This window comes from Thalassophryne amazonica, chromosome 2 (assembly GCF_902500255.1).
Source record: "Thalassophryne amazonica chromosome 2, fThaAma1.1, whole genome shotgun sequence".
NCBI classification, from domain to species: domain Eukaryota; kingdom Metazoa; phylum Chordata; class Actinopteri; order Batrachoidiformes; family Batrachoididae; genus Thalassophryne; species Thalassophryne amazonica.
Genome location: NC_047104.1, coordinates 119643968 through 119699204, shown reverse-complemented (window position 1 = coordinate 119699204; position 55237 = coordinate 119643968). Strand labels below are relative to the sequence as shown.

The 55237-nt window shown below is 41.8% G+C and overlaps 1 protein-coding gene across 1 annotated transcript; it reads right to left on the bottom strand.

Moving 5' to 3' along the window:
* Positions 1-38771: 38771 nt before the first annotated feature.
* Positions 38772-53986, bottom strand: LOC117529850 (potassium-transporting ATPase subunit beta-like). Its single transcript, XM_034192729.1, has 7 exons — positions 53706-53986; positions 42209-42337; positions 42010-42123; positions 41723-41928; positions 41532-41594; positions 41319-41411; positions 38772-39463 (listed from the first exon to the last, which is right to left on the bottom strand). The coding sequence occupies exons 1-7, from the start codon at positions 53815-53817 to the stop codon at positions 39305-39307; spliced, it is 876 nt and encodes a 291-aa protein (XP_034048620.1). The 5' UTR covers positions 53818-53986; the 3' UTR covers positions 38772-39304.
* Positions 53987-55237: the final 1251 nt, after the last annotated feature.

Here is a 55237-nt window from a genome sequence, read left to right as displayed (position 1 = left end):
TGTCCGGGCTGTCACGGTAAATTTCCTGATCAATGATTATGGTGTCTCCAGCAGCGTGTAATAAATTAAAGTGGATATGACATTTAAAGACAACATAGTCTTATTACATGTAACAAAGGTTATATAATTCGGTCAACCTAAGCGTTTTGAGAAAATGGATGCGGTTCTCCCGTTATATACAACATTTGAACGTCCCACTACTGAAAAATGTGCACACCCCGTGACCAGCTTTCCGCTAAGCACCGAAACTGAAATACGTCACTGCCTGTGGACCGTATCGGCTTACGCGCCTGGCGGCCGTTGTTTACACTTTTTTTAGCGGCAGAAACTTTGATTAACTACAGCTCTCAGGGACTTGTTTGCGCATATGCCTGACCAGTGTGTCGCAGCATATTGCACAAACACAAGGGCAAAAGGTTGTAGCCTTTTCAAGTCCAGGCAGATTGATCGAAAGCCGCGGTGTTGTGCGATGCACGAAATGTCAGGGTGCCGCTAGCACACCCGCATTTGCTCCTAACAGCAGACACTTTCCTCTACCACCTCCATGTTCTCGCACCGCTCACAGGAACACCTAAAATGTCAACCCCAAATAATATGATCACAATAATCTTGAAATGGTCAAGGAACTTAATATCAGTGCTTCTTCTTCTTCTTTGTCTTTCGGCTGTTCCCGTTAGGGGTCGCCACAGCAGATCAATCGTTTCCATCTCACCCTGTCCTCTGTATCTTCCTCTGTCACACCAACCACCTGCATGTCCTCTCTCAGCACATCCATGAACCTCCTCTTTGGTCTCCCTCTTCTCCTCCTGCCTGGTGGCTCCATCCTCGGCATCCTTCTCCCTATATACCGTGGGTCCCTCCTCTGCACATGTCCAAACCATCTCAATCTCGCCTCTCTGACTTTGTCTCCAAACCGTCCCACCTGAGCTGTCCCTCTGATATGTTCATTCCTAATCTTGTCCATTCTTGTCACTCCCAAAGAGAATCTCAACATCTTCAGCTCTGCCACCTCCAGCTCTGCCTCCTGTCTTTTTGTTAGTGCCACTGTCTCTAAACCATACAACATAGCTGGTCTCACTACTGTTTTGTAAACTTTCCCCTTCACTCTTGCTGATATTCTTCGGTCACAAATCACTCCTGCCACCTTTCTCCACCCACTCCACCCTGCCTGCACTCTCTTCTTCACCTCTCTACCACACTCTCCATTACTTTGAACAGTTGACCCCAAATATTTAAACTCATTTACTTTCACCGCTTCTACTCCTTGTAACTGCACTATTCCACTGGGCTCCCTCTCACTCACACACATGTACTCAGTCTTGCTTCTACTGACTTTCATTCCCCTTCTCTCCAAAGCATATCTCCACTTCTCCAGACTAGACTCAACTTGCTCTCTACTCTCACTACAGATCACAATGTCATCTGCAAACATCATAGTCCATGGGGACTCCTGTCTGATCTCACCCGTCAACCTGTCCATCACCACTGCAAACAAGAAAGGACTCGGAGCTGATCCTTGGTGTAATCCCTCCTCCACCTTGAATGAGTCTGTCATTCCGACTGCGCATCTCACCGCTGTCACACTATTCTTGTACATGTCCTGCACTACCCTAACATACTTCTCTGCCACTCCAGACTTCCTCATAAAATACCACAGCTCTTCTCTTGGCACACTATCATAAGCTTTTTCTAAGTCCACAAACACACAATGTAACTCTTTCTGGCCTTCTCTGTACTTCTCCAACAGTATTCTCAGAGCAAATATTGCATCTGTAGTGCTCTTTCTCAGCATGAAACCATATTGCTGCTCACAGATCTTCACCTGTTTTCTAACCCTAGCTTCTACTACTCTTTCCCATAACTTCATGCTGTGGCTGATAAACTTTATGCCGCTGTAGTTACTGCAGCTCTGCACATCACCCTTGTTCTTGAAAATAGGAACCAGCACACTTTGTCTCCACTCCTCAGGCATCCTCTCACTTTCCAAGATTTTATTAAACAATCTGGTTAGAAACTCTACTGCCATCTCTGCTAGACATTTCCATGCCTCCACTGAAATGTCATCTGGACCAACTGCTTTTCCACTTTTCATCCTCTTCATAGCAGCCCTCACTTCTTCCTTACTAATCTCTTGTACTTCCTGATTTACTCTCACCACATCATCCAGCCTTTTCTCTCACTCATTTTCTTTATTCATCAGCTCTTCAAAATATTCCCTCTACCTTCTCAGCACACACTCCTCACTTGTCAGCACATTACCATGTGCATCTTTTACCACACTAACCTGCTGCACATCCTTTCCAGCTCCTTTTCTCCTTCCTTACTATTCATCTTCTTGTACAGCTCGCAATATGCCTTTTCCTTTGCTTTTGCCACTTCTCTTTTTGCCTTACGCAGCATCTCCTTGTACTCCTGTACTACTTTATTCATCTCTCCGACTATCCCAAAACTTTTTCGCCAACCTCTTTCTCCTTATGCTTTCCTGGACCTCTTCATTCCACCACCAAGTCTCCTTGTCTTCCTTCCACTGTCCAGATGTCATACCCAGTACTGCCCTAGCTGTCTCCCTCACCACATCTGCAGTACTTTTCCATTTGTCCAAAATTGCTTCCCCTCCAACCAGTGCTTCTCTCACCTGCTCGCTAAATTTCACACAACAGTCTTCCTCCTTCAGCTTCCACCATCTGATCCTTTGTTGGGCTCTCACTCTCTTCTTCTTCACTTCTAAAGTCATCCTACAAACAACCATCCTATGCTGTCTAACGACACTCTCTCCTGCCACCACCTTACAGTCTCTGATTTCTTTTAGCTTGCATCTCCTATAAAGAATGTAGTCCACCTGTGTGCACCTTCCTCCACTCTTATATGTTACCCTGTGCTCCTCCCTTTTCTTAAAGTAGGTATTCACCACAGCCATTTCCATGCTTTTTGCAAAATCAACTACCATCTGTCCTTCCCCATTCCTATCCTTGATACCATATCTACCCATTACTTCCTGATCACCTCTGTTCCCTTCACCAACATGCCCATTGAAGTCCGCTCCTATCACCACTCTTTCATGCTTGGGCACACTCCGTACCACCTCATCTAACACACTCCAGAAATCTTCTTTCTCCTTCATCTCACAACCTACCTGTGGGGCATATGCACTGATGATATTTATCATCACCCCTTCAATTTACAACTTCACACTCATCACCCTGTCAATCAATCAATCAATTTTTTTATATAGCGCCAAATCACAACAAACAGTTGCCCCAAGGCGCTTTATATTGTAAGGCAAGGCCATACAATAATTATGTAAAACCCCAACGGTCAAAACGACCCCCTGTGAGCAAGCACTTGGCTACAGTGGGAAGGAAAAACTCCCTTTTAACAGGAAGAAACCTCCAGCAGAACCAGGCTCAGGGAGGGGCAGTCTTCTGCTGGGACTGGTTGGGGCTGAGGGAGAGAATCAGGAAAAAGACATGCTGTGGAGGGGAGCAGAGATCGATCACTAATGATTAAATGCAGAGTGGTGCATACAGAGCAAAAAGAGAAAGAAACAGTGCATCATGGGAACCCCCAGGCAGTCTACATCTATAGCAGCATAACTAAGGGATGGTTCAGGGTCACCTGATCCAGCCTTAACTATAAGCTTTAGCAAAAAGGAAAGTTTTAAGCCTAATCTTAAAAGTAGAGAGGGTGTCTGTCTCCCTGATCTGAATTGGGAGCTGGTTCCACAGGAGAGGAGCCTGAAAGCTGAAGGCTCTGCCTCCCATTCTACTCTTACAAACCCTAGGAACTACAAGTAAGCCTGCAGTCTGAGAGCGAAGCGCTCTATTGGGGTGATATGGTACTACGAGGTCCCTAAGATAAGATGGGACCTGATTATTCAAAACCTTATAAGTAAGAAGAAGAATTTTAAATTCTATTCTAGAATTAACAGGAAGCCAATGAAGAGAGGCCAATATGGGTGAGATATGCTCTCTCCTTCTAGTCCCCGTCAGTACTCTAGCTGCAGCATTTTGAATTAACTGAAGGCTTTTTAGGGAACTTTTAGGACAACCTGATAATAATGAATTACAATAGTCCAGCCTAGAGGAAATAAATGCATGAATTAGTTTTTCAGCATCACTCTGAGACAAGACCTTTCTGATTTTAGAGATATTGCGTAAATGCAAAAAAGCAGTCCTACATATTTGTTTAATATGCGCTTTGAATGACATATCCTGATCAAAAATGACTCCAAGATTTCTCACAGTATTACTAGAGGTCAGGGTAATGCCATCCAGAGTAAGGATCTGGTTAGACACCATGTTTCTAAGATTTGTGGGGCCAAGTACAATAACTTCAGTTTTATCTGAGTTTAAAAGCAGGAAATTAGAGATCATCCATGTCTTTATGTCTGTAAGACATTCCTGCAGTTTAGCTAATTGGTGTGTGTCCTCTGGCTTCATGGATAGATAAAGCTGGGTATCATCTGCGTAACAATGAAAATTTAAGTCCTAGCACAGAACCTTGTGGAACTCCATAATTAACTTTAGTCTGTGAAGAAGATTCCCCATTTACATGAACAAATTGTAATCTATTAGACAAATATGATTCAAACCACCGCAGCGCAGTGCTTTTAATACCTATGGCATGCTCTAATCTCTGTAATAAAATTTTATGGTCAACAGTATCAAAAGCAGCACTGAGGTCTAACAGAACAAGCACAGAGATGAGTCCACTGTCCGAGGCCATAAGAAGATCATTTGTAACCTTCACTAATGCTGTTTCTGTACTATGATGAATTTTAAAACCTGACTGAAACTCTTCAAATAGACCATTCCTCTGCAGATGATCAGTTAGCTGTTTTACAACTACCCTTTCAAGAATTTTTGAGAGAAAAGGAAGGTTGGAGATTGGCCTATAATTAGCTAAGATAGCTGGGTCAAGTGATGGCTTTTTAAGTAATGGTTTAATTACTGCCACCTTAAAAGCCTGTGGTACATAGCCAACTAACAAAGATAGATTGATCATATTTAAGATTGAAGCATTAAATAATGGTAGGGCTTCCTTGAGCAGCCTGGTAGGAATGGGGTCTAATAAACATGTTGATGGTTTGGATGAAGTAACTAATGAAGATAACTCAGACAGAACAATCGGAGAGAAAGAGTCTAACCAAATACCGGCATCACTGAAAGCAGCCAAAGATAACGATACGTCTTTGGGATGGTTATGAGTAATTTTTTCTCTAATAGTTAAAATTTTGTTAGCAAAGAAAGTCATGAAGTCATTACTAGTTAAAGTTAATGGAATACTCAGCTCAATAGAGCTCTGACTCTTTGTCAGCCTGGCTACAGTGCTGAAAATAAACCTGGGGTTGTTCTTATTTTCTTCAATTAGTGATGAGTAGAAAGATGTCCTAGCTTTACGGAGGGCTTTTTTATAGAGCAACAGACTCTTTTTCCAGGCTAAGTGAAGATCTTCTAAATTAGTGAGACGCCATTTCCTCTCCAACTTACGGGTTATCTGCTTTAAGCTACGAGTTTGTGAGTTATACCACGGAGTCAGGCACTTCTGATTTAAAGCTCTCTTTTTTAGAGGAGCTACAGCATCCAAAGTTGTCTTCAATGAGGATGTAAAACTATTGATGAGATACTCTATCTCACTTACAGAGTTTAGGTAGCTACTCTGCACTGTGTTGGTATATGGCATTAGAGAACATAAAGAAGGAATCATATCCTTAAACCTAGTTACAGCGCTTTCTGAAAGACTTCTAGTGTAATGAAACTTATTCCCCACTGCTGGGTAGTCCATCAGAGTAAATGTAAATGTTATTAAGAAATGATCAGACAGAAGGGAGTTTTCAGGGAATACTGTTAAGTCTTCTATTTCCATACCATAAGTCAGAACAAGATCTAAGATATGATTAAAGTGGTGGGTGGACTCATTTACTTTTTGAGCAAAGCCAATAGAGTCTAATAATAGATTAAATGCAGTGTTGAGTGTTGAGGCTGTCATTCTCAGCATCTGTGTGGATGTTAAAATCGCCCACTATAATTATCTTATCTGAGCTAAGCACCAAGTCAGACAAAAGGTCTGAAAATTCACAGAGAAACTCACAGTAACGACCAGGTGGACGATAGATAATAACAAATAAAACTGGTTTTTGGGACTTCCAATTTGGATGGACAAGACTAAGAGTCAAGCTTTCAAATGAATTAAAGCTCTGTCTGGGTTTTTGATTAATTAATAAGCTGGAATGGAAGATTGCTGCTAATCCTCCGCCCCGGCCCGTGCTACGAGCATTCTGACAGTTAGTGTGACTCGGGGGTGTTGACTCATTTAAACTAACATATTCATCCTGCTGTAACCAGGTTTCTGTAAGGCAGAATAAATCAATATGTTGATCAGTTATTATATCATTTACCAACAGGGACTTAGAAGAGAGAGACCTAATGTTTAATAGACCACATTTAACTGTTTTAGTCTGTGGTGCAGTTGAAGGTGCTATATTATTTTTTCTTTTTGAATTTTTATGCTTAAATAGATTTTTGCTGGTTATTGGTAGTCTGGGAGCAGGCACCGTCTCTACGGGGATGGGGTAATGAGGGGATGGCAGGAGGAGAGAAGCTGCAGAGAGGTGTGTAAGACTACAACTCTGCTTCCTGGTCCCAACCCTGGATAGTCACGGTTTGGAGGATTTAAGAAAATTGGCCAGATTTCTAGAAATGAGAGCAGCTCCATCCAAAGTGGGATGGATGCCGTCTCTCCTAACAAGACCAGGTTTTCCCCAGAAGCTTTGCCAATTATCTATGAAGCCCACCTCATTTTTTGGACACCACTCAGACAGCCAGCAATTCAAGGAGAACATGCGGCTAAACATGTCACTCCCGGTCTGATTGGGGAGGGGCCCAGAGAAAACTACAGAGTCCGACATTGTTTTTGCAAAGTTACACACCGATTTAATGTTAATTTTAGTGACCTCCGATTGGCGTAACCGGGTGTCATTACTGCCGACGTGAATTACAATCTTACCAAATTTACGCTTAGCCTTAGCCAGCAGTTTCAAATTTCCTTCAATGTCGCCTGCTCTGGCCCCCGGAAGACAATTGACTATGGTTGCTGGTGTCGCTAACTTCACATTTCTCAAAACAGAGTCGCCAATAACCAGAGTTTGGTCCTCGGCGGGTGTGTCGTCGAGTGGGGAAAAACGGTTAGAGATGTGAACAGGTTGGCGGTGTACACGGGGCTTCTGTTTAGGGCTACGCTTCCTCCTCACAGTCACCCAGTCGGCCTGCTTTCCCGGCTGCTCGGGATCTGCCAGAGGGAAACTAACGGCGGCTAAGCTACCTTGGTCCGCACCGACTACAGGGGCCTGGCTAGCTGTAGAATTTTCCACGGTGCGGAGCCGAGTCTCCAATTCGCCCAGCCTGGCCTCCAAAGCTACGAATAAGCTACACTTATACAAGTACCGTTACTGCTAAAGGAGGCCGAGGAATAACTAAACATTTCACACCCAGAGCAGAAAAGTGCGGGAGAGACAGGAGAAGCCGCCATGCTAAATCGGCTAAGAGCTAGTAGCTACGCTAAGCTAGCGGATTCCTAAAAACACGCAAAGTGAATAATGTGTAAATAATTTAGAGGTGATTCAGCAGAAGGAGTGCTTTAGTTAAGGCACGTAAAGATTATACTGGGAAACAAATCGTAATCTAGATAACTAGATCAATCTAACTGCGCAGATTAAACAGCTAACAGATACAGAAAAACACCGCTGTGCTCCGGAACAGGAAGTGATACAATACCGCAGTGAGAGCCAACCACCTGTCAGACACTCGATTAACCTCCAACACACTTTTAACATACTCTTCCTTTAAAATGACCCCAACACCATTTCTCTTCCTGTCCTCACCATGGTACAACAACTTGTACCCACTGCCAATGCTTCTGCTCTTACTTCCCTTCCACTTGGTCTCTTGCACACACAATATGTCTACCTTTCTCCTCTCCATCATATCAGCCAGCTCTCTCCCTTTACCAGTCATACTACCAACATTCAAAGTCCCCATGCACTCTTATTTCCACCCTTCTAGTTTTCTTCTTCTCCCGCTGTTTGTGGAAACATTCTCCTCCTCTTCTTCATCATCTTTGCCAGCAGTAGCCTAATTTCCACCAGTACCCTGTTGGACAACAGCACCGGTGGTGGACGTTGTTAACCCGGGCCGCGACCGATCCAGTATGGAAATTCGATTCTTAGTCTGCATAGTTGGGGTGGCTTGTTTTACGCCGGATGCCTTTCCTGACGCAACCCTCCTCATTTATCCGGGCTTGGGACTGGCACTCAGAATGTACTGGCTGCACACCCCATGTGGCTGAGTTAAAAGTTCTGACCCCAACGTGATTTGAACACGCAACCTTCTGATCTAGAGTCAGATGCGCTACCGTTGCGCCACGAGGTCTTACAAGTTAGTCCCTTTGGCTGCGCCCTTGTTTGCACTCGGGGTCGCCACAGCAAATCCAAGGTGGATCTGCATGTTGAATTGGCACAGGTTTTACGCCGGATGCCCTTCCTGATGCAACTCCACATTACATGGAGAAATGTGGCAGGGGTGGGATTTGAACCTGAAACCTGAAACTGAAACCAAGCGCACGAACCACTTGGCCACCACCCCTGCAAAGTGGCGAATCCGAAGAATTCATACTTCGGCGACTGGCCGCCCGAGGAAAACACGCTCGGGTTGTATTGAGATGGTTTTGTTTTGTCTCTAACTTGCTTCTAACAGCCAGCTGACAGCTCTCACTGCCTGAAACGATGAGATTTATACACCAAGCTGACCTGAAATGAACCATTGTACATTAAATTGAATTTATTGACGAGTCTAAACCCTTTAAAAAGTGACCAAATTACATGTATTTGTATTGAGCTCGGCGATGTTTTCATCAGCCAGAAATTGCCACCAGAGGGCGCTCGGTGTAAAGTCCGCGGCAATCCATTAGAACGTCAACAATTTGGAGTAATAACCGAGCTGATTCATTTTCATCTTTTTGTTCTCCAGTTAATGTAACCTTCATCCCTCCTAATCTATGTCTGCCATGATTAGCTATTTGATTTATTTCCTTTCTTTGTTTTAGTACTTAGCATATTCCCCCCTTCTATTCTCAATTACTCATATTTCAGCAGGACAAATACTCAGTTCTAAGAATTATGATTTTTTAATCAAAGTTTATACAAGTGTTGTGTAATGATCAATAAGCTTTTATATATATATATATATATATATATATATATATATATATATATATATATATATATATATATATATATATATATATATATAAGGTGTGTGTGTGTGTGTGTGTTCCATATCATGAACAAAAGTGAACAAGAACAAAACTGGATGGATAACAAAAGTCATGATGGATGCAATAGTGGATTTTTTTAATAGTTGCACTGAAAGAATAAAACACCACTTAACTACAGGAGAGTTGGTTTTCCTTTGCAATGACAATATTTATTACACATGAGCTTCAGCCTAATGTTAGTAATAAAGCTCGGAACAGCAATGCCTAAAAACTCCAAAACTATGCACAAGTAGACCTAATAACTGTCTTAAAAAAGTTTGTCCAACACAAAACACAACATGTGGCTGCACAGAAGCCACTTATTATTATTATTATTATTATCATCATCATCAATGCCTATATGCTGGAATGAGAGATAGAACTCTTCAAATTATTGTTCATTACTTTCAATGTTCGAACTTTGAACTGGCGATTTGTGCAGTTTATAGCTGCACATGAAGCCATTTTTTTTTTTTTTGGGCAAAATCACAAAGAATAAAATTGCATGCGCATGATTAAATCAAATCAAAATCAAATCAATTTTATTTATATAGCGCCAAATCACAACAAACAGTTGCCCCAAGGCGCTTTATATTGTAAGGCAAGGCCATACAATAATTACGTAAAAACCCCAACGGTCAAAACGACCCCCTGTGAGCAAGCACTTGGCGACAGTGGGAAGGAAAAACTCCCTTTTAACAGGAAGAAACCTCCAGCAGAACCAGGCTCAGGGAAGGGCAGTCTTCTGCTGGGACTGGTTGGGGCTGAGGGGAGAGAGTCAGGAAAAAGACATGCTGTGGAGGGGAGCAGAGATCAATCACTAATGATTAAATGCAGAGTGGTGCATACGAGGGCTGTCCGTAAAGTATAGGTCCTTTTTATTTTTTTCAAAAACTATATGGATTTCATTCATATGTTTTTACGTCCGACATGCTTGCACCCTCGTGCGCATGCGTGAGTTTTTCCACGCCTGTCGGTGACGTCATTCGCCTGTGAGCACTCCTTGTGGGAGGAGTCGTCCAGCCCCTCGTCGGAATTCCTTTGTCTGAGAAGTTGCTGAGAGACTGGCGCGTTGTTTGATCAAAATTTTTTCTAAACCTGTGAGACACATCGAAGTGGACATGGTTCGAAAAATTAAGCTGGTTTTCAGTGAAACTTTTAACAGCTGATGAGAGATTTTGAGGTGATTCTGTCGCTTTAAGGACTTCCCACGGTGCGAGACGTCGCTCAGCGCTCTCAGGCAGCGTCATCAGCCTGTTTCAAGCTTAAAACCTCCACATTTCAGGTTCTATTGATCCAGGACGTCGTGAGAGAACAGAGAAGTTTCAGAAGAAGTCGGTTTCAGCATTTTATCCGGATATTCCACTGTTAAAGGAGATTTTTTTAATGAAAGACGTGCGGACGGGTCCGCGCGTCGGGACGCAGCCGACGCGGCGCGGCGGCACAGGAAAAACATCTCCGTGTTGATAACCATTTGTAAAATCCAGTTGGCTTTTGATGGCTTTCAGTGGAGTGAGTATATGAGAAATTGTTTATCAGCTGGAGATGTTCCAACGTGTCCTCAAGGCTTCCAACAGAGATGTTTTTCCTGTGGCGGAGCGTCGCGGCGGCTGCGAGCCGACGCTGCAATCCGCCCGCACGTCTTTCATTAAAAAAATCTCCTTTAACAGTGGAATATCCGGATAAAATGCTGAAACCGACTTCTTCTGAAACTTCTCTGTTCTCTCACGACGTCCTGGATCAATAGAGCCTGAAATGTGGAGGTTTTAAGCTTGAAACAGGCTGATGACGTCGCCTGAGAGCGCTGTGCGACGTCTCGCACCGTGAAAAGTCCTTAAAGCGACAGTATCACCTCAAAATCTCTCATCAGCTGTTAAAATTTTCACTGAAGACCAGCTTAATTTTTCGAACCGTGTCCACTTCGATGTGTCTCACAGGTTTAGAAAAAATTTTGATCAAACAAAGCGCCAGTCTCTCAGCAACTTCTCAGACAAAGGAATTCCGACGAGGGGCTGGACGACTCCTCCCACAAGGAGTGCTCACAGGCGAATGACGTCACCGACAGGCGTGGAAAAACTCACGCATGCGCACGAGGGTTCAAGCATGTCTGACGTAAAAACATATGAATGAAATCCATATAGTTTTTGAAAAAAATAAAAAGGACCTATACTTTACGGACAGACCTCGTACAGAGCAAAAAGAGGTGAATATAAAGAAACACTCAGTGCATCATGGGAACCCCCCAGCAGTCTAAATCTATAGCAGCATAACTAAGGGATGGTTCAGGGTCACCTGATCCAGCCCTAACTATAAGCTTTAGCAAAAAGGAAAGTTTTAAGCCTAATCTTAAAAGATCAGGGAGACAGACACCCTGTCTGTCTCCCTGATCTGAATTGGGAGCTGGTTCCACAGGAGAGGAGCCTGAAAGCTGAAGGCTCTGCCTCCCATTCTACTCTTACAAACCCTAGGAACTACAAGTAAGCCTGCAGTCTGAGAGCAAAGCGCTCTATTGGGGTGATATGGTACTACGAGGTCCCTAAGATAAGATGGGACCTGATTATTCAAAACCTTATAAGTAAGAAGAAGAATTTTAAATTCTATTCTGGAATTAACAGGGAGCCAATGAAGAGAAGCCAGTATGGGTTCTATTGGGAATAGTTGGGATTCCATTGAACATAAGGATGACTGCATTATTTTCAATCATTATTTATTACCCGGAAAAGGGACGGGCTGGGATACCATCCTTCATATGTTTTGTCCTGTCCAGAGCACATATTGTACTGTTGATGGCACTTTGCCTCAAGTTGTTGTTTTATTTAGCGTGTATGACTGGTTGCTATCGCTTTATTCTTGTCTTCCCAGTTCTAGTAGCCCCAGGGCATATTCCAGACATAGTTCCATTAATTTAACATTTACATGCCCTGGAAGGAAGAAATGTTTTATTTTCCTTTTGCTTTTATTGTCTGGTAATATTGAACTCAACCCTGGCCCTGGTATCAATAGTCTGAGTACTCCAACTGATTTTAAATCCAGATCAGGACTTGGTGTTGTGCACCTAAATGTTCGAAGTCTTTTGCCAAAACTTGACTTAATTAAGATCTGGATTAAATCTACTAATACTGACATTCTTGTCCTATCTGAAACTTGGTTTAAAAAAATCCATTGCTGATAGAGAAATTGCTATTAAAGGGTATAATGTTTATCGTTGTGACCGTCCCAGAAAAGGTGGCGGCATAGCAATCTATGTTAAACAAAAAATTAAAGTTACTGTTCAGTTATCTATTTCCCGCCCCAGCCAATTTGAATTTCTTGCTCTGAAGTTGGAGCTTCAAAATGGCCACTTTCTCACTGCTGTAGGCTGCTACAGACCGCCATCTGCTAGTAGTGAGACTGTAGAAGAATTTTTAGGTCCATATTTGAACTGTGATGAACTATCAAGTGTCCTGATCCGAACTGTATGTCCTCTGGTTGAACTAGCAGGTGTTCAACCCAAAAAAAGGGCTCTATTAGTCATTTAGTCTGTCAGGGGCTTTCCAAGGCCTCTTAGGTGCTTTCCCGCAGGCCGCGTGCAGGGACCTCAGGCCAGCTGCACGTGTGGCTGAGGCCACGTGCGGAGGGGGCCTCAGGCCAGCTGCACCTGTGGCTGAAGGTCTTTTAAAAAAATCAGTTGTAAATCCTTCACGTTTTAATGGGAGCGTTTGTCACATTGAAATAATGGCCTAACACCTGCTTAGGGTTCACTAGAGGACGCTTCCAATAGAAAACCATGTCTTGGGAATGAAATAAATAAAAAAAAGTCGAAGGAGGAGCGATGCCCGCGGGTCTCCAATAAATAGACGAGCGCGGTTGTCATATTCAGTCTCTCTAGAGGACTCAGTTTGTCTAAGCTTTGTGTCGAAGGCTTAAATAAACTTAAAAACTCTGTGCATTTTATCTTGCTTAAGGCTGAATTATTCTAAAGTGTTGTGTCATTTTCTAGCATATCACTTGCAATTAGTTTGTGTTATCTAAAAGACGACATCCTGAGAAGACTAAAGACGAGCCGCGACAGAACTTGGCGAGCCAGCTTCAGGAGGGTCCAGGGGCATTCCGGCAGCCTGGGGCAGTCCAGCTCATCCCTCCAGACCGTAAATAACAGTGATCACGACTAAAAGGTAAGCAGAAACCTTTTATAATTTCTGCACGATCTGGAGGAGTGAGTCGGGATTTCCGCCCAAGTTGACAGGTGATATTTTTAATTGCCTCTTACCCAAAAGAACCTGGACTAAGAAAATTGATAAGAGACTAAAAAAGATAAGATTGAAAATTATCAGGCCTTGTAGATAAAATGCTCAGAAGGTGTGTGTGTTCCCGGGAAAAAGAATGTCTATGTGAGTGAAAGGTCAGGAATGTTCATGAACTCTGGTGCGGAAAGAGTGCGTGGAGAACTAACCTGGATGCTTGGGGAATAATTGGTGTTGAAATTCGTTACTAACGTGCCGGCTGATAGCATGCGCTGTAGGGGTTAATTTAGGGGAGTATACTGACAAATAGATACAAGGTAATACAAGGTTATTTAAAGAGTTTAACAGAGACTGAAGTGAAATAAGTGAGAAAAAAGAGTTTAACAAGAGAATACGTGCAGAGAAAGCACAAGATAAGCGCCTGAGGGGGCGCAGTAGAAATACCGTACATGATAAAGAGATTTAAAGAGGAAAGTGCAAAGTGGCACCGCTGACAGTAAGTAAAAGAGCTCAATAAAGGACGTCATTTTTTAAGAAAAGAGAAAAACTATAAAAAAAATAAAAAAAAATAAATGAAGAGTTAGTGCAGAATACATGAGAATTAATGAAGCAGAAAATAGTGCAGTAGGCACCAGATACACGCTTGTGGGGCGTGGGAGAAGAATAAGTAATTAAGTACACAGTAATATGAGTTTTTTATAAGAAAAGAAAAAGAGAATATTTTCAGTGCAAAGGCACATTAAGCTCACGAGGAGCTCAGTAAGTGAAAAAAAGAGGTAGAAGAAAGTGCAGAAAGGCAAAGGATACGCACGCGAGGCGCGGTAAGGCGTAGAAGTAAATGAAATATTGTATGCTCAGAAAGGAGCTGGTGAAAAATAATACATTAAGCACAGGATACGCACGCGAGGCGCGGTAAGGCGTAGAAGTAAATGAAATATTGTACGCTCAAAGAGGGCTTGAAAAAAGTAATATATGAAGTTGCTGACAGCGCCGGAGAAGCTGTCTAACGTGAAGAAGAGATACATGCTTAAACAGAACACATTGGTGTTAAGTGAATAAAAAGGTTGTTTAAAGCCGCAGAGTGAAAAGTGGCAGAAGTCTAGATAGAGATATATAGAAAGTTGTTTTTAATAATTTTTGTGTATAAAGCTTTTGAAGATTGGTGTGTGGGAGAGTGGAGAGTAATCTGTGTAAAGCTGTGAGAACTTGCAGGCTGGCTGACATACAAGATTAATGTGAAAGAGTACGAGGGGGAGGTATTTAGACCCAACAGGAGGACTTGGGAGGTGCATGACAGGCAGAGAGGAAAGTGTGAAACAGAGGCAGTGAAGAAAAAGACAGGAGAAGAGTGCTATGTAAATACAGAGAAGGTAGATATTATTTCAAAGAGAGAAAACTAATAAACAAACATAGCAGAAAAAGACGAGAAGCAGAAAGTAAAAAAAAAAAAAAAAAAAAAAATAAAAATTAGAAGGGAAATAGAAAGTCGGGAGCAAAGACATTAGGAGGTATTAGGGTTGTAAGAGGATTAAATAAATAAAGTTGGTTATAAATCAAAAGAGTTAAAGCTTAGATTATAGTGAAAAAGCTGACAGACTGATCAATGCTTGGGACAGTCTTTGATGGGAGACTTAAGTGATGATGAAATAATACTCCCAGAACATTACTTGACTGATGGAGACATCGAAACCCAGGGAATCAGGACACATTTTTGGCTGGAAAGGACCTATTTTGACAGGGTAGGAGCAGAACATTGGCAGGACGAACAAGAGATCAATCAGAAATTATGGCAGATTACTAAGGTAATCAATCTGAAGCAAAAGAAAGAACAATTCCCTCTAATTAATTGGGAGCTGCTGATAAGACGTCTGTGGCATCAGGGTTTAACCCCGTGGCTGGAGCTGCTTTGTGCTGACCCTAATAAAGAACTTAGCATACCATTAAATCATTTAGTAACACTACCAACCGATCCAGGTGAAGAACTGTTTCCTAGGTTGACTCTGACTGTGGTCCCAAGGAAGGTTCGGTGGGAAACAGGTACATTTTCATATTTAGTTAAAGAAAAAGAAGACGGGCATAGCAGTTGGAAATTTAATCCTTTTAAGGGTTTAAAATACAAAACAGGTGTTACAGCCAGCAAGTTATTGGTCTGGATCAGGACAGCCCCTGAGGGACTACCAGAACACCATAGAAACACCTCACATAGCGTTTGTCAGGGTTACATGGGTAACTCTCAAGGTCAAGGTCGGGAAAGTACCCCGCTAGACTTAGTACTAAGAAAATATCCAGGAAAATGCACTAAGGCCAACCAATGTATGAGAAAGTGGCACAAAAGGTCACATGGGGCAGGCAATGGCCTTTGGTGGGATCATTTGATCCGGTGATGTGTGAAGCAGTTGCGGTAGAAATACAGAAAAAAGAAATTAAAGATCAGCAGAAGAACGTAAAAAACAACAAAAAACGCACTGAAGAAAAAGAAGTTTTAGCCTTGTTCAAGCAGGAAGCACAGAGGCTACAGCAGAAAAGAGAAAAAATGACAGAGGAAAGATCCAAAGAGACTAAAGCCAGTGCACCGAGCTGGGAAGCAGAGCCACCCCCATATAAACGTCATGATATGGGAAAGACAGCTGGACAATTTGTATTAGGAACTCGTGAAGAGGACCAAGGCATGGATGTGGAGGGCAAATTCACACTGACACTAAAAGCTCGAGAGCCACAAGGAGACAGGTCCTCAGTCTGTCAAATGGATCATACAAGGTCTGTTGTGAAAGTGTAGGTACACGGACCCACAACAGGGGGCGCAATGAACGGACAATGGAGAAAAGTAAGAACAAGTTTTACTGTTGTGAAAATAGCACAACTGATACAACAATTAGCAATTTGGAGGTGTAAGCCGAAATCTGCTGGTGTCTTGTGGGCAGGCCCGAAGGTAGGAGACGTCCGTCCTAGTTGAACCGGAACCACCCAGATCTCCTCTGCCACCGAAACCCAGAAGTACTGGAACCGCCAAGTCCCGAATTCCCAGGTGGCCACTGCCTCCGCTCGTCGGATCCGGTACTGCTGGCGGGAAAGAACACAAACACACAGGTTGGGATGCGACCGCACCCGGTAGATGAGAGGGGCAAAGCCGCCTCCACCTCTTGTCACACTGAAGCAGGAAAGGTGAGTACTTATCTGAACACTTGGCCTTCCGCTGTCCTGAAAAGTTTATACAGTATCGTCACACAGATATATGTTGCAGAGGTGATTACCTTAAACTCAAGGTGATATCTCGGCACTGAGGTGGAGACGCTGTCCTGCTGATATACCTCCGTACTGAGTGAAGTCAGCTGTGTCCAGTAATGGGTGACAGCTGTCACCCTGGCTGCTCTCATCAGGCGGCGGCGCCCTCTGGTGCCTGGAGCCCGCACTCCAGGCAGGGCGCCCTCTGGTGGTGATGGGCCAGCAGTACCTCCTCTTCAGCGGCCCACACACAACAAGGTCTCCAAGTCCGAAAGTAAGTGGTCGCACACCACGACCAGCAGGGGGGGCCACAAATAACAGTGACACGGAGGCAGACGAGGATAAAGAGAGAGACCTGAAGGCTCCGCCTGCACATCGAGGTCCACTGAAAACCGTCCCCTCCCACCATAAGTCAGCCGACTGGACCTTCACAGGCTATAGAGGCTCCGAAGAGTGGCACAAGAGCTTCTGTGACACACTGGATCTGGCCAGAAGAGATAATGAAGAACTAGCAGAGCAACTTCGGCTAGCGAAGGAAAGAATACAAAGACATAGGGATGCCAAGGAAAGAAGAATATTACAACAATCGACGTCCAATCAAGGGAATCACATTATACAGCCACCCACCCGAAAAATTTCTGGTGAGATCATCATTGAGACTGCAAAAGAGGCCCGACTCAGGCAAAGACAACAATGTGTAGCCAAGGACATAGTGGCTTTAGAACAGAATATAACCGACTGGATGGACTGCCTGGAGCCAGTCAGTCGCACTCGATCTGGAAGACAGTATGGAGTCCGCACAGAAGAAGAGGAGGACGAAGACCTCATATGCCCATTGGTGGTTAGAAATGGTCATCATGTGTATACCCCATGGAGCTGGACAGACATGGTGGGGCTGGCCAACAGGCTGCCAGACATCACCCAAGGAGCTGGGAGATGGATAACTGCCTTAGAAGAAGGCACTGCAGGGGTAACCTTGTCTTTAGGTGACATAAAAGCCTTGCTAATGCATGTCATGGGAAAACATGACACTGAAGAATTAGCAGGAAAGGTTGGACTAACACAAATGATGGGCACTAATCAACATGATGAAGTCCCCTTTAATCGCTATAGAAACTCCATGTGGGAAGGACTGAGAAGAAAGTACCCTGAGGTCTTGGATCCCTCTAAATTGGATGATGAGGAATGGACACCTGAAGAGTGCCCAAAGAAGTTCCTGCACCGATTCCAGAAAAGATGGGCGGAGGAAACAGGAAATGCATGGAACCATTCTCCAGCAACTGAAATCCTGTTTAAAATAACTGTAAAAAAGGCTCTACCAGATGAGGTTCAGAAAGCCCTAGATGGAGTCGTGGGACTATCGAAAATGAATTGGGCTTTATACTCTGAGCATATTTGTCACCATCTTGAAATCTACAAGAAAGAAAAACAAAAAGAAGAAGATGCAGCAAAATCCCTGACGAAAAAATTGGTGCAGATGCAGTTGGGAGAGCTAACCAAAGTCAAGAAAGAAAAAACAAAGACCCAGGCACCAATGATGACCCCTGTTCCTTCTGAGTCGGCAAGCACAGGCCCTACGGCAAACACTGCTGCCACCATACAGGCACCTGTGGTAACAGCCACACAGAGCCCCCAAGGAGCAGCAGGAAGCACTCCTACAGGAGAAGTCTCAGCACCAGTGGAGCATCACTATCACTACCATAGCACTGGCACACCCGGAAATGGACCCACCTACAGTCATGGGTGGAGAGGAGAGTCACGGAACTTTCAAGGTCAAAGAGGAGGGTGGCGAGGAGGATCTCGCCAACCTTCATTTGGAAGTAGATTCCAAAACTCAGCTCCCAGGAACAGTCAAGCGGGACCGCCTATGGGACCAACACCCCCAATAGGGGATCAACCCTCTAATGAGTGTTGGAGCTGTGGACAACCTGGACATCGAATGAGAAATTGTCCGGCCCGACCTTGGGTTGGACCCTCTGCCTATTGGCAATAGGGAGGCCTAGAGAAGACAGAGGGGGAAACGGTGGCATTGGCTATTTCCATGATACCTAAGGAAGAGCCAACCATCACTGTTAATATACAAAACAGAGATTTCCCGTTCATGGTGGATACAGGGGCAACATACTCTTGCATAGGGAAAATGGGCGCTCATCTCCCCCTCTCTGGGTCTGTAATTAAGACCATCGGCTTCTCTGGGAAGACTCAAATAATACCGTTTACACGCCCACTTCCTGTAACGATTGCAGGAAAAACAATTGAAGCACCCCTGTTATACTCACAAAATACACCTGTGAATTTGCTGGGAAGAGACATTTTATGTAAGCTACAAACCCAGATAGTGTGTACCCATCAAGGACTGCAAATACACTTTCCTGACGAAGCACTCGCCAACATTATGGTGCTTATGGACATGGAAAACAAGGTCCGACCTGTGCAACCCATGGTATACTGGCTGAAGTTACAACCAGAAAATTCAAATCTTCAACTGGAATGGGAAAAATGGAAGCCCTGGGCAGAACAACACTATGAAGCAGTATATACACCTAGTTTACCTTTACATGTCACCCTGATGTTCGATGCTAAACAAGAACAAACTGACTATGCATGCTGCTGGGATGCATTGATGAATCAACGGCTGTTTCACATAACCACCACAGAAATTTATTTAGGCCCCCAAGGGGCCGCAGCTTCTGTCAAGCTAACTTCAGCTGAACAACAATGGTATCAAGTGCCGAATGCCATGCCTCATGTGACCCTTTTAGTCTCAGAAAAGTACGAATCCCATGACCTAGGTCCAATGGTAAAGACAGCCTCAGAAGTTGAAGAATGGCAAAACATGGAAAGTCCACAAGTACATCTGTCAAAAGACCAGCAGTTTGTACGAATTAATTTAAAAGTAAATGATGAGGCTATAGCTCAAAAAGTGGAGCTCAATCCTAGACCAGAGGGACAGATGGTGTTATCGGCCCAACAAGAGAAATTGTTAGAGCAAATACCACCAGTGGTGTGGTCCAAAAGCAAAACGGATGTAGGACTAGTAAAAACAGCCTTACCAGTAAAAATAAAAGTAAAACCGGGAGCAAAACTCCCTCACCAAAGGCAGTATCCATTAAAACCTCAGGCTATTGAAGGCATAAAACCAGTAATTAAGGGACTAATGGCAGCTGGAGTTTTAATAAAAACTGCAAGCCCATGCAATACTCTTATCTACCCTATCCCTAAAAACAATACCAAAGAGTATCGGCTGGTACATGATCTGCGTCCTATCAATGCAATAATAGAAATGGATGCACCTATAGTACCTGATCCGCATACTATACTATCAAGCATCCCTGCTGGAGCAAAATGGTACACAGTAATAGATCTGTGTTCAGCCTATTTCAGTGTGCCTGTGCACCCAGACTCACAACATTTGTTTGCATTCACATTTCTGGGACAACAGCTAACGTATACACGGCTACCTCAGGGACTGAACCTGTCCCCAGCCATCTTTAACAAAGTCCTGGCTGAAGATTTACAACACCTTGACATACCCAGTACATTGGTGCAATATATGGATGATCTCCTTATTGCATCAGAGACTCAAGAACAGTGTGAAAAAGATTCATTAATTGTATTGCATGCATTGGCAGATGGAGGTCATAAAGTAAGTAAGGACAAATTGCAGTTCTGCAAACAACAAGTAGAATACTTGGGAAGACAGTTGTGTGGGACCACGCGATGTATAGCCCCAAGCCAAGTGGAGGCTATAATCAAGGCTCCCAAACCCCAAACAGTGGGACAGATGCTTTCATTCCTTGGGATGGCAGGGTACAGTCGGCCGTGGATTTGTGATTATGCTATAAAAACTGCACCTTTGCGTGCCATGATTAGAGCAGTGGGGCAAACAAGCAATGCAGCTCTCCTCGTCTGGACAGATGAGGCAACGGGAGCTTTTGAGGCCCTAAAAACAGACATGCAATCTGCTCCCGCGTTAGGTAACCCAGATTATGGGAAACCTTTCCATTTGTATGTTACTGAAAAAGCTGGTTATGCTTGTGCTGTACTAATGCAGGAAACAAATGAAGGAAAACAACCATTGGCCTATTATAGTACAAAGCTTGACAATATTGAAACAGGATTGCCACCATGCTATCAGGGTCTAGCAGCAGCTGCCTTTGCATTTCAAAAAGCATCATCCATAATCATGGGACATGCAGTAACGTTGTACACGTCGCATCAGTTACATGCCCTGCTAACCAGTCAACATTTTGTCTTAACACAAGCTAGACGCACTGGATATGAAGTTGTGTTGTCCGCCCCAGAAATAACAATACAACGTTGTCACACGGCGAATCCCGCCACCAAATTGACCACACCGTTAGATGGTACTCCACATAACTGTGTGGCAGAGACAGAGAAATTTTTGAGAGCCAGAGAACATTTGTATAATCACGCCATAGATGCAGATCTAACCCTGTTCGTGGATGGCTCATGCTTTCGGGATGCCGCAGGATTGCATGCGGGTATGGGGATTGTTAAACTAAACACGGATGGCGAAACCTTTGAATTACTGGAGTCCCAAGGAATTGATCAGCCTTGTTCAGCCCAACTGGCAGAAATCAAAGCCTTAACTATGGCTTGCCAGATAGCTAAAGATCAACGTGTTAATATCTACACAGACTCAGCCTACGCTTATGGCGTATGTCATGTACATGCAAACATTTGGAAACAAAGGGGATTCCTGAGAGCAGATGGCACCCCTGTCACTCATGGAGAAGCGATTTCCCAACTGTTACAAGCTCTCCAATTACCGTCTGAGGTAGCCATCATTAAATGTGCAGGTCATCAAAAGAATAATAACATCATAGCTCAAGGTAACAACCTAGCAGATGACGCAGCGCGCAAAGGAGCACAAGGAGAAAATATGTTTCCCCTGCTAACCATCCAAGATTGTGCCCCACTGGTTTCACTTGACGCACTGATAGTGGCTCAAAGTAGGGCCAGTGGAGAAGAAAAACGAATGTGGGTTAAACGAGGCGCTATTGAGACACGCAGTCAGGGGCCAGCGGACAAGCTGTGGCGCAGTAGTCATGGACATTTTGTGTTACCCACCAATTTATTACGACATGCAATCATTTGGGCCCACGGACCCGATCATTGTTCGCGAGTCCAAATTATGAACAAACTAAAAGCTGTCTGGTGGTCACCATATATGGCAGCTACAGTGGACCGTTTGTTGAATGAGTGTGAGGTATGTGCACAGTACAATGTCCGGAAATCATTCACAGCCCCTTTAGCCCACATTCCGGTCCCTGATGGGCCATTCAGACATCTTATGATGGATTTCATAGACATGGGAGCTGAAAATCGAGTTAAACGAATGAGATATGTTTTGGTAGTGATATGCAGATTCAGCCGATGGATTGAGGCAGTAGCCTCTGCAAATCAAGACCATAAAACGGTAGCCAAATTCTTGTGCCGAGATGTATTTCCAAGATTTGGCATTCCAGATACTATCTCATCTGACAACGGTAGGGCTTTTGTAGCCAAGGTTACACAAGAAACATTCAAACAATTGGGTATCAAACAGAAGTTTGGGTGTGTTTATCACCCCCAATCAAATGGGGCGGTGGAACGGGCTAATGGCATTTTAAAGAACAAACTAGCAAAAATCATAGCAGACAGCAATGGCAAACTAACCTGGCTGGATGCGTTGCCGCATGCTTTATTGTCAATGCGCTCACAAACTAACCGACTAACCCATTTGACACCATTTGAAGCTCTTACAGGTCGGCCGATGCCTATTCCATACCTGAGAGGACCCTACGAAGGACCATCGCTGGAGCAGCTACAAGACGAATGGCATAATTATCTGAGACAGTTAACCCAAATACACAAAACTATCTTTTTGCAGGTCAAAGGTGCTACAGAAGACAGAGAAGCAGAGATTCCACTTGAAAATCAGAGCATCCAGCCTGGTGATCTGGTTTACGTCAAGGTGTTCAAAAAGAAGTGGGACAGGCCCCGCCGAGAAGGTCCTTTTAAAGTTATTCTTGCCTCACGTACAGCAGTCAAAGTAGACGGTAAGGACACTTGGTTTCATTTAAACCACTGCTGTAGGGTTGGTGGCCCAGCGCCCCTGCGGCCTCGGCAAGCTCGTCTTGGCAGAGCCGCCGGGCCAAGGGGGGAAGCAGGAGAAGCCAGAGACCCTACAGCAGCACCGAGGGACGGCCACGCCTCCCTGCAGCCAGGCGAACACTGGCCAAGGCGCTCACAGAGACTGATTGAACAAAGACGACGCACAGCTTCAGAGAGTAGTGGATCCCTGCCAGATAGAGCAGTGACAGACTCAGATACAGACTCAGAAACAACTGGAGACGCAGGCCAACAGACAGACAGAAATACAGACCGACGGATAGACAGGCCACAGGAGACATCAGACTCGGACAGCAACTCAGTAGATTTACCGACAGAAGAACCGCAGGAAGTACAACCCAGACAAAGCACAGATACACCACACATCCCTAGTGACAGCTCATCTAGTGACGGCTCACTTAGTAGCACATCTAGTAGCACATCTCAACAGTCATCAGAGCAATGATTAAGGAATTATTCAAGGGATTGACAATACTACTGGTGGTCAGTATGGGAGAAAATAGACATCCAAAACATACAACGGACTGTGCCGTGGCCATGGCCGCAATAGCAGCTAAACAAGGCATTCTAAACACAGGAAAAACATATAATTTGGTATACATTAAATCAAAAGCCTACAAGAACATAGGAATACAGGGAAAGCTGGGGGATTACATATTAGGCGAAGCCATTAGCATCAAATGTGAAGAGGAGGGAACACTCAACATAGAGGTAATTTGTGATAAAAGAGGATGCAGGGAAACCAAGCAAGACGTAACTGTTACAGTACATGAAGCCACAAAATGGGTAAAAATCAAACCAAGGAAAAAGAGGACAATTAGAAGCCTAGAAACAAGCAGTCACTTAGGGAGATGGGATCCCAGTACAGACCTAGCCCGCACACAAGGTATGAAGACCAATTTATTTTACCAATGGTTGAAATTTTCGGCTAGGCAGATCAGTGAAAAGCCTTGCATAGCCTGTCACCGGAAAGGTGTGATACCTCAGGCTAAACCCCTACCTGATATCAACAACTGTTATAGGAGCCCCCAACATAACCCAGACCAAGCAGAATGCTATACACAATGTGTTATGAAAATGGCAGTAGGTGATGAAAAATATGCTGCCGACAGTAAACTTTGTCCAGTGCCCCTAAGTACAGAAGGAACCGTTCCACCTATGATTAAAATAGAGAAAGGGATGATACACCCATTCTGTATAGCTAAAGGCTTAGTAGCACAATACATAAGCGATTGGCAGGTAGGGACGACCCAGCCAAAACACCACATACAGTGTATGCAAAAGCAGCAAGAATACAAACCGGCCAAAACAGCATGGAACATTACCGTCTGTCACACCCTGCCAGCAGCAGGCATACAGTGTGAACAAATAGTACCGGCCATAGGGGGGTCTGTAATTGGACTGAATCTCACCCATGCTTCATGGGTATCTACTCCAAATTTAGCTAAGGGAACGGTACCCTTAGCTGACATCTTTTGGATATGCGGACAAAAAAGGAAACTCCTGTCATCGCTGTCCCCGAATTGGAAAGGCCTTTGTGCTCCTGTGATGCTCACAGGAGCAATAACAGTAATTGAAATGCCAAATTCAATACAACCCATGCCACAGAAACTTCGTAAGAAAAGAGGAATAATGACGTTTAAAACAGACTACAACATCACAGTAAGAAACGGGATACCAGAAGGGATACCCCGACAGTTAGAAGCCATAGACAGTAGCAGAGTTAAAGCAGATGAAGATGCGGATAAATGGGGATGGGCATTGGCTCTGTTTGGGGTTACTCCAAAAATCCGTTCTAGGTTCCAGGAGGTGCAGTGGATTAATTACTTGTGGTATAATCAGCAAAGATACCTGAACTGGACATTGGCAGCAGTAGGAGCCTTAACCGAACAACTGCACGCCACCTCGCTAATGACAATGCAAAATAGATTAGCTATCGAGATGATGATGGCTGATGAACAAGGAGTTTGTATTATGATCAAAGCCACCGAATGTTGCACAGCTATTCCCATGCGTACAGGGGAAGACGGAAATTTGACAGAGCTCTTAATCACACTTGAAGAGATGCAACAGGAACTGTTAAGTAACTCCATAGGAGGGAGAAATGAAACTGACGATTCTGGATACATTGTAGGGAATGGAATGAATATTGGCCCACTGTTTTCACTGTTTGGGACTCTAAGGAGAGGGTGGATATCATGGAAAGACTGGTTATACCAGATAGGTGTAATCTTGGCACTAACAGGGGTGGCGGTCTTGCTGGTAACTTGTTGTGGTATTCCCTTGATAAAATTTCCGGTCAATAAATTGCTTTCATCCACAGTAGGACAGCTCCCACTGTTAGCCATCCGAGCCCTAGAAGAAAGCACAAACGAAACAGACAGAGAACCAGAATATATGGAAATGGATGAAATACCAATTATCCTCCCCGACAGCCCCCAGCTCCCTAATATTGTGGCGTACACCCCAGATAGGGAGGACTGGGATGGACCGTGCTTGGTGATATTGTAGACGAGGAAGAAGACATGCACGCACATTTACATACACACACATGCACCCACAAAAATGAGGGATAGGATAGACAATATCTGAAAGAATGACATGGAGCTGTAATAATGAACGTATATGTATATTACTAGGACACAGGAGTATGGCTGAGAGACCAGACTCCCCTGATCAGGGACCTATGCCTGATCTGCCTCTATCAAGTCTGATTGGACTCTCAGAACTGTTTGGAGAAGAGGATATGCAGGAGGGATGGTCGAGACATGATTGGTCACCACAGCCGCCATCCATCCAGCAGCTAAACCAGTTGGCAACAGAAGGATCTTCATCGTTCCAGCACCTAGCGATGACAGCTTCACAGAATCTGCCTGCAGCAAGAGTCGGCCCGAGGACTCCACCATCACCTGAAGGACCCTTTGGACTCAGGAACACACCCCTTCCGCAGATGCCATGGAGACAGTCACATGTGCCAGTGGCAACGATACCCTCCAGGGGAGGCAGCCAAGGTCGGCCATATGCAGCAACCGCCCGAGTGCATCCTAGACCCAATTCGCTGCTAGGACCTGTCCCCAGCTTTCCACCCCCAAGGCAGGAGAGATATTCTGATCAGCCCAGTACCTCTGGAGGAGGATCAGCAGGGGTAGACCTTAGCCGAACTCACCCACCAGGACAGAGGGGAGCTTTGTACAGGCTGCTAAATGCCCAGAGTGTCCCACCCACTTGCCTGTGCGACATCAACAATACTCCCCCCACACACGAAATGCCTTCCCCCTTGTACTTCCTGTCCCCTGGACTGCACAACCTTAATCTGGTCATGGTCACCCCACAGGACATGGCAATCTTGGTTCGAGAGCTTCGTCTTCCACAAGAGTCTGTTCCAAAAACCTTGGAGCAGCTCCTGCCCCTCACAAATCACATTCCCCATGAGCTATTTGAGGAAATCATGCCACAACTAAGTCAGACAGCTGCATACCTGTTCAGGATACACCGTGACAATGCCAACATCTCTTGTGCTCAGGAGGGCCTCCATACTCAACTGTGTGGTCTTCAGTCTAGTATGGACATGCTAGCCTGCATGATGGAGCATATGGAAAGGGAACAGCTAGGGCTGGCCACCACCACCCTGAATGTGGGCAAGAATTCTCTGGGGGCCCTGTACAACCTGGCCAAGCAGCACAAGGAGCTGGAAAGATCCATCAGAGAACTGCACGACTGTCTGAAAGCCAGAATTCCTGATCCTCCCCCCACTACCCCTGAAAGGCCAACCTCCCCATGTTCCCCAACTTCTCCCAAAACTTCAGATGCTGAGTAAATGCTGAGGAGCGCGGACTGACGTAATGGCACTGAACACGGACTATGATCTTGGTTCTTGAGTTTGAATTGCAGACTGGTTTCAGAAATCTGAGTGTAAATAAAACAAAGAAGGATATATGTTAGTAACGAAGGTTGGGTAAATGTCTGTCCTTACCATCATCTGCGTAACACAGATAAAGCTAAATGCATACACATAGATATCACATTGCAAAGTTATAAAAAGGGAACCCTTACACGGCGTGTTTGTAGATTTAGTAGTAAAGATGCACCATAGGGACCCCTTTTTTCTTAAATTATAGCATGCCTCAAGAGACATGCATTGCCTAAATTTGGTGTCTGGCCAAAACGGGCATTAGAAAACAAGCTGAAAAAGAAGAAAAACAAAGTGGAGAATGTTGAGAAATGGCCTATAATGAAAACCATTATACGATTGACTAAGGCAAATGACTTAAGGACGGACATGAAGGGAAACCATTTATTGTGTTTATCATTTAACTAGACATAGCTGCGCTAACCTTAGAATAGTTTCTTGATTGGTCGACTAAATAGTGGTAATGTAGGCGTTATTTGATGCATTTAAGTAATACATGTGTGACTCTTTAACAAAATAATATGTAGAACCAAGTATAATGGGTTGGAGCCTCTGGTTGAGTGAGTCAATAGATGCCAGAAGATGATTGGTTGCACTGATGTCAATGTGAAGCCTTTACTTTGCCATGATTAAGAGGTTGATGTAACTTGTTTTATGTGGCCATTTTAAGTGCCTTGAATTACACCAAAACTCAATGTTTGAATGTCACCTTATGTTGATATAATCCAGCTAATTGCTCACCTTGTGCCTTAGTATGTAGGTTCACCTGCACTGCAATATATTTACCGTGTGAAGTATCACTGATATTCATATCCGCACCAGAGTTATCAGTAAGTCGAGTGATGTGTTTTTCTTTTTTATTGCAATGCACAAATGAGGATGTCTTGTCAGTAAACAACCCAAGAGTATAGTTGATGTAATGGGACTCTTTCGAGTCCCAGAGGAGGGACTGTAGAAGAATTTTTAGGTCCATATTTGAACTGTGATGAACTATCAAGTGTCCTGATCCGAACTGTATGTCCTCTGGTTGAACTAGCAGGTGTTCAACCCAAAAAAAGGGCTCTATTAGTCATTTAGTCTGTCAGGGGCTTTCCAAGGCCTTTTAGGTGCTTTCCCGCAGGCCGCGTGCAGGGGCCTCAGGCCAGCTGCACGTGTGGCTGAGGCCACGTGCGGAGGGGGCCTCAGGCCAGCTGCACCTGTGGCTGAAGGTCTTTTAAAAAAATCAGTTGTAAATCCTTCACGTTTTAATGGGAGCGTTTGTCACATTGAAATAATGGCCTAACACCTGCTTAGGGTTCACTAGAGGAAGCTTCCAATAGAAAACCATGTCTTGGGAATGAAATAAATAAAAAAAGTCGAAGGAGGAGCGATGCCCGCGGGTCTCCAATAAATAGACGAGCGCGGTTGTCATATTCAGTCTCTCTAGAGGACTCAGTTTGTCTAAGCTTTGTGTCGAAGGCTTAAATAAACTTAAAAACTCTGTGCATTTTATCTTGCTTAAGGCTGAATTATTCTAAAGTGTTGTGTCATTTTCTAGCATATCACTTGCAATTAGTTTGTGTTATCTAAAAGACGACATCCTGAGAAGACTAAAGACGAGCCGCGACAAGACTTTGTCATCATTAAGTGATCAGCTTTCGATTTTAAGCTTCAATGAGATTCTACTAACAGGAGATCTGAACTTAGATTGGTTTTCCTCTGTTTCGGATGGTTTTAAATCTATTTGTGATTCTTTTAACCTAACACAATTAGTTAATGGTTCAACACGCCGAAACCTTAAGTGTCCAGAGAAATCCTCTCTTACTGATTTATTTTTAACTAATGCTCCTCATAAATACTTAGACATTGGTATTTTTGCAAATGATTTGAGCGATCATTGTGTCATAGCCACTATTAGATGAGCAAAGCTCCCAAAAGCAAGGGCATGTATTATTATGAAACGTGATTTTAAACATTTTTGTGAACAGGGTTTTTATCATGAGTTATGGCATTATGACTGGTCCAAGATCACACTTTTTAATGATGTAGAACTTGCTTGGAATTACGTTTATGAAGCTTTTAGTAGTATTATTAATAAACACTACGCAAATTTAGGGTGAAAGGTAGAAATAACCCTTGGTTTTCACTTGAGATTTCCAGTCTCCTTAAAGCATGTGATGATGCCTGGGCTAAGGCCAGAAAATCTAAATCTCCAGATGATTGGTTGATTTTCAAACAGCTCAGAAATCACTTTACTTCCTTGGTTAAAAAGGCTAAGTCTGATTTTTATATGGACAAAATTACTCGTTATTTAAATGATCCTAAGGAATTTTGGAAAGTAGTCAAGTCTTCCTTTGGGGATGATACTATTGATGAACTGCCTGCTTGCATAGTAAAAGATGCACATGTTCTAGCTGACACAACAGCCATTCTTAGTCATCTTAATGAGCACTTTGTTTCTTCAGGATCCCTGTTTGAGTCATTGCATCCACATCAACTTAATGTGCAAGGGATTTGCCCTCAATCCCCACCTATTAATACAATTGCTTCAGGATTTGATCTGACTCCATTTGATGTAGCTGAGGTCCTTAGGGCTCTAAAACAATTGGATCAATCCAAACCTGCAGGACCTGACAATCTTGAGCCTTTCTTTTTGAGGTCAGCTGCAGATTTTATTGCAGAGCCTCTATGTCATATTTTTAATTTAACTATTTTCCAAAATAGGATTCCGAAAATATGGAAGCCAGCTTATGTTTTTCCCCTGCTGAAAGGTGGTGACCCCTCCTTGGTTGACAATTATAGGCCAATTTCCAAATTATGTGTTCTTTCTAAAGTTCTAGAAAAGCTGGTCAGTGAACAACTCAAAAACTTTTTAAATGATCATTGTCTCCTTTCACAAAACCAGTCAGGTTTTCGGAAACAGCACAGTACAATAACTGCTGCTCTTAAAGTGGTAAACGACATTATAGAGGCCCTAGATGGTCGAAAATACTGTGCAGCTCGGTTTATAGATTTGTCAAAGGCATCTGATACAGTTGATCATGTTGTCCTGGTGGATAGACTCCATAAGACTGGGTTATCTAACCGGGCCTCAAAATGGTTCTCCAATTATTTATCAGAGAGAACGCAGTGTGTTCAGGCTGCCGGGTCTTTTTCTTCTTTCCTCCCCGTGCAAAATGGAGTACCTCAAGGCTCTATACTGGGGCCTTTGTTGTTTACAATTTATGTAAATAATCTTTGCAATGATTTGTCTGATGCTGCGTCACATTTTTATGCTGATGACACTGTAATTTACTGTTTTGCTTCCTCAGCCTTAAAATCCTTCGAGTTGTTGCAGTCGGCCTTTGACACTGTTCAGCTCCGTTTGAAACAGCTCAAGTTGGTGCTAAATGCAGACAAATCAAAGACTATGCTGTTTTCAAATGGCAAGCAGCTTCCATTTTCCCTTCCTAAGTTGTCAACCATTTACGGAGCAGAAATTGAAACGGTCACATCTTACAAATACTTGGGCATCTTAATTGATGAGAACTTGTCCTTTAAATCGCATATTGATAAACTTGTTTTTAAACTGAAATTGAAACTGGGTTTCTTTTTTAGAAATAAACCATGTTTTTCGTTGCAAGCTAGAAAAAAACTGATTACCACAGTCTTTCTGCCCTTGTTGGACTATGGAGACTTGCTTTTTATGAATGCTCCTCATCAGTTTTTATTGAAACTGGATGCTGTATACCATTGTGCTTTATGTTTTATTACTGGCTGCAGTTATTGTGTACATCACTGCTCACTATATGCCGCTGCACATTGTTCATCCTTGTCTGTTCGTAGACGTTCTAATTTTAGAGATATTGCGCAAATGCAAAAAAGCAGTTCTACATATTTGTTTAATATGTGCATTGAAGGACATATCCTGATCAAAAATAACTCCAAGATTTCTCACAGTATTACTGGAGGTCAGGGTAATGCCATCCAGAGTAAGGATCTGGTTAGACGCCATGTTTCTAAGATTTGTGGGGCCAAGTACAATGACTTCAGTTTTATCTGAATTTAAAAGCAGGAAATTAGAGATCATCCATGTCTTTAAGTCTGAAAGACATTCCTGCAGTTTAACTAATTGGTGTGTGTCCTCTGGCTTCATGGATAGATAAACCTGGGTATCATCTGCGTAACAATGAAAATTTAAGCAATGCTTTCTAATAATACTGCCTAAGGGAAGCATGTATAAAGCGAATAAAATCGGTCCTAGCACAGAACCTTGTGGAACTCCATAATTAACCTTAGTCTGTGAAGAAGACTCCCCATTTACATGAACAAATTGTAATCTATAAGATAAATATGATTCAAACCACTGCAGCGCAGTGCCTTTAATACCTATGGCATGCTCTAATCTCTGTAATAAAATTTTATGGTCAACAGTATCAAAAGTTGCACTGAGGTCTAACAGGACGAGCACAGAGATGAGTCCACTGTCTGAGGCCATAAGAAGATCATTTGTAACCTTCACTAATGCTGTTTCTGTACTATGATGAATTCTAAAACCTGACTGAAACTCTTCAAATAGACCATTCCTCTGCAGATGATCAGTTAGCTGTTTTACAACTACCCTTTCAAGAATTTTTGAGAGAAAAGGAAGGTTGGAGATTGGCCTATAATTAGCTAAGATAGCTGGGTCAAGTGATGGCTTTTTAAGTAATGGTTTAATTACTGCCACCTTAAAAGCCTGTGGTACATAGCCAACTAATAAAGATAGATTGATCATATTTAAGATCGAAGCATTAATTAATGGTAAGGCTTCCTTGAGCAGCCTGGTAGGAATGGGGTCTAATAGACATGTTGATGGTTTGGAGGAAGTGACTAATGAAAGTAACTCAGACAGAACAATCGGAGAGAGTCTAACCAAATACCAGCATTACTGAAAGCAGCCGAACATAAAGATATGTCTTTGGGATGGTTATGAATAATTTTTCTGTAATAGTTAAAATTTTATTTGCAAAGAAAGTCATGAAGTCATTACTAGTTAAAGTTAAAGGAATACTCGGTTCAATAGAGCGCTGACTCTTTGTCAGCCTGGCTACAGTGCTGAAAAGAAACCTGGGGTTGTTCTTATTTTCTTCAATTAGTGATGAATAGTAAGATGTCCTAGCTTTACGGAGGGCTTTTTTATAGAGCAACAGTCTTTTTCCAGGCTAAATGAAGATCTTCTAAAGTAGTGAGACGCCATTTCCTCTCCAGGTTACGGGTTATTTGCTTTAAGCTGCGTGTTTGTGGGTTATACCACAGAGTCAGGCATTTCTGATTTAAGACTCTCTTTTTCAGAGGAGCTACAGGATCCAAAGTTGTGCTCAATGAGGATGTAAAGCTGTTGATGAGATAATCTATCTCACTCACAGAGTTTAGGTAGCTACTCTGCACTGTGTTGGTATATGGCATTGAAGAACATAACAAAGAAGGAATCATATCCTTAAACCTAGTTACAGCACTTTCAGAAAGACTTCTACTGTAATGAAACTGCTGGGTAGTCCATTAAAGTAAATGTAAATGTTATTAAGAAATGATCAGACAAATAGGGGTTTTCAGGGAATACTGTTAAGTCTTCAATTTCTATGCCATATGTCAGAACAAGATCTAAAGGCTCATTTACATTTTGAGCGAAGCCAACTGAGTCTAATAATAGATTAAATGCAGTGTTGAGGCTGTCATTCTCAGCATCTATGTGGATGTTAAAATCACCCACTATAATTATCTTATCTGAGCTAAGCACTAAGGCAGACAAAAGGTCTGAAAAATCACAAAGAAACTCACAGTAACGACCAGGTGGATGATAGATAATAACAAATAAAACTGTTTTTTTGAGACTTCCAATTTGGATGGACAAGACTAAGAGTCAAGCTTTCAAATGAATTAAAGCTCTGTCTGGGTCTTTGATTAATTAATAAGCTGGAGTGGAAGATTGCTGCTAATCCTCCTCCTCTACCCGTGCTACGAGCGTTCTGACAGTTAGTGTGACTCGGGGGTGTTGACTCATTTAAACTAACATATTCATCCTGCTGTAACCAGGTTTCTGTAAGGCAGAATAAATCAATATGTTGATCAATTATTATATAATTTACTAACAGGGAGTTAGAAGAGAGAGACCTAATATTTAATGACCGGTAGAAAAGACCGTTTAGGAACAATACATGCCAGCGGCAATATGGCGGCTGATTTGCTTCAGGAATATTGGCCAATGAGCTATCCAGTGTTATATACAGATCTTTGGATTTGACCACTTATGGGGACAGTCGTTCCATTGCACAGGATAAACACAGCATAACTTCACACGGAAAAATGGTGTACTGTTTTGTTTTTGGCTGCAATCACCGAAGCAGTCACAAAAAGTGCAGAGTTTTTTTTCTGTTCCCAGTGGAGAAAGAAAGATGAAGCAAATGTGAGAGGCTGTGTCTGTAAGTGTTAGCCTACACAGCTAACCAGAGTAGCTCCGTTTTCTCGCCTGCACAATTGCCTCGACACATTTGTACTCTGAGTCATAAACAAACCGCAACACATGTCCACTTTCTATCACATTGTCACTTTTTCTTTGGCTTTTTACTTTGTTTGTGTGTAATTTGAGCCGTGATCTATTGAGCCGTGAACTTCGAGTCTGTGAATATCTTTCTAACTTTACCTAAGTGCAAACACCAGTACCGTGAGGAGTTCTGTGTGTGAAGACGGGAAATCTTAATCCCCGGGGCGGATACACAAGGGCTTTGATGAGCCTGAAATAAGTCATTGGATCTCGGAAATTTTTGTCAATAATTTTCGGATGCCCCATGGGATATGTGAAATTTACACTGACGTAAGGATAGAGTGAGGTTACATCGACGTAACAGACCCACTCGCCTTGCTTAGCCATGTACCTCAGCCGCGAGGTGCAAGTTCGCCCTCCATATAAAGCATTGCGAGGTTCGAGAGGACTCGGTAACCCCCTGTGGGTGAGGAAATGTTGAATGCTCTCATCCCTGTTTCATATTGGCCCATTCATGCTCCCAGATTACAGTGAGGCTGACACCTGGCATAGCACGCAGAGCCGTTATTTTTTCCTGACACGCCATCTGTAGCTCTTGAAATGAGGTGTTAGAGGATTTTTCTCATGCTGTATAAAACACGAAGGACAGCCGTAGTAAAAACATCCGAGAAACTCCCACACTGTCATGCTTCCCTCGATCTTAGCATAAGCATCCACATAATAACCCCCTATTTTTTTCTCTCCCCTGTTTACAGCGTGGTCGATCGCTATGTTTTGCGTCTCAGCAGCCCATTCTAACCACTGCATGGCAACATCCAAATATTTTTTATGCATCGTTCTATAATTGTCACCGGACGGGATCACCGGCCTTTTTGGCGCTAGAAAATTGGTTTTAAAAAACTTTCACGCAAGCCGAGGCAATTGTAACACAGGTGAAAGGATCCACACGTGTTTCAGAGATGAATTCTGACATAAACTTGGAGCACGCTGCAGCCAGGATCTTTGCATCATTGTCGTAATACATTATGGCCTTGGCTTTAAAATCAAAAACAGCGGGGGTTTTTTTGGTCTCGTACCACGCATTAAATTCTCGTCTTTCCCCCTCCAACATATTGGCTAGCCCCTAAGCTGCAGAGTCAGGGTATGGACTGACATAGTTCAGATTTTTTTCTGAAATGAACAGGGGCGGAAAGTAACCTTTGCAGAGGATTTCGTCTTTCAGCTGGATTCCCATGGCTTTCGGCATTTGTGCCAAACGCATTGTGAGAAATGATAAGGAATCTATATATTTCTGTTTAAACGCGGCATCTGTCATGAGTAATAGTTTACTCCCGGTCATCATCACAGCAGGGGTTATGCCTTGCTCGACTAAATACCTTAGAAGCAGATACCTGTCAACACCTTTGGAGGTGTGAGCGATGCACACGTATTCTTTGAATTTTCTCCTTCTAAAATGTTTAAAGAACCGGGCTACGCAGTCTGTCCCCATGCATTCCAAAAATCCCCAGTCTTTGTTACAGTACTGAGGTAAAATGGTACATGTTCCCCGCCGTTATTGACAAATGTTTCAAAGTCATAAAAAACGTATTTGTCAGAATGCGTCTCTTCAGCTTTGAGCAGCGTCATATAGCAGAGGTGACCCTTGCTCGATTCTTCGAGCACCTCGCTGCATATCGGACACGTTTTCTGCTTACAGACGTGCGGAGTGCTGTTTTTAGAGAATGCAATGTAATACTCGCGTTTACATCGAGGGCATATTTTCCTGTTATCACACACACTAACAAATTTAGCAGTGAGAGGACGGTACTTCGGCTGTTTGTGTAGGCTGTAACACACCTCTGAGCGACGTTTTGTTACAGTCTCTGCAAATTACAGAGTTATATTTTTGGGTATTACAGTCTGAGGTTTCACAAATTTTACAATAAGACGGACAATTATGAGAAGTAGGGCTGTTGTACCCCTTGTAGCAAAAATCGCATACATATTTCACCCCCAAAAGCTGTTTCAGGTTTTTTATCCCATAATAGTGGTTTCTGAAGAGAAATAGAAATACTGTTTTCTGCTGCATCAGCATTCCTGTCTGGAATTTTGCCAACTTTCTTTCTGCTTCAGGTCTGAAAAACACCACAATTTTGCGTCCCAGAGGGTTTTTCCTACCTGATCGAGAGATACCGTTGTATCAGCCGTTAACCCTGCGCTAATTTGTAACGTGTGCCCCCGCTCCTCGGCGTCCTGCGCAGTCAGATGAGGGTTCAATAATTGGACGAGGTTCATCGCAAAACATAAACTGTTCTCTGGGTTGTACACAATATTAAAGCATCGGTATTTTTTCTGTATAACCTCCTGATGCAGGAGATTGTCTATTTTACGCTTACCTCCCCCATTTTGATTACGAATGTCCTGGACGACTAATTCCAGAGAGCTGTCGGATAAAGCGTTAGAGTTCGATCACACTAAACGTTCTAAAAGTTTTTGAAAGGTTGTTACATTGGTTTCATTGTTGTATGCTGTGATTAGTGCCGCCTGATTGTGAACAGAATCCCCATGGATTTCCATTTGGATAAAGTCCCTGCCCCTGGCGTGTGATAAAGCTCTTTCCACGGAGGTTTGGAGAGCGGCCATGACATTACGATAAAATTCAGTGTAGTCAGGGATTACCCCGGCGTGTGGGAAATTTAGAGGCTGCCTGATTTCGATATTGTTAAAAGAGGGTCTCCCGATGACATTAGCCACTCTGGCACCCATCATCGGGGGATCATTGCTACAGCCTGGTCGTGCTTCATCATCGTCATCATCATCATCACCATTGTTTTCCATCAGAGCAGACAACGCGGCATTTATCGGAGTTAAACGCGCCCTGTTTAAAATATCTTCTCCCCCACCTGCCTCGCACAGGGGATTTCTTAAAAGTGATAAGATGATCACCGTCAGGAAATTGGTTTAAAGGGGAGTTTAATATGCAGACCGCAGCATACATGTACAGTATGTGTTAATTTCACCTGCGAGCCGCCTTACAGCGTCATTTAAGGGAGTCAGCCGCACTCTGTTAAAAACCTCCTCTATGGACTGTGTCTCATCGCGGGGCAGGCTGTGCGCTAAAACAGGAAACTCTTCACTCACAGAGTCGAGCAGGGTATTTAAGGCGTTAATTGCGCGGATGATATCTGGATTAATCTCGGTTGGATTAATTTCATCCGGGTTGATTTCGGCGGGAATAATTTCATTGGCCATATTGATAAGAGCGTCATTTAAACGAACTCGGTTTAAAAATCTATCTCTGGAGTGTGCTTCTTCCCGAGGCGGTGAATTTAACACCTCAGCTAATGGCCCATTTGTCCCACTATCATCTCCCGCTGGGTAGATTATTGGCCCATTTAAATCCTCTAATAAACCTCTGGGGGTAATTTGTCGGTCTGAATTCTCCTGCTCTATCGTTAAACCAGAATAAACATTTTATGCATCGTGATGATTCTTTCTCAAAAACAGTTAATACCAGTCCAAAATATCTTCGAGCCTAGCATCTTGGACCATTTGCAGACTCGAGGGCCTCACCTCACCAGAAACTGAAAAAAAGAATATAAATATTTACACTTTAAAAAACATCTTTTTTTTTCTTTACCGTGTAACAGCGCTCTGATGATGGTTCGAAAGATCTCCGTTGGCTATAACACAACTTCGGGTTATTAACCCGTATTTTTAATGTAAATTCATTTTCAGAGGGTTTACTTACATCTCTGACAATGATGACCCCAGATCATAAATCATAGTGTTTTTATGGCCCTTACCCTTTGATGTGACAACTTGTGTCCTTCTTTTCTCTCTATCAGAAAAGTGGAAACAACAAATCGGATTCTTATCTAATGGTGTGGGGAGGAGCGCTTCTTTGCTCTTTTTCTTCCACTTTTATACAACATTTTGCATTTAGAAAACAACCCGATTTATCTCAAAGAGCCTGCACCTCCACCCCCTTGCAAATAAAAACAAAAACACTCCATTACAAAGAGGAAATATTAAAAAGAATCTCCTCAGTTCTGAAGCTCATGATATTTTCAGCTGTTCCATCCTCTGCAGCAACATGAAAAGCAGCTGCGTCCTCTATAGGTGGCATGGAGTACTGCGCCAAGCACTGGAAAACGTATGTCGACAGGAGTAAGTCTTGATCAAAGTGTGTGTGTTCTGGCAGTAGGAGATCTGGCGATTGGAGAAGGTGAGAAATGGACTGGAGTCCTGAGGAGGACACTGGGTACGGGAGGGAGGAAACAAAGGCAACATTGGGGAGGACGCAGCGAGGATGGTGGAGGCCTCCTGCTAAACATTGTTCACGGGAGTTTCATCTGCTGGGGTGAAGGTGTCTGGGGAGGGCATAGCATGGACTGGCTGTTGTTGGAGGATGGAGGCATCAAAACTGGTCATGTTGGGGTCAAAGTAGTTATTGTCAAGCTGATTGTGTTCGACGTCCACCACATCAAGCACCGTTGTGTCTTCTGAGTAATTTTTCATCATATAAAAGCACAAAACAAAATATGTAATAGGAATTTTTTTTTTTTCAATAGGCTGGTAGGGGGTCAATTGAATTATACAAGGGTCAAAATTTTAAAATGCTCCAGTCATATTGAGAACTATACCACCTTATTCGTCTGATCATAACGATTCCAAAAAGGTGTAGTTTGGACTATCTATGACAGAATGTTATGGAGTTATGGGGTAAAAACAGCAAAAATGGTGACAAAGGTCAGTTTCAGTTTGTAGAGGGGTCAAAAGTTAAAGTTACTCCAATTTTGGTACAAAGTGATGCAAATTATTGGTTAACAGGGTTTTAAAAAGGAATAGTTTGGACCATTATTTAGTTATCACATTACAGGATAATATACGTCATAGGTTATAGAATCTAAAGGACGTTGACATTGTTTGACTTTTACTTTGGGCAGTAAACATTCAACACTGTCAAAACAATTACATTTAACAAGTCTAGAATATATAAACTGTTCACTTTCTGAAATACCTGACAAAAAATATTAAAATTTCATCACATTATATATATATATATATATAAAATTCCCCCTGTATATGGAAATAAATAAAGTGGACATTATACCTGACAATAGTATGGGAAATTGAGTTTGAACATTTTTAGCCAAGCTCTGTGTTAAACCATGGTCACAACTGTCTGTGACTAAATCTTCGCACCCAGTATAATCTCTTCTTTAAAGTGCACAGAATTTCCTTTCCAAGAGGTGTCATTCAAGGAACCCCATTGAGTAATCTGCAGCAGACGAGACAGGAGGATGTATGTATGTGTGTGTGTGTGTGTGTGTGTGTGTGTGAGCATTCCTGTATGATGTAAGCAGATGACCCACAAAGTTTGTAGTCAGCAGATTTATGAGATCATCATCATCATCATCATCCTATTAGCAGGGTGCTCCAGCGCAGTGTAAAGGAATAACTGAGGTACACTGGGTTTGTTCTACAGTTGTTGCCTTTATTTATTTTGAGAACAGAGTCAAGAAAAAGTAAAACATATGACTTGAATTGGTCACGTTTCATCACACTGAAAATTGGACGTACACTTAATTTTTCAAATATGTAACACATGATTTCACACGTCACTTCCTGCACTGACCTTTGCCTAAAATGCATTTGAACATGTGGCGTCGTCTTTCCCTGTCAGGTCTGTACATGTTGAACAAGTTCAGATTGAGGTTGACTTGTTCGGAACCAGAATGTGGCTTTCACTGGTCTCATCTGGATTACCGTGTGCTTGCAGACGGGCTAATGTCTACTTAGTGTCCCTCTTAGTGTCCCTCAGCTTTGTCTACACTAGGTTACATAATTACCAAGAGTAATGTATTAAAATATTAATGGTGTGGTAAAACAAAACCCAGATCGTAACATGATCGCCCAACAAAGAATGAAAAGCCACGTTTATAAATGTACAATAAAGCAAACAAAGTTTAAAGTGTTCTCCGAGAACATCTTCTATTGACGAGTTGTCACATGATTAGGTACTCGTTTTATATCCTGTCATTTCAGAGCTTGGAGGTTGAAGATGACCTTTCCCTCGTAGGGGTCATGGATGTTTGTATAGCAGATCTTATCAGCCACCACCCTGCACTGGATCTTGGCTTGCTTCTGGCCGACCAGGCTGAACCGAACCGCTACCAGCGGGTTGACGTAGGTAGGCTAAACACAACAGGGAAACAAGCAGCCAAGCACACATTCACAGTACTTAGTTTAATCTGTGCGATTGTTACAGCGTCTGGACTATTCCAAGGCTCCGAAAAGCCGAGGCATGCACCCTGTACAATCAAGAGTGAACAGACAGAAAAAACAGATTGATAAATGCACTTTGTTAACATGGGAACTCAAAATAACGAAAGGCGTCAGATAAAAGGTTATATTTTGAATTATAAGCAGTCTTGTTTGAACTCTGTGTGATATCGTGGGATTTGTCCACTTATGGGGACAGCCGCTCCCGTTGTCCAATACATACACAGAATAACTTCACTTGGAAAAATGGTGTACTGTTGTGTTTTCGGCTGCAATTACCGAAGCAGTCACGAAAAGTGCAGGGTTTTTTTTCAGTTCCCAGTGGAAAAGGGAAGACGAGGCAAATGGGAGACGTCTTATCAGAAAGTGTTAGCCTACACAGCTAACCAGAGTAGCTACATTCTCTCGCCTGCAAAACCGCCTCGATACGCTATTGAGCTCCATAAACAAACCGCAACACATGTCCACTTTCCCACCACATCGTCATTTTTTCTTTGCATTTTCACTTTGTTTGCACATAATTTACCCAAAGACGCAGAGAAAATGCTGTGTTATTTTTCCCCCGGAATTAGAGAAATTACATCATATGCGTCATATTTTACCCCTTTAGTGCCCACCCTCAAATGAGACTGCGGCGCTGTGAGGTTCTGGAGACCACACATAGTGGAGTTGTTTGTCTTTCAGATGTCCATGGATCCACATTGGGATTTGGCACAAGCTTTACACTGGATACCCTTCCTGACACAACCAGAAGGCCTCCTTTTCCTTCCCTTCACAGTGACCTACTCATCACCCTCTCACTCTTACTCACATTCAGTTCTCTGGCTTTGCTCCCCTTTACTGTCTCTTCCAAATCTCTTACAGACATTTACTTGTGTCTGGAAGAGATAAAATGTATTTTCCTTTTGTAGTTCCATCTCTGTCAATCTATTGATCCATCAAAGCTGCTATAGTTCAAGCTGCAATCAATGGAAACAACTGAACAAACCTGGGTAAAAATTTGCCAGATTTCAGAATTGTATACTAGTCTTGAATGAGGTCAAAGAGGTTTGTGTGTACACTTTTGAAAGCATTATGGCCGGTGTTTACCCTTCCATAGGTTTGGCGCAATAGCTTCATTCTCTATATTCGCTTATTTCAATTAAGGGTCACAGAGGTGAGAGGAGCTTTTTCCCAGCAGTCACTGGGGGTGAGAGCAGTGGGTACATCCTTGAAGGGCCGCCAGACCATTGGTAGGGCCACATGGAGAGAGACAAACACATTCAATTCAAAGGACCTGCATGGGAGGAAGCGGGAGGGGACCTACACAAATACGGGGAGAACGTGCAAACTGCACACAGAAAGGACCAGGTGGGAAACAATCTCAGGGCCTCGTCACTGTGAGGAGACAGTACCAACCACGTGGTTGACAGCTGTTTAAATATCCAAATGTCCTTAGTTCATTTATGTTTGCAGTCCAGCAGTAGCCATAGGATGAGCTACAGCACCATCTATTAAATGAAAGATAAGGCTGAAATGTTGTGCAATTAAAACATTTGCAATCTTTACTGTCAAGGATTGTTATTTTAATGTTTTTTATTGATTGATTTATTTTTATTTGGATTATTTACATTGCAAGAAGTGGGTGTAGGGGTTTGGTAGAGTTAGGGGTTCCAGTGTGTGCTCTACTAGTTTGTATTAAACTCAGGGTGCTTGTTGAGTTTGCCACATGTTATTACAATGGCACAATGAAATAGATTGACACTGTCATGGCTATTTTCTCTTTTACCTGTGCCAGATTTCCATAGTAAGGGAAGTAAGAGAGATCCATAATTCCACCTTCAGGGAAATACTCGATTTTATCCACATTGTCTTGCCCCTCCTGTATATGAACATGGGTTAAAATAATGATAATAACAACAACAATAATAATAATAATGCATGTTTGAAGAAAATATAAATGTTGATTATATTCTTCAATCAGTGAATCATTTTTACTCACCAGTATAGTGCAGTTGACATACGGGGGGAGCTTAGTGTTGTTTGAGGGCAAAAAGTTAATTATCTGCAGATGGAAGAAATCACACCTTTATTAATTTACATGTGTTGTGTAAACTGCATACTTTAACTCCAGTGTCCAGTCATTTTAAGCCATATCCATGTGCAGGAAGTATATCCAGTGATTAAACGTACTCTGTTCATCTTAATGATGACACAAGGCATGGTACAGTTGTAGCCAAAGGTGGGGTCAACAAGTCCTGAGCAGGCTCCCAGCATGCTTTGCTTGAAGGGGCACACCCACTTGGTGTTTTGAGGGGTAGAGAAGCTGTTCTGGATGAAGTACTTGCCCTTAGTGCAGTTATAGTTATTGCACTGCTGCTGTATGGTGTCATTGTAGGCTGAAAGACAGAAGTTGGTAAAAAGACGTTAAGAGAACATGAAGTTGGGCAAATTGATGCGGCTGATGTTGAACCACTAACGTTTAAGGAAGTTTAGAAGGATGTTGGACATTTTCATCCAGCTGGCCTTGTTTGAGGTGTTGTAGGTGATTTGAATCTCCTCATCTGAATATGTGTTGGGCCAAACCATAACGCCTGAACAGACAAGAAACGCAGAGCTGACCCACAGGCACGAAGGCATCGTCTTTATCTGTTCATTAAGGCTTTACTGTTGTGTTACCCGGAGACTTCAGCCGATCCTGGTAGTCTGGGGCATACGGGTTCAGAGTGTACATGAGAACCCAGATAGCCAGAGAAAACAGGGCGGTCATCACCACGTAGAATGCCACATAATACAGGCTGATGTACACTGTGTGTGTGTGAGAGAGAGAGAGACGGGAACTAGAATCAGAATCAGAATCAGAATCAGAATTTCTTTATTGTCCCATAAAGGGAAATTAATGTTGCAGCAGGAGCACACAAAGGACAAGGTACACAAAGATAACAATATCAACAGTGAAAATAAGACCCAATTAAAAGTCTAAAATCAAACATAATAAATAAATAAATAAATAAATAATAATAATAAAATAAAAACAGTAAAAACAATACCCATACAATGTCAAATATTCAATCCAGAGTCCATGCCAAAAACAAAAGTATTGCAAAAATGCAATATGTGGATGTGCAAATAAGCAATAGTAGTGCAAAATAAACAACATCAAAGGCTAATTGCCATTGAGTAATAAAATTGCACTAGGGATAAACGAGACCTGAAATCTTTTAGTCCTCCTCATAGGAGCCCTAAAACGACGGCCTGAGGGCAGAAGCTCAAACTCTTTTTTCAGTGGATGATTAGAATTAATACAGAACTAATTTATACATGTATATGTGGAATGACCTGTCTTTGTATCAGAAACTCTGCTTCAATCTTACTCTTAAAGAATGGGTGTGTAGTTTAGTTTTAGACCAGGTGGTGCACTCACATTGACTCCACGAAAATCAGATGGCAATGTGTTTTTTTGTTTATTTATAAGTAAATACCTTCACTCTGAGGAGTTTAAGGTTGGCTGAACATGATAAAGAAGGTTAAATATGACTTTGCTAGACGTCAAGGTGCCCCGTGTCGAGGTGAGCTCAGTTTAAACTGATTATAAGATCCAACACAGAAGAAAGACAAAACACAGCTTATCACAAAACCGGGCTTATCGCCCTCTGTATATACCCTGCTGTTGATATTAAAAGGACAAAAAAAAAAGTGCTCCAGATATGTTCTGTTTGTACAGGTTCTGTTATGTGTATGGTACTTCTTTAAGAATAGTTCACCTAAAACCAGGACAGGAAAATGACTTTACTTTTGATGTCCCCTCACCATATATCTCGACCTCCTTGGAGGTTAAATCCGTTGCTACTTGCTGACTTTACCTTCTCTAACTATATTTCATCTGCTATCAATAACTTTTTAATTACAAATAAATCTGATGCCACCTCAAATATTTTATTATGGGAAACTCTGAAGACTTATCTTAGAGGTCCAGGTCCAGGAGAGTGAGACAAAAAGACCTTACTCCAGATGTTTTAAAACTTAACCATCAGTATGCTGAGAAACCTTCCCCGGTTGTTTATAAGCAATATCTTATTTTGCAACTTGAGTTTGACTTGACCTCGATGAATGAAGCTGGGCAGTTGTTACTACAGTCTTGTGGTAACTATTATGAATATGGTGATAAAGCTACTCACGTATTGGCTCACCAACTCAGGCATCACACTGCCACCTGCGCCAAATTGTACAACTAAAAAAATACATCAGGTACTTTGACATTTGACCAAACTGAATGAAATTAATTCTGTTTTTAAAATCATTTTATGCCACTTTTGTCCCAACTCTATAGATGTGCAGAAATTTCTTGATGACCTAGAAATCTCTGCAGTTGATACTTTAAAAGCAGGAGAAGTTGATGGTCCCCTTAACCTGAAAGAGATTTTATCCTCAATTAAATCATTACAGTCAGACAAATCACCTGGCCCTGATGGATTGCCTTCTGATTTTTCTAAGACCCATTACTTTTGTCACTTTCTGAGGAATCATTGGAACAGGGTTCAACCCCCACAACACTGAGACAGGCCTCCATTTCGTTACTGCTCAAGGAAATAAAAGATACAACTTCCTGAGCTTCTTACAGACCTATTTGCCTCCTTAATGTAGATGTGAAAATTTTGACCAAACTGTTATTGTCCCGTATATACGGAATCCTCCCATCTATTTTTTCAAATGAACAGAATGGTTTTATCAAAGGAAGGCATTCCTTTTTTAATATACATACCCATTTCAATATACTGAACTCCAAACACCATATTATTCTTCCTGACGAGGTAATTTCATTGGATGTCTACAAAAGCATTTAATAGGGTGGAATGAGAGTACCTTTTTGCAGTCCTGAAGAAATTTGGTTTTGGCGATAGATTTATTTCTTAGATTTGTCTGTTATATACTTCCCCCTAACTTCTGTCTGTACCAATAATGTAAACTCTGACTATTTTACTCTGTCATGTGGTACACATCAAGGTTGTCCCCTCTCCCCTTTATTTTTTGCTTTAGCAATAGAGCCACTAGCAATAAGTCTCAGAACCTCTTCCTTGTTCCAGGGCATGACACGTGGAAGTACAGAACATAGGGTTGCTCTGTATGCAGATGACTGAACTAATGAATGAATGGACTAATTGGCTTCGTGACACATGCTTGCCTATAAATGTAGCTGCACAGCATCTCAGACAAACTGATCTTCCTTCCCATCTGACATATTCTGGTTTTAAGTACTTGGGAGTGAAAATGAATGTTTTACCCAGGTTTTTATACCTTTTCAGTGCATTCCTCTGTTCTTACCCAAAACCTTTTTAAAATCTATTTATCAAACGATTTCCTCATTTATATGGGAAGGTAAAAGTCCAAGAGTATGTAAATTATTGTTATAATAATATTGGCCTGGTCTGTCTTTACCTAATTTAATGTTTTCTTACTAGGCAGCTAGCATTCAAAAATACATTTACTTTTTAAAAGATCTTCATGCAACATGGTGTGAGTTACAAGCTCAGTTGTGTTTATCTACATCTCTCCCAGCTTTATTATTTTTGTCTCTCCCTGATAATCACATCTTTCCTCCATCCTTGTTAGAAGCTACATTTTAACTATGAGGTAAGAAGGGAGATTCCGTGATCTTTTTTAAGGATAATACCTTTCTTAATTTTACTGATTTGTCTTCTTTACATGGCCTGCCCTTATCTCACCAATTTTTTTTCTTTGTTTTTTTTTTTTGTTTTGTTTTTTGTTTTTTTGGTTTTTTTTTTTTAATAGACGTGCTTTTTTTCCAGAGTTCCCCATTTAGCCCCCTAAACATGCTTGGGAGGACCTCTTTGAACTTATGCCCAATAAGAATGCTCTTATATCGTGAATATATAATCTTGTTCTTTCAATGGACAATCATCCAATCAATAAAACTATCTGTAATTGGCAACAAGAGCTAAGTCTGGAGTTCGGGGAAGGTTTGCGGGATAAGGCTCTAGACATGATTCGTATGTCATCATCTTGTGCAAGACTTTCCCTAATTCAGTTTAAAGTAGTACACAGACTGTATTTATCAAAGTCCAAATTATCCAAAATTATGGTAAATGGACTGCATTTATATAGCGCTTTTCCATCTGCATCAGACGCTTAAAGCGCTTTACAAGTAATGCCTCATGTTCACCCCAATGTGAGAGTGCCCTCATACAAGGTACTCACTACACACCAGGAGCAACTAGGGGATTAAGGACCTTGCCCAAGGGCCCTTAGTGATTTTCCAGTCAGGCTGGGATTTGAACCGAGGATTCTGTGGTCTCAAGCCCAAGGTTTTAACCACTAGACCAGGGGTGGGGAATTTGTTCCAGAAAGGACCAAGCGGGTGCAGGTTTTCTTTGCAGCCACTGACTCCACCAGGTGATTTCACTGATTAATATCAGTTTGAGTAGATTTTTTAAAACATTTAATTAGCTTATAATGGCCAAATCACAGCAAAAGCTGTCCTTGAGACGGCTTTTGCTGTGAAGATGGAATCAGTTAATCAGTAAATTTAATTAAGTCTAAGTTAAATTAACTCTAATTTAAGTCTTTTTTTTTTTTTATTTCCCCAACATCAACCATATTGGATTTTGTATTTTGATGTTATCTCTCATGTTCTTGGAGTCAGTCTTGATGGAGCCTTGTCCACTGATCACTATTTTTCCTGGCATCCCCACTGTGTCCTTTATCAAATTGCAGGCAGGTGAAATTGCCTTTGTCTCATTGCTAGCACAAGGCAGAATATTATTATCCTGGAAAGATCCACGTCCCCCATACATTTCGTTATGGTTGAAAGATCTTAAAAAAAAAAAAAACTTGAAAAAAATCAGGTTTAGACTCGGGGGGGGGGGGGCCTGATGGGTATCTAAAGTTGTGGCAACCTTGTATCGCCTATCTTAGATATGAGTTTTTTTTTTAACTGAAAACCTTTGGACCTGATTTAACTGATTGTCATGGGTGTGTGTGTGTGTGTGTGTGTGTGTGTGTGTGTGTGTGTGTGTGTGTGTGTGTGTGTGTGTGTGTGTGTGTGTGTGTGTGTGTGTGTGTGTGTGTGTGTGTGTGTGTGTGTGTGTGTTTTCAGGTTGCAGCACATATTTGTTTGTACTTTAAAAAGATGTGCTAGTGTTTTAACTTTTGCTATATATATAGATAGATAGATAGATCTATATCTCTATATCTATATATAGAGATATATATCTATATCTCTACATATAGAGAGAGCTATATATAAAACTTTAAAAAATTAATTTGACCAATGCTCTATAATTTTCTCATTCACATATTGGACAAAGATGATCTTTTGCTGCTATTTTAATGGTCAAGTTGAATTGTTCTTGACAGACAAAATAAACACTGGTGAAACTCATAATAAGACACTTTTTTCTGAGACGTTGATTGAACAAGGTGGTCATTTTTTCAGAGCTATAGCGTGTAGGAGTTGGTCCCGTCTAGTGGTGACGGTACAGACTGCATTATGCCATCACTGGTCAAAATTTTGTTTCCCTTCACATTTTTGGCAACAAGGATCCATGCTCCCTTGCCTTCTCTTGCGATAAGCAACATGTATGACCCTCTGTTTGATATAAGTTTATGGTTCTGAAACTTGTTGGACAATGTAAAGTGGAGCAGCCCCTGATTCTGTTTGTTTTTCTTCAGTTTTCCACTGGCCTCCATGAGGGAGCCCACTCACATGTAGATATGATGGGTAGGGCTGTCACGATTAGGAATTTCTGAAGACGATTAATTGTCAGACAAATAATTGCGATTGATGAATATATTGTCTATTTTTTTCTTTTTTCCCTTCTTTATATTCTACTATCGTAGTATAATTACACAACTCTGGAAGAACGTTTGGCTTCTGTGAGTGGAGAAACTGGGAATAGTGCAACATTTATATTTTTATCTTCATTTTACATAGAGTCCCAACTTTTTCTCATTTGTGGTTGTTTCTGTTGCATTTCTGAAATTGTTTCTCCTCATCAGTCATGTTTTGTGCTTAAACACGACATTAAGGTCAGGATTGAACAAATAAATAAATACCTTTGGAAAATAACAGCTATTAAAGTTCTCACCTGCTTTTTGTGATCTGTGCGTCTGAACATCACCACAGCTTCTCCACGTCAGGGTTTTATTAACTCGTGTATGTGTATTTTTTTCTCAGTTCATTCATATATTCATATATGATATATTCATTATTCAGATACAGCTGTTCAAACCACTAGAGAGCTGCGTGTCGTCAGAGCGAGCTGCGAAAAGTTTGTACCTGAGTTTTCAGAGGTGGTGTATGTAGTTGCCATCTGCCACGCCGGTGTTTGCCAACCCGGACAGTGGGAATACCACCTCAACCGGCAACTTAGCCCCGCGACTGGACAGCAACAACGTCCGAGGCCCAACGTGGTGAATTCACTGAGGCCACGCGCTGCGTCATTAAAGCCGTGCATCACGAGTGCCGCTTCCCCGAGGCCTCGTGCAGCCACCGCGGATCCATCAGCGCGGAAACACCGAGGCCGCGCGGCACCAGCGCAGTGCAGATCCATCCCGGTGACAAACAACGCAGGCTGTTAACATCGGCGATCGTCAAGCTGCCCATAAGCCGACCATGGGGCCTAAGAAGGTTCTGACAGCGGAGGAAGGTGACGATATTAAAAAATCTCTGGACTGTCTATCAGAGATTTCTGTTGTGAAGCAGCAACAGAAATCAATCATGGATCTGGTGGAGGAGGTGAAGGCATTACGGCTCCAGAACGCCGAGAAAGACCGGCATCTGGTGCAGCTGGAAAATAGAGTGGCTGAATTGGAGCAGTACACCAGAATCAACGACGTCATCATCACTGGTCTTCACATCAAACCACGGTCCTATGCACGGGCGGTAACAGATGAGAGCGTAGGGGAGCCCAGTGAACAGGAGGTCAGCTCTGTGGAAAAACAGGTTGCTGATTTCCTCCTATCTAAAGGTATAGAAATGGATTTAAATAACATTGAAGCGTGCCACCCTCTGCCCCGGAGAAATGATGGTGATAAACGAACCGTCATCATGAGATTCATCAACAGAAAACACAAAACAGCACTGTTAAAACAAGGAAGAAAACTGAAAGGGACAAACATATTCATCAATGAACATCTCACCAAACGGAATGCCGACATCGCCAGGAAAGCACGCTTCTTAAAGAAACAGGGAAAAATCCAGCACACATGGACTTCAAACTGTAAAATATTCATCAAACTGAACGGATCACCAGAACAAGCAAAAGTCATGGCAATAAGGAACATTGAGGAGCTGGACAAATATGAACAATAGGTATGAGGACTCAAACACATCACAGCACCATGATGCAGACTGGAGCAACCCACTCATCCACATCATCTACACCCGGAGACAAGAGAGACATAATGACTAAGGATAATGATCCGTTTATTTCTGCCCAGGAGCTCTGTCTAGATACATTTAATTATAATAACTCTGCTAACCGCCCCTTCGAATCTGAAAATGATCCTGATACCTTTTTCAGTGAGAATATTGTGAGACAGTGCAAATATTTTACAGAAGAACAATTCAAAAATTATAAAATCAATGATGAAGATTTTTCAATTATACATTTCAACAGCAGAAGTCTTTCTCGTAATCTGTGCACTATTAATGATTGTTTGAAAACATCCAAAAAATGTTTTTCAGTTATTGCAATTTCAGAAACATGGTTAAATGAGGATAATAAAGATCTGGTATATCTTGATGGTTATGAATTGTTCCTGGTTAATAGGCAGACGAGAAGGGGCGGAGGCGTTGCATTGTTTGTAAGGTCAGATTATAACTATAAACTCATTAACAACATGTCATTTACAGTGGACAACATCATGGAATGTGTTACCATAGAAATTACATCTATAAACTCCAAAAACATAGTTGTTAGTTGCATTTACAGAGCTCCTGGGACAAATATTGACACCTTTGAAGACATTATCTTAGGAATGTACAACAAAGTCAACAGAAATAAGCATTTATTTGTCTGTGGACATTTCAATATAGATTTTTTAAACCCTCACAATCATCCACAAATTACCTCATTTATAAACACCTTGTACTGTTTAGGACTGTTTCCAACCATCATTCATCCTAGCAGAATAACTATGGATACAACAACTCTCATTGACAATATTTGAACTAACGTTATATCCGGTAATCTTAGTGGGGGACTACTGGTCAGTGATATCAGTGATCACTTGCCAGTTTTCTCAGTCTTTGCATTGGAGGGTTGTTGTAAGTATTGAAGCAATATCAAATTCATGAGTAGAAAAGTAACACCTGAAACAATTGATAATTTAAGGGAGGATTTATCAAGTCAGAATTGGTCAGATGTTTTTGTTGATGATGTTGGCAGGTCATATGATGCTTTCATTTCCATTTTTTCCAGTTTGTATAATAAACACTGTCCATTTGTTGACAAAATATACAGAAATCAATATAGCAATAAACCATGGATAACTAAGGGGCTTCAGAGGGCATGTAAAAAGAAAAACTTACTATATAAACAATTCATAAAACTACGAACTAAGGAAGCTGAAAGTAAGTATAAAACATATAAGAATAAGTTAATCAATATCATGAGACTCAGTAAAAAAATATATTATAATGAGTTACTTGTCAAAAATAGAAATAACATCAAAAACACATGGAACATATTAAATGAAATAGTAAAAAAGAATAGAGTAACTAGAGATTACCCTTCATTTTTTCAGAGTAACAACTACATCACGATTGATAACGACGAGTCTATTGCTGAACACTTTAATGAATACTTCGTTAATGTGGGTAAAAATCTTGCCAGTAAAATTGACTCATCAACTAATAACTTCTGGGTAAATAATTCAACGTTTAACAAATCTGTTTCAATGTTCATTGGTGGTACTCATGAAAAGGAAATACTTGATCTGGTTCATGGTTCAAAAAGTAAGAAATCGACTGATTTTAATAATTTGGATATGGCTTTATTAAAAAAAGTTATTGATTGTATAGTAAAACCGTTCAATTATATTTGCAATATGTCACTAAGTACTGGTAAATTTCCTTCTCAAATGAAAATAGCCAAAGTAATTCCTCTGTTTAAAACTGGTGACAAACACACATTTTATAATTATAGACCTATATCACTCCTGCCACAATTTTCCAAAATTTTGGAAAAAATATTTGCTAAAAGATTAAATGATTATTTACTGAAGCATAACATCATTTGTGAAGAACAATATGGATTCAGAAGGTCTCGAACTACATCACATGCTTTGATGGACTTTGTGGAAAGTATAGCAACTGCAATTGACAATAAACAATACACAATAGGTGTTTTTTTGATTTACAGAAAGCGTTTGACACAATTAACCATGGAATACTATTAATTAAACTGCAGAAATATGGAATCAGAGGTCTGGCATATGAATGGATAGCTAGTTATTTACAAGGCAGATTTCAGTATGTTCAATTCAATAGTACAAATTCTGAACTCAGGGATGTCACATGTAGGGTGCCGCAGGGCTCAGTGCTGGGTCCTTTGTTGTTTATAATCTATATAAATGATATAAGTTGGGTGTCGAGTTCACTGAGATGTGTCCTTTTTGCGGATGATACAACTGTGTTCTGTAGCGGTGAAAATCTTGAACAGCTTCTGGACATAGTGGAGAAAGAAGTGGAAAAATTTAAGGTTTGGTTTGACGCTAATAAGTTGTCACTCAACCTTGGGAAAACTAAATGTATTATATTTGGAAATAAACAGGCACCCAAATGTAAAAATTTAACTATAAACAATAAGGAAATTGAGTTAGTAACAGAGAATAAATTTTTAGGTGTTATAATTGATAATAAACTTAGCTGGAAACCACATACAAATTATGTGAAATCAAAATTGTCAAAAACTATAGCCATTTTGTATAAAGCCAAAGACCTACTGCTGCAAGAAGGGTTACTTACTTTATATCATTCTCTGATGGTACCATATATGACATATTGTGTTGAGTCATGGGGAAACACTTACAAATCAAATACCAATCCAATATTCCTTTTGCAAAAACGAGCCATACGAATCATCTGCAATAAACAATATCGTGAACCAACTCATTCTCTATTTGTGCCTTTAAATTTATTAAAATTCATAGATTTGGTCGATTACATTACAATTCAAACTTTATTTCGAGCGAAAAACCAAGCCTTACCGAGACATGTCCAGAGTCTGTTCCGATTGAGGGAATCCAGATATAGTTTAAGAGGTTATGCAATTTTTATGAAACCACCAGTAAGAACAAATGTAAAGGGTTTTTGTGTGTCTGTGGTTGGGGTGAGGAAATGGAACAAATGTTCAACAGAGGTTAGAATGAGTAGTACCTTAGTAAGATTTAAGAAACTACTCAAAAAGAACATTATGTCTAAGTATCATAAAGAAGCAAATATAATTTGATTTATATGGAATGTTCAATTTATAAGTGGGACTTATTGTATATTTGAATGTGTGGGTATGTATATGCGTATGTAGATATATAGATATGAGTAGATGTATATGTATATAAGTGACTGTGTATATGTATGTATATATTTATGTTTGTAAAGTATATACGTATGTATATCGATATATATGGCACAGCCCAAGCAGAGGGTCACCCCCAAGAGCCTGGTCTGCTTGAGGTTTCTTCCTTATAGGGAGTTTTTCCTCACCACAGTTGCCTAGTGCTTGCTCTGGGGGTTGGTAAGGTTAGTCCTTACTGGCGTAAAGTGACTTTCTTGTGATCTGGTACTATATAAATATAATTATAAGTGAATAGTATATTGATGTGTATGTCTGTGTGTCGACATGTAGTAGTGAATTTGTATTTATGTAAATATGACTGATTAGAATTGTTGGACTTGTACTAGCAGGGGTGGGCGCTAATAAGCTTTGCTTCAGCTCACACCCTTTCGGACTCACTAGTTTTGTCTGTGTTTGTTTGTGGAATTGTTCATTTTTTTCTATTTGAATATTTTGTGTGCCGAATAAAAAAACTTTGTCACTTTGTCACTTTGTCATATATTATCATTTTTTAATTATGTTTTTAAAGATATTTGACCGTTTATTTCATTTCATGATCTCATAAATTCAGTATACGACGCACACATGGTGTGAACAGGGTGGTAACGGCAGAATCACACCGGAAGAGAAAGTTCAGAGAGAAGTAAAGGCAGCTCCACATTTTGGTTTTGTTTTTTTAACATGTTCACTCGGGTTAAAATCCTCTCTCTGCTCCGCGCTCGCTGCGTGCACTGATGGTTCTCAGGAGACTGTAACGTGTCGTGCCTCCATTCAGGAATCTCCCTCCCCCACCCCTCCCTCGCAGCCTGTTGACTCAGCGCGCGCGCGCACACACACACACACACACACACACCCCGACAGCTCCTTCGGTAAACTCCGCATTTTAGATGGCTTTGAAGAAGACGGTCACTGTTTTAATCGGCCGTCTTATCCAAACGGCAGGACGGATCGCTCCTCAGCCTCCATGTTATTGTCCTGCCTTAAGACAAAAGCGAAACAGAGTGAGTGGGGCTGCAGCACAACAACGTCAGATTCTGAGTCGTTTTATACTTTGTGGATAAAATAAATAATTCACGGTAATCGCAAATATGAAAAATAATCGTGAATATGAAAAATAATCGTGATTGGTGAACATTGTAATAATTGTGACTGCCCTAATGATGGGCTCATTCTAAACTCATGAAAACACTTAGATTCACTGATGCAGGTAACTACCCACTAATGAACAGATGACTGTGAATGCTATATTCTGTTTCTGCTAATAAACACCCCTAAATCCTACTGTTCTACATACAGTCTTTTATCATTAGAATGGCCTAAGGACTGGACCACCCCTCTGAGTCTGGTCTGCTTGAAGTTTCTTTCTCAATAAATAAATAAAATAAATTAAAAAAAAAAAACACCAGAGGGAGTTTTTCCTTACAACTATGTGCTTGCTCAAGGGGTTGGCAAGGCTAGACCTTACCCATGTGAAGTGCCTTGAGGCAACATCGTTGTGATTTAGCGCTACCACCGCCAATGATAAATAAGAGCTTCACCAAATAGATATTCAACTCACTGACTGCTGATTAATTGATCAAGCAGCTTTTAATTCTTACCCCATTTCTCTGGTGTTCTTCCCATAAATGTCCCATTCTCTGAGTTCCAGACAAAGTTGCCAAAGTCTTCACAGCGTTGACCACAAGTCCGTTTCTCCTTCAAAGTGGCCATGTTGAAGTTTGCAGTTTTTTTTTCTCCACTGGACTTGAATCTACCCTTTCTGTTCTTTCTCTGGCTGAGAAACAAAAGGCGATGTTTGTTTCCCTACGGTTCCTTGTGTTCAGTTGACTACCACCTCATGCCCGGTCTCATTCTCTTTAATTACTAAGACTCCCTTCAGTCAGTCCACAGCATGCCGTGTGGGTGATCTCATATTCAGCATTTATAAGGCCAAGATAAACTGGGCGTGTGGCAGGTATGGCGGCTAAGGTAGGTCACTGCAGGAACACTGAAACTTTGTTTTTCAGTACTGATGCCCTTTACTTTGCTGAGACGTTGGGATAACCTTGAGCAGTTAAGACAGACGACACTAAGAGTGTGTTTGGTTATTAACGTCTTACTGAGGTTGAAACTGCGCATATATGGCTTGCTCAGGCTTAATGGAGTACAACTTTAGAATGACACAAAACTGCAATCTCGGTTACAGATGAACTCAGAGTATTTTTTTTTTTTTTTTTACATTTTCTTAATCTGTGTAGGGTGATACTGAAGAAAACACTTAACCAGTATACCTACACTGTAAAACTCAATGAGTTAGTTGAACTCAAACCATTTAAGGAAACCGATTGCCTTAAACCAGTTGAGTTTGCCAGCTTAAATAAAATAATTTTCAAAAATTTAATTGTTAAAGTTTTGGTAACTTAACAATTTATAGTTAATTAAACTTATGTAAATCTAGTTTATGTTTTTCAATAAAAAAGTGACAAATTTCTGCCTAAAATATTTGCATTACATTTTGAATTAGATTTTGTGATACGTGATCACGATCAGACTCTCTAACCTCTAACCAGAAGGCTAAAACCCAGGGCTCTGGACTTGTGACCAGGGAATTCTTTTGAGCTGTTGGGAGTGAGGTTTACTAACTACATCTGCACAGCAACACCTGCTGGCCCCTGTTACATAAACTCAATTAAAATGAGTAAATGGAATGCACTGGAAATACATCACTAACACTTAAATGCCCCAAAATCTTAAATGCACTTAAATGAACTGAGTTCTTATGACAACAATTCATTTTTGAGTTAGTTTAATTAATGGAAATGAGTGACTGCTTTTTTCAAAGTTTGAGTTACATTAACTTAATTATCCATCCATCCATCCATCCATTCATTTTCTTCTGCTTTATCCGGAGTCAGGTCTCGGGGGCAGCAGCTCAAGCAAAGCCGCCCAGACCTCCCGATCCACACACACCTCCCCCAGCTCCTCCGGGGGAACCCCAAGGCGTTCCCAAGCCAGCCGAGAGATGTACTCCCTCCAGCGTGTCCTGGGTCTTCCCCGGGGCCTCCTCCCAATGGGAAGTGCCCGGAATACCTCTCCAGCGAGGCGTCCAGGGGACATCTGGAAAAGATGCCCGAGCTACCTCAACTGACTC

What these genes read in the sequence shown, in the direction of transcription:
- LOC117529850 (XM_034192729.1), bottom strand. Translation starts at nt 53,817, where the DNA reads ATGGCCACTTTGAAGGAGAAACGGACTTGTGGTCAACGCTGTGAAGAC. An exon ending in AAGAACACCAGAGAAATGGG is followed by an intron (nt 42,338 to 53,705) that starts GTAAGAATTAAA and finishes ACACACACACAG; the next exon opens with TGTACATCAGCCTGTATTAT. An exon ending in GGATCGGCTGAAGTCTCCGG is followed by an intron (nt 42,124 to 42,208) that starts GTAACACAACAG and finishes TTGTCTGTTCAG; the next exon opens with GCGTTATGGTTTGGCCCAAC.